This window comes from Thamnophis elegans, chromosome 13, assembly GCF_009769535.1.
Source record: "Thamnophis elegans isolate rThaEle1 chromosome 13, rThaEle1.pri, whole genome shotgun sequence".
In the NCBI taxonomy this organism is placed as follows: domain Eukaryota; kingdom Metazoa; phylum Chordata; class Lepidosauria; order Squamata; family Colubridae; genus Thamnophis; species Thamnophis elegans.
In genome coordinates, this window is record NC_045553.1 from 3,278,573 (window position 1) to 3,348,360 (window position 69,788).

Below are 69,788 nucleotides of genomic sequence, written 5' to 3' on the forward strand. Positions count from 1 at the left end.
GCAGGAAACCCTGCACCACTTCAGACAAATGGCTATCCAACATCTTCTTAAAAAACTTCCAGTGTTGGAGCAGCCACAACTTCTGGTGGCCAGTAGTTCCACTGGTTAATTGTTCTAACTTTTTTCAGGGGTCTCCCACTTCTATCAGGAGGCCAGCCGAGTATCAGCTAATTCAGAAAAACATGAGGGAGGAGCCCACCACTGGAAGCTTTCAAAGGGAGACTGGACTGCCGTTTGTCAGAAATGGTGTAGGGTCTCCTGCTTGGGGTCAGACTAGATGACCCGTAAGGTCCCTTCCGACTCTCTTAATCTAATCTGAACGGTGGACTTATTTGATAACATTTTTCCCCCCTCTAAACTACGACTCTTATTGCAGTGTTTCTCAACCTCGGGAACTTTTTAAGATGTGCGGACTTCAATTCCCAGAACTGGGGAATTCTGGGAGTTGAAGTCCTCATGCCTTAACATTCTCAAAGTTGTGTGTGTGGGGGGGGTTAAATTTAATTTAATGATTTAAAGCTTCTTCCTCATTTACATAAACATCTCAGCCGCCGTTTAGTCTCGGTTTCCGAAATCTGCAAACGTGGTTCGATGCCGCCAAGATCTTAATTCAGGAATCGTGTGTGCTTTATGAACCAGTGGAGACCAGCTTTTCCCGGGCCTGCAAGATGCTAGATTACCACTAGAGGGCAGCAAAGTACTGGAGATTTTTTGAGGGGGGATCTCCTTGCTGCCTCCCTGTGGTTATCTGCATATCTTGCAATCCCAGATTTAAAAAAATCTTTAAAGGAGGCAGGGCAGAATAGCATTATTTGCCTGGTTGAGCCAAGCAATGCTTTAAGAACTAATAATCTATAGCAGGGGTCTCCAACCTTGGCAACTTTAAGACTTGTGGACTTCAACTCCCAGAATTCCTCAGCCAGGTTGGAGACCCCTGGCAAATTGTAGGATAATGCCGATGTTAAGCCCAGATGTGCTTTATGTGAGCTTGTGATCTATATATAAACAGTGCCTTATGGCTTAGCATATATGGTGCAAATATTCCTCAGCCCAGTGGTTTATTCAGTAGATCGCGGTTAAACAAACCAGAGCTTAATGTCCTCTACGCATCCCGTCCAAAACAGAAAGATACACAGCCACAACATTTCAATTTTTTTGATATGACGACAGCCGTACAATAACACCCCACCCCCCCTTCCTGTACGATCAACCCCAGCCGGGCAGGAAAAGCTGATGGTTCGAGATCGTTTTCTGCGGAGTTGCGGAGAAATAATGTACAGTTACCGATACACCCTGATAGGACCATAGGCTTGAGGTGTTGGCGTGTGTCACGAAACCACTTGTGCAAAGGTGAACCCTATTTAAGAGGGGCGTGGCGGCCTAGGGGTGGAGCTCTCGTCTCACAACCAGGTTCGATCCTAGGTGGAGGCAGATATTTCTCTCTCTAGGCACAAGGGGAATTTATCTGCCGAACAAAACTCCATACTGGTGACAGGGGACGGCATCCGGCCACTAAACATAGCTCCATTCAGTTGCCCCGACTCCGCCCCGCAAGAGATTATGGGGTTGTTAAAAGAAGATGATGATGAAAGGCGACTGATCTTATTTAAACTACAGATCTGAATCCCACCCCCCAAAGAATCTCGTCTTTGCAAGTGGACTTCGGGGGCTATCAAAATTAAGAATACCCACATATAATTTGGACCGGAGGAATTGTGTGCACATGTTTCTTTACTCTAACATGCCAGTCCGGGTTCTTCTTTCCAAAAGGGATGGGACCAGGAGTGAAATTCAGTTGGTTCTAACCGGTTCGGGAGAACCGGTAGCGGAAATTTTGAGCAGTTCAGAGAACCGGCAAATACCACCTCTGGCTGACCCCAGAAGTAGGGTGGGAATGGAGATTTTACAGTATCCTTCCCCTAGAGTGGGGAGGGAATGGAGATTTTGCAGTATCCTTCCCCTGGAGTGGGTGGGGATGGAGATTTTGCAGTATCCTTCCCCTGGAGTGGGGAGGGAATGGAGATTTTACAGTATCTTTCCCCTGAAGCGGGGAGGGAATGGAGATTTTGCAGTATCCTTCCCCCGGATGGAGAGGGAATGGAGATTTTGCAGTATCCTTCCCCTGGAGTGGGGTGGGGATGGAGATTTTGCAGTATCCTTCTCCCAGGATGGAGAGGGAATGGAGATTTTGCAGTATCCTTCCCCTAGAGTGGGGTGGGGATGGAGATTTTGCAGTATCCTTCCCCTAGAGTGGGGAGGGAATGGAGATTTTGCAGTATCCTTCCCCTAGAGTGGGGAGGGAATGGAGATTTTGCAGTATCCTTCCCCCTGGAGTGGGGAGGGAATGGAGATTTTGCATTATCCTTCCCCCTGGAGTGCAGAGGGAGTGGAGATTTTGCAGTATCCTTCCCCTGGAGTGGGGAGGGAATGGAGATTTTGCATTATCCTTCCCCCTGGAGGGGGGAGGGAGTGGAGATTTTGCATTATCCTTCCCCCTGGAGTGCAGAGGGAGTGGAGATTTTGCAGTATCCTTCCCCTGGAGTGGGGAGGGAATGGAGATTTTGCATTATCCTTCCCCCTGGAGTGGGGAGGGAATGGAGATTTTGCATTATCCTTCCCCCTGGAGTGCAGAGGGAGTGGAGATTTTGCAGTATCCTTCCCCTGGAGTGGGGAGGGAATGGAGATTTTGCATTATCCTTCCCCCTGGAGGGGGGAGGGAGTGGAGATTTTGCAGTATCCTTCCCCTGCACACCAAGCCACGCCATGCACACCAAGCCACGCCCACAGAATCAGTAGTAAAAATATTTGCATTTCACCACTGGGAAATCTGGACACTTCTCCAACATAATAGCTTAGAATAGCGCTGGGCCTTGTGCAGATGTCAAGCTGTGTCCTTCTGTTGTGTTTGGAATTACAGTTGAATCCCCAGGAATCCATACGGCAGTGTAAAAATAAATAAACCCGCAACAAACCTTGCAAAAAGTGCACGAAATCTGCAGGACGTCTTATGAAACCGTGTTTCTTAACCTTGATAACTTGAAGATGGGCGGACTTCAATTCCCAGCATTCCCCAACCAGCCAGCTAAGCTGACTGGGGAATTTTGGGAGTTGAAGTCTGCACATCTTCAATAGCAATAGCTCTTAGACTTATATACCGCTTTACAGTGCTTTTACAACCCTCTCTAAGTGGTTTACAGAGACAACATATTGCCCCCAGCAGTCTAGGTCCTCACTTTACCGACCTCGGAAGGACGGAAGGCTGAGTCAACCTTGAGCCTGGTGAGATTCGAACTGTCAAATTGCAGGCAGCCGGCAGGCAGGCAATAGCAATAGCAGTTAGGCTTATATACCGCTTCATAGGGCTTTCAGCCCTCTCTCAGCGGTTTACAGAGTCAGCATATTGCCCCCAACAACAATCCGGGTCCTCATTTTACCCACCTCGGAAGGATGGAAGGCTGAGTCAACCCTGAGCCGGTGAGATTTGAACAGCCGAACTGCAGAACTGCAGTCAGCTGAAGTAGCCTGCAGTACTGCACTCTAAACACTGCACCACCACGGTTCTTATGCCAAGTGGCCAAGGTTGACAGACACAATTATGAATGAACAGTAACTTCTCTTCCCAAAGATCAGATTTTAGAAGACAAACTTGGGAATATCTTAATTTAAAAACAAACAAAATCTAAAAGAATTTGCCTCACACTCGCCTGCGCCGGGCAGGCAAAAGTATTCTTAAAAACTCTTTGCGGTTATTCTTGCCCAGAATTACAAAATAATTCAAATCACAGGGATGTGTTTGGAGAGAAAAAAATAAAGCTTCCTTCTCAAAGCTTTTTGGGTGGACTTAGCCAAACTCAGATGGCTTAAACTAAGCCAATCCAATGGTTGGGACTCACAGGATGTGGTGCAGCCCTGCTTTTGACGTTCCCAAACCATAATCTACAGCTCAGCTTTGTTGTGCATATTCAGCCTTCAGTGGTTTACTCCGCCCGCAATAGGATTTTCCCATATGCAGGCTGTTGTTTGCCGATGCTGACCGACAATAGGAGTTACAAGGAGATTCCCAAGGCCAGCAGAAAGAAGAGGATGAGCTCGCAGTCAGAACGGTAGCTTCTTCCAGCCCATTCTGAGTCCACACACCCCCCTACTCTTTTTTGGCTGGGCCCGCCAGCGAGCGCCAGCAAGCGGCGATCCCCTCGGAGTGATGGTACATGAGGACGCCCAACAGGGTGAGGGCGATGCCCACATAACTCAGCCAAGTCAGGTGGCTTCCGAACAGCCAGCGGGAGAGGAGCAGGTTCCCCACCACGTTGAAGTTCCCCAGGACGTGGATGGTGAGGGCGGAGGTCAGCGAGAGGATGCAGAAGCTGGACAGGTTGTAAAGGACCGAGCCCAGGCAGCTGAGCAGCACGCAGTTCCAGAGGCTGGCCTCGTAGGCCAATAGGCCCTCCCAGGCTGAGCCCACCTCCATGCCCAGCGCGGCTACGAAGAGAAGGCAGAAGCTGGGCAGCGAAGTCAAGCACAGGAGCCTCAAGGAATCCAGCTGCTCCTCCTGCAGAAGGATACCTGTAGGTGGGCAGACAAGGAGAGGGTCGGCAAAGCTTCAGGGTCTTTGGGGGCAAACGAAAATGTTACAACAAGAAATAGAATTCAGACCAGTTTTACTAGGCGTTATCCCAGAGAAACGTACTTATTTGATTATACACGTCAACTACAGCAGCGAGAATTGTATTTGCCCCAAACTGGAAATGAAATAAGTTACCAACAGATGGAAGAGATAATAAAAAAAAAGATACTAGATTGTGGAGAGATGAAACAGGTTGACAGTTAAAATAAAGGATAGAGAGGAATCGGTGTACTTCCAAGACATGGGGAAGATTTTACGATTGGCTAGAGAAAGGAAGCTAGAAAAGAAAGGAGGAGATACAGAACCCAGACGATGCACTATTAATGAAAAGGGGAGGGGGAGAGGGGGAAAACAGAAAAGAAAATATTAAATACACAAGCATGTATTCAAGAGCAAGATATAAAGCGTTGGGGAGTTAGGATAGTTAGGATAGATTAGCGAAGGTAAGGGAATAAGGAATGATGCTGTCAGCTTCTGCTAAGCTAAATTATACATCTATATCATTTATATATATAAATGACATAGATAGATGATAGATGGATGGATGGAGACATAGATAGATGATAGGTAGTAGGTAGGTAGGTAGATAAATAGGTAGGTAGGTAGGTAAATAGATAGGTAGGTAGGTAGGTAGGTAGGTAGGTAGGTAGGTAGGTAGATATGTAGGTAGATAAATACTGTATATACTCGAGTATAAGCCTAGTTTTTCAGCCCACTTTTTGGGCTGAAAAAAGCCGCCTCGGCTTATACTCGAGTCAGTGAAAAATTTGCCTGAAATGGAGGAGAAAAAGGGGCGGGGCCATGCCGCTGGGTGACACTCGTGAATGGCCCAGTGCCCCTGTGAGTTTCCCCTCCCTCTGTGTCAGTTTGCCGCGCAGCGCGCACCGCACCATCCCCCCTCCTCACGTTCTAATGTAATGCAGGGCTGTCTTACGATTCCCCTTCCTCCCCCTCCTGCCGCTCTGCAACGATGTCCCACCTCCTCCTTGTTATGGCAAGCAGCCACATAGCGATGTCCCACCTCCTCTGGTACAGTGATCCAATGATAGGAATCACTGTGCCGTGTGTCATAGGAGGCGGGACATCGCTCCCGCGGCTGCACGGGACATCATCCTCACAGCGGGACATCAGCATCATGAGGTGAGTGAAGTATTTCATTGAATACACCGCTAGTTTACTGTTTTTCTTTGAAATAAATATTCAAAAACATTATTGGTATCTATTTTTATTTTTGAAATTTACCGGTAGCTGCTGCATTTCCCACCCTAGGCTTATACTCGAGTCAATAACTTTTCCAGTTTTTTGTGGTAAAATTAGGTGCCTCGGCTTATATTCGGGTCGGCCTATACTCGAGTATATACGGTAGATAGGTAGGTAGGTAAGTAGGTAGGTAGACAGGTAGGTAGGTAGGTAGATAAATAGATAGATAGATAGATAGGTAGGTAGGTAGGTAGGTAGGTAGGTAGATAAATAGGTAGGTAGATAAATAGATAGATAGGTGGGTGGGTAGGTAGGTAGGTAGATAAATAGATAGGTAGGTAAATAGATAGATAGGTAGGTAGGTAGATAAATAGATAGGTAGGTAAGTAGGTAGGTAGACAGGTAGGTAGACAGGTAGGTAGGTAGATAGATAGGTAGGTAGGTAGGTAGGTAGGTAGGTAGGTAGGTAGGTAGATAAATAGGTAGGTAGGTAAATAGATAGATAGGTAGGTAGGTAGATAAATAGATAGGTAGGTTGGTAGGTAGGTAGGTAGATAAATAGATAGGTAGGTTGGTAGGTAGGTAGGTAGATAGATTGGTAGGTAGGTAGATAAATAGGTAGGTAGGTAGATAGATGGCTGGATAGCTGGATGGATGGATCAAGGCAGAAAGAAAGACATAGATGGATAGATGGATGGATAGATGAATGGATGGAGACAGAGAGACATAGATGATAGATAGATAGATAGATAGATAGATAGATAGATAGATAGATAGATAGACAGACAGACAGACAGACAGACAGACAGACATGATAGATATAGATGATAGATAGATAGATAGATAGATAGATAGATAGATAGACGATGATAGATAGATAAGATAGATAGATAGATAGATAGATAGATAGATAGATAGATAGATAGATAGATAGATAGATAGATAGATAGATATGATAGATATAGATGATAGACACAGACAGACAGACGATGATAGATAGATAGATAGATAGATAGATAGATAGATAGATAGATAGATTCTACATGACAGATAGAGATGATATAGATACTGATAGAATAATATAGATGATAGATAAACAATAGATAGACAGACAGACAGATTAGAGAGAGGGAGAGACGCTTAGCAAATCAACACTAGAACAATCTTTCTCAACCTTGGGCCACTTGAAGGTGGGTCAACTTCAACTCCCAGAATTCTGGGAGTTGATGCCTCCCCCCACTTTCCTGCGGCCTCCGTTGGCGCAAGCCTGCCTTCGCCACCACCCCCGGCTCACTTACTCTGTTGAATGGACTTCAGGCCTCGCAGGAAGGTGGCGGCGAAGAGGAAGCAGCATCCAGCTTGGTCGAAGTGCACCTCGCCCACGAAGCTCAGGGAGGCCCCCAAGCAAATGGGGCCCATGGCTGCGTACTGCAAGGGGTGATGGCGCTTCCGCAGGAGCAGCTCCGAGAGGGTGAGGGTGAAGAGCGGGGTCGTGGTATACACCATCTGGGCAAAGTCCAGCTGGACGTGGTTGAGCCCCAGGTTCCCGAAAGCCACGCTAGCGCAGAAGGTCAGGCTCAGCAGGAAAACCCGGAGCCGGGTTTTGGGGTGGAGGGACGGGTAGCCGGAGTCTCCTCCTCCTCCTCCTCCTCCTCTGGCCCGGAGCCTGGCGAGAGGCCTCCCCACCACCACCGCCGTCAACATGTGTAAGGAGGACAGCAAGACCGGGTAGCGGAAATTGTGGGTGGCGAAGATCCACTTGTTCAGGCTGGACATGGTGGAGCCCGTGGCCAGCCACGTCAGGACGGTGGCCACCAGGGGCAGGCTGTGGCCCCACCGGGAAAGCAGCCTCAGCCCCCAGCGTTGCCCGGGATCCTGCTTCCAGGGCGGGAGCAGCCAGGCTCCGGTGGCTGAGCCCATCACGGCATCGTGCTTCTTCCCTGCTGGCAGGCACATGGGGCGGGGAGTGGGGATGACGACAGCGAATTGGCGCGAATTCTTTTGCAACCGGGACGAGGGTCTCCACTGGTCTGGAATGTCCTTTCCTAGCCAAGGAGGGCTGCTCGGTTGCCCCTGCTTCCTTGGAGCTGGGATCTTTCGGTGGTGCTTCTTTCGAGTAATCCCTCCTGTCGCCTATTTGCTCTCTGTCCCTCCCTCTGAGTCACCGGCATCAGATTTCCTCTCCTTGCAAGTTGTGGCTTTCTCCCAAGCGGTGTAGAAAGGTCTGGGAACTCCCAGGGTGTGTTTGGGAACGGCGGAAACAAAACAGGACCCCCTCGCACCGCAACGACAGCTGGCGACCTTCTCGTTCAACTCTTCAGATAAAGGGCTCCCTGGAATAAGCCGTCTTCTTTTTCTCAGCCGGTGCTGCAGCCAGGTTACTTCCAAGCCTCCTTGGCACGCCCAGGGCTCGCTCCCCTTCTCCTGAGCCGGCTGGCTTGGGCTCAGCTGCGTGTGGGTGCCGGGAGGGTATCCCAGCAGAGAGGAAATCGACACCAAGTTTAGGCTGTAATAGTAATCGTAAAAAGAAATGGTACAGTTAAACAACAGGGTTGACTCAAGCTTTCCTTTGCCGCTCCCCTCTGCATTTTTAAAAAATTTCCGCAGCCGGCAAGCCTTCGATGAGCCGGCTTGGTTAGACCAACCTCCGTCGGTTCTGGCATTATTGGCACAGGATTGGCCTCGGTCCGATTCCCTCCCTGGTTACCCGAAGGTGGAGCTGCCAATCCCACTGGGTGGGGCCCCCACAATCTGCCTCCTCCTTTTTTTAAAGAAAAGAAAATAAAAAGTTTTTTTTTAAATTTTTATTCTCTTCTGTATAGCTACAGGTATACATTCACATGGTTATTCTTATTTATCTGTATCACTGTTACATGTTTGTTTTTCCATATAAAAAGTTAAAATATATATCCCGGGTTTTATTTTTTCTTACCATCCCATATATCTGTTTTGTATTGTCATCATCCTATTTTTTTCACCCTTCCTCCCTTCTCTACTTCCTTCCTTCCTCCTCTCCTTTCCTCTTTCCTTCTTCCCTTACCCCTCCCCTATTCCTCTTCGCCCTCCTACCCTCTCTCCTTCTCTTTCTATCCCTTCTCTCCTTCCTCTCCTTTCCTCTTTCCTTCTTCCCTTACCCCTCCCCTACTCCTCTCTTCCTCTTCCCTTCCTCTTTCCTTCTTCCCTTACCTCTCCCCTACTCCTCTCCTCCTCTTCCCCCTCCTACTCTCTCTCCTTCTCTTTCTATCCCTTCCCTCCTTCCTCTCCTTTCCTCTTTCCTTCTTCCCTTACCTCTCCCCTACTCCTCTCTTCCTCTTCCCCCTCCTACCCTCTCTCCTTCTCTTTCTATCCCTTCCCTCCTTCCTCTTCTTTTCCTCTTCCTTCCCCCGTTCCCTACTCCTCTCTTCCTCTTACCCCCTACTAACCCTCTCTCCTTCTCTTTCTATCCCTTCCCTCCTTCCTCCTTTCCTCTTTCCTTCTTCCCTTACCTCTCCCCTACTCCTCTCTTCCTCTTCCCCCTTCTATCCTCTCTCCTTTCTCTTTCTATCCCTTCCCTCCTTCCTCTCCTTTCCTCTTCCTTCCTTCTTTCCCCTGTCCTCTCTTCTCCTCTCTTCCTCAGCTCTGAACTGGTATATTTTTGGGATGGTAATTCCCGCAAACCCTGTTATAATTTTATGCTTATCTTTTCCTATTCCCTTTTCTTCATTATACTATTCTAACTATTTTTCCCCGCTGTGTCTCATTCTCAAACATATACTTACATATTTTCTTTTCTATTTTCCCCATTCTTCCCCCGCTTTTCCACTTAAGAGTGTCTCAAACTGGGTTCTTTATCTCTTTCTTGCTTTCGTTACTTTTTTAAAGCAGATTTTTAATTGTTTTCCCCCTCTATAACATCTTACAATCATCACATTAACATTGTTATGCCATCATGCCTGTATATATCAATCTTGTATCACTTCTATATTCATATACATTCAGCTACAGTTCTATACATTTCTCTATTGTTTCTCGGCTGAATTAACTTTATTCCTGTTATGCAATCATTTATTTGTATTTGTATTTGTATTTGTATTTTATTATTTGTATGCCACCCTTCTCCGGGAGGACTCAGGGCGGCGAACAATTCAAGGGGGAAAAAAAGGGGAACATAAAAAGACAAAATACAAATAATAAAAGTAGACAACAGTCGCACAACCATACATGTCGAGAGGGGAGGGAACTCATCACCCCCAGGCCTGCCAGCAAAGCCAGGTTTTGACGGCTTTTCGGAAGGCCTGGAGAGAGGTGAGGGTCCGAATCTCCGCGGGGAGTTCATTCCAGAGGGCTGGAGCTGCCACAGAGAAGGCCCTCCCCCGGGTAATAGCCAGGTGGCATTGGCTGGTAGATGGCACCCGGAGGAGGCCGACCCTGTGCGATCTAACGGGTCTGTGGGAGGTAATTGGCAGCAGGCGGTCTCTCAAGTACCTTTATTCCAGTGATCCCAAGTTTCATAGTATTCAGACTCTCCTTTGTCCTTTAATCTTAATGTTAACGTGTCCATTTCTGCACAATCTAAAGTTTTCTGAATCACTAATTCACCTGGGGAATATGACTTTGTTTCCAGCATTGGGCAAAGGTTATTCTAGCTGTCCTCAACAGGCATATTAGTATGTATTTAATTTTCTTTCTATATTTCCCCTTGGTTATTCCCAGCGGAAAGAGTTCCGGTTTGTATTCTATTTGATCCTCTGTAATTTGTTGTATCCCTTTCCAAATGTTCATCCAATATTTTTGAGTTTCCGGACAGCTCCACCATATATAATAGAAAGCCCCCCCCCCGGGGGGGGGGTGTTGGTACTTCCAGCAGGTCGGATTCATGTTATGAATGGTAGTCTTGCTTTCTTTTCTTATTCCTTTTTCTAATCAATCTCGGGTGCCAAGAGAGAAGCAGCTGAGGACTTTTTGCAGCCCCCGCCCCTCGTCCCCTCCAAAGACCTCAGCTCCCCATGGAGATGGACATATAGAAAGAAAGATAGAATCAAGATCGCGGGAAATGTTAATGCCACTTCATAAGGCCTTGGTAAGGCCACCCTTGGAATACGGCGTTCAGTTTTGGTCGCCACGATGTAAAAAAGATGCTGAGACTCTAGAAAGAGTGCAGAGAAGAGCAGCAAGGATGATTAGGGGACTGGAGGCCAAAACATATGAAGAACGGTTGCAGGAACTGGGTATGTCCAGTTTAATGAAAAGAAGGACCAGGGGAGACACGATAGCAGTCTTCCAATATCTCAGGGGTTGCCCCAAAGAAGAGGGAGTCAAACTATTCTCCAAAGCACCTGAGGGCAGGACAAGAAGCAATGGGTGGAAACTAATCAAGGAGAGAAGCAACTTAGAACTGAGGAGGAATTTCCTGACAGTGAGAACAATTAATCAGTGGGACAGAAGTTGCCTCCAGAGGTTGTGAATGCTCCAACACTGGAAGTCTTTAAGAAGATGTTGGAGAGCCATTTGTCTGAAACGGTGTAGGTTTTCCTGCTTAGGCAGGGGGTTGGACTAGAAGACCTCCAAGGTCCCTTCCAACTCTGCTATTGTATTGTATTGTATTGATGTAGAAAAGATGTGGAGACTCTAGAAAGAGTGCAGAGAGGAGCAACAAAGATAATTAGGGGACTGGAGGTTAAAACATATGAAGAACGGTTGCAGGAACTGGGAATGTCTAGTTTAATGAAAAGAAGGACTAGGGGAGACATGATAGCAGTCTTCCAATATCTCAGGGGCTGCCCCAAAGAAGAGGGAGTCAAGCTATTCTCCAAAGCAACTGAGGGTAGAACAAGAAGCAATGGGTGGAAACTAATCAAGGAGAGAAGCAACTTAGAACTCAGGAGAAATTTCCTGACAGTGAGGACAATTAATCAGTGGAACAGAAATTGCCTCCAGAGGTTGTGAATGCTCCAACACTGGGAGTTTTTAAGAAGATGTTGGATAGGCATTTGTCTGAAACGGTGTAGGGTTTCCTGTCTAGGCCGGGGGTTGGACTAGAAGACCTCCAAGGTCCCTTCCAACTCTGCTATTGTATTGTATCGTATCTGGACCCAGCAAAAAAACTCAAAATTCTGGGGAAGGTGTGGTGACTTATCATTCCTTCCCTCTGCGGGAGAGATTCCTGCTTGCAAAGTATGACCAGGGCAGCTAAACCCATTTTGAAAAGAAGAATAAAAATAAAATAAAATAATCAGCCAGACCAAGAGGTGGATCTGATTTCTTCGTCATTAACACAACAGCTGCCAGGAAGGGACCGGGTGAGTCACTGGCAAGCTTATGCCCATAACTTTGCTTCACAAAAGAAACCACAACTTTTCAGTACACACCTCCCGGGAAGGGGGGGGGGGCGCTTCTGGCCTGGACTTTCCTCCTTCCCCAGCAAAGCAGCCATGCAAAATTGCTGAAGGTTGATTTCTTTTTTTTGCAATTTCGAGTTTGCCCTGATCCAAAAATGGATCCCGGGAGGTTGAGCCCACTTTTATCCTGAATAATGTCGGTAGTAGTGACCGATTTTATTTTCCTGGGCTCCAAGTTCACCGCAGAGGGGGACAGCAGCCAAGAAATCACAAGACGCTTGCTCCTGGGGAGGAAAGCGGTGGGAAATCTAGACAGCAGACTAAAAAGCAGAGACCTCACCCTGCCAACAAAAGTGCGCATAGCCAAGGCTGTGGTTTTTCCCAGTTGCCATGGATGGCTGTGAACGATGGACCATAAGAGAGGCTGAGCGCCAAAGAATGGAGGCCTTTGAACTCTGGCCCTGGAGAAGACTCCTGCATTGAGTCCCTTGGACTGCAAGGCCATCCAACCGGTCAGTCCTACAGGAGATCCACCCTGACTGCTCTTTAGAAGGCCAGATCCTGAAGAGGAAACTCCAAGACTTTGGCCACCTGATGAGAAGGAAGCCAAAGAATGGAGGCCTTTGAACTCTGGCCCTGGAGAAGACTCCTGCATTGAGTCCCTTGGACTGCAAGGTGATCCAACCGGTCAGTCCTAGAGGAGATCCACCCTGATTGCTCTTTAGAAGGCCGGATCCTGAAGAGGAAACTCAAAGACTTTGGCCACCTAATGAGAAGGAGGAAGGACTCCCTGGAGAAGAGCCTCATGCTGGGAACGATGGAGGGCAGAAGAAGAAGAAGGGGACGGCAGAGAAGGAGGTGGCTGGATGGAGTCACCGAAGCAGCCGGCGTGAGCTTCAATGGACTCCAGAGGATGATGGAGGACAGGAAGGCCTGGAAGAATGTTGTCCATGGGGTTGTGATGGGTCGGACACAACTTCGCAACTAACAACAACAACAACATAGAAAAGATGAGATAGATAGATGATAGATAGATAGATAGATAGATAGATAGATAGATGAATGATAGATAGATAGATAGATAGATAGATAGATAGATAGATAGATAGATAGATAGATAGAAAAGATGGACTGCAAGGCCATCCAACCGGTCAGTCCTAGAGGAGATCCACCCTGGCTGCTCTTTAGAAGGCCAGATCCTGAAGAGGAAACTCAAAGACTTTGGCCACCTAAGGAGAAGGAGGAAGGACTCCCTGGAGAAGAGCCTCATGCTGGGAACGATGGAGAGCAGAAGAAGAAGAAGGGGACGGCAGAGAAGGAGGTGGCTGGATGGAGTCACCGAAGCAGCCACCGTGAGCTTCAATGGACTCCAGAGGATGGGAGAGGACAGGAAGGCCTGGAGGAACGTTGTCCATGGGGTTGCAATGGATCGGACGTGACTTTGCAACTCACAAAAACAACAAATGTCAGAAGGCGAGAAGCCAGCAATCTTTCTCCCCCAAACCTTACAAGCTGAATCATAACATCCTTTAATATTTGTTACTGTTTTTTCCCCAATTCTCAGGGAGTAGCTTCTCACCACAGTGACTCCGGTCCTTATTCAGCCCAGCAGTTCCCAACCTTGGCCCATTTTTAAATGCCTTGGGATTTCCTTCCCAGAATCCCCCTAGATCTTAAAAGTCCCTAAGGTTGAGAAACGCTGCTTTAGCCCTTCACTTCGGACCTTCTCTCATTCAGGGGGGTTTAATTTCATGAGAGGTGGAAAGTTGCTTTTACCTTTCGAAGCTGGTGGTTTTGACTTACTCCAGTGGGGAGAAATAGATGGTGATGGGGGGGGGGGGAGGGAAGAGAAGGAGGAGGACTGTGATGTCTTTGGTAGTCTCTGAGCTTGGTGGTTTTCTTGCAGATGTTTCATCACCCAACTAGGTAACATCATCAGTGCTAGAAGGGAGTGGGGTTTGCAGAGAGGAGGAGGAGGAAGAGGAGGAGGACGGTGGGGTCCTTGGTGCTCTCTGAGCTTGGTAGTTTTCTTGCAGACGTCTCACGACCCAACTAGGGAACATCATCAGTGCTAGAAGGGAGTGGGGTTTGCAGAGAGGAGGAGGAGGAGGAGGAGGAGGAGGAGGAGGAGGAGGAGGAGGAGGAGGACGGTGACTGTGGGGCCCTTGGTGCTCTCTGAGTTTGCTTGTTTTCTTGCAGACATCTCACGACCCAACTAGGTAAAATCATCAGTGCTAGAAGGGAGTGGGGGTTGCAGGGAGGAGGAGGAGGAGGAGGAGGAGGAGGAGGAGGAGGAGGAGGAGGAGGAGGAAGAGTGTGGGGCCCTTGGTGCTCTCTGAGCTTGGTTGTTTCCTTGCAAACGTTTTATAACCCAACTAGATAACATCATCAGTTCTAGAATGGAGTGGGGTTTGCAGGGGGGGAGGAGGAGGGGGAGGAGGAGGAGGAGGAGGAGGAGGAGGAGGACGACGACGACGACTGTGGGGCCCTTGGTGCTCTCTGAGCTTGGTAGTTTTCTTGCAGACGTCTCACGACCCAACTAGGTAACATCATCAGTGCTAGAAGGGAGTGGGGTTTGTGGAGAGGAGGAGGAGGAGGAGGAGGAGGAGAACGAGGGCTCTTTCCCCTTCGCTTTCTCATCACCCAACTAGGTAATGTCATCTGTGCTAGAAGGGAGTGGGGTTGGGGGGGAGGGAGGAAGGGAGGGAGGGGAAGGGGGGAGGAGGAGGAGGACTGTGGAGTCCTTGGTGCCCTCTGAGGTTGCTTGTTTTCTTGAAGACGTTTCATCACCCAACTAGGTAACCTCATCAGGGCTAGAAGGGGGTGGGGTTTGCAGAGGGGAGGAGGAGGAGGAAGAGGGCTCTCTCTCCCCGTCCACCTTCGCTTTCTCCCTGCGGGGAGGCTCCCTCCTCTCCATCCAGGCCCTCCCGCGGCGCATCCCTGCAGGAATCCCGGAGCGCAGCCTCCGCCGCTCCTGCTCGGCTGCCAGGGGCTCCGCGCGCGGGGACGGCTGGGCTGCTCCCCGCCGGCCCCTCCGGGACAAAGCTGCCCCCGCGCCCCCGCCACGCCTGGCCCCTGAACGGGGTCTGAAGGTGACCCTTACCTGCGCCAGGCTGCTCGGCTCTGCGCTGCGCTGGGCTGGGCAGCCCCGGCCCGGAGCGGCTCCCGCTGCCCGCCCTCGCCGGCCGGGACGCGCCTCCCCTGGCCATGCGCCCTGCCCTGCCCTGCCCTGCCCGCCCGCCCGGCGGAGAGCGGCTCAGCCCGGCCCGGGGAGCGGCTCGCGGCTTCTCCTCCCGAAGGCGCCTCGGCCGCGGATGCTGCGGAGCTGGACCAGGCGGCCGCCTCGGTCGCGCCCCCTGCTGGCCGCCTGGCGCGTCGCCTCGGCGGAGAGCGGCCCCCAGCGGCCTGCGCAAGTTGCGCGCAGGAGGAATCCAAGGGGGAGGGGCTTTTCTTCCGCTCGAACGCGCCCCTTGGCGAGGCTTGCTTGCTTCCATCTTTCCTTCCTTCCTCCATCCATCCTTCCATCCATCCTTCTTTCTTTCCATCCATCTTTCCTTCCTCCATCCATCCTTCCATTCATCCATCCTTCTTTCCTTCCATCCATCTTTCCTTCCTCCATCCATCCTTCCATCCATCCATCCTTCTTTTCTTCCATCCATCTTTCCTTCTTTTCGCCATCCATTCGTCCATCCTTCCTTCCTTTCCTTCCATCCATCTTTCCATCCTTCCATCCATCCATCCATCCTTCATTCTTTCTGTCCATCCATCTTTCTTTCCATCCATCTTTCCATCCTTCCATTCATCCATCCTTCCTTCTTTCCTTCCATCCATCTTTCCATCCTTCCATCCATCCATCCTTCATTCTTTCTGTCCATCCATCTTTCCATCCTTCCATTCATCCATCCTCCCTTCTTTCCTTCCATCCATCTTTCCATCCTTCCATTCATCCATCCATCCATCCTTCATTCTTTCTGTCCATCCATCTTTCTTTCCATCCATCTTTCCATCCTTCCATTCATCCATCCTCCCTTCTTTCCTTCCATCCATCTTTCCATCCTTCCATTCATCCATCCATCCATCCTTCATTCTTTCTGTCCATCCATCTTTCTTTCCATCCATCTTTCCATCCTTCCACTCATCCATCCTCCCTTCTTTCCTTCCATCCATCTTTCCATCCTTCCATTCATTCATCCATCCTTCCTTCTTTCCTTCCATCCATCTTTCCTTCTTTCCACCATCCATTCTTCCATCCTTCCTTCTTTCCTTCCATCCTTCCATTCATTCATCCATCCATCCATCCTTCTTTCCATCCATTCTTCCTCCCTCCCTCCCTCCTCCCCCCTCCCTCTATCCTTCCTTCCTTCATCCAATTTACACATTGTCTCTTGAGTGATAGAAAACCTGATCCAAAGATTTCGATCCAATTCTCCTTCTCTGTATTTTCAATTTTAACAATTTAATGCCGTTGCATTTGTGCTTTCCTTTTTTTTAACATCACTGGACTTCGGACTGAAATAAAAAGAGGCATTTTTTTAAATAAGCCAAGTTCCTAGTCCACAAGCTCTAAGAGGGGAAGAAAAGAACATTCTAGAAATCTCCGAGGACAAGTCCCATCGTTTGCGAAGAGACAGCCGGGCCCACCAGGGCTGAGATCTGTCTCTACCAAGAGGTCATCTTCAAAATAATATGGTCTTGATCTCGTGGGGTGTATTCGGCGATACCTGGGGAGCAGAAATGCAAAGACTTGGTTGCTGGGAAGAGGAGGAAGGGAAGGGGATGATCTAGAGCAGTGGTCTCCAACGTTGGCAACTTTAAGACTTGTGGACTTCAACTCCCAGAGTTCCTCAGCCTTGCACCAAGGACCCCACAGTCTTCCTCTTCCCTCTTTCCTCCTCCTCCTCCTCCTCCTCCTCTACAAACCCCACTGCCTTCTAGCACTGATGATGTTACCTAGTAGGGTAAGGAAATGTCTATAAGAAAACCATCAAGATCAGAGAGCACCAAGGGCCCCACAGTCCTCCTCCTCCTCTTCCTCCTCCTCCTCCTCCTCCTCCTCCTCCTCCTCCTCCATGCTCTCGGGAAGCCTCGGTCCGAAGAGTCCTCACCTTGGTCCAAACTGAGGTTAGGATGCCGCAGAATCCTCCAGTACTCGCGCTGGCCTTCTTCAGGCTTCTCCCCCATCACTCCCGTCAGCATGGGGCCGGAGAAGGTTTTCTGGGTCTCAAACCTGTTTCGACCCACCCGACAAAGACAGAGAACCGGCGTCTAAGAGGCTGGATCTTGCTGAGCAATGTCTAGAACAAATTTTGGCAGGAACAAGGCCATCCAAATGATGAAGACGCCCACATTCTCTAGCTAAAAGGTAAAGGTTCCCCTCGCGCACATGTGCCAGTCGTTCCCGACTCTAGGGGGCGTTGGTGATCATCTCCGTTTCAAAGCCGAAGAGCCGGCGCTGTCCGAAGACGTCTCCGTGGTCATGTGGCCAGCATGACTTAACTCCCGAAGGCGCACGGAACGCTGTTCCCTTCCCACCAAAGGTGGTTCCTATTTTTCTACTTGCATTTTTACGTGCTTTCGAACTTCTAGGTTGGCAGAAGCTGGGACAAGTCACGGGAGCTCACTCCATTACGCGGCGTTGGGGATTCAAACCTACGAACTTTCTGATTGACAGGCTCAGCCGCTTAGTCACCACGTCGCTCTAAGTTATATTTTACAGACTCGGCGTTTCTCTGAGTCCAGTGGTGAAGGCACCAGAATAGTAATAGCAGTTAGACATATACCGCTTCATAGGGCTTTCAGCCCTCTCTAAGCGGTTTACAGAGTCAGCACATCACCCCCACAGTCTGGGTCCTCATTTCACCCACCTCGGAAGGATGGAAGGCTGAGTCAACCTTGAGCCGGTGAGATTAGAACCGCTGAACTGCAGATAGCAGTCAGCTGAAGTGGCCTGCAGTACTGCACCCTAACCACTGCGCCACCTCTGCTCTGGAGGAGGCTGGGAGTTCTACCTCCGCCTTTGGCCTGAAAGCCAGCTGGGTGACTCCGGGCCAAACAGCCAGGTCCCAAGGGAGCCATCCCACCCACCATTCTCTTGCCAAGGTCCCCTTGGCTGCCCGAAACCCCGAGAATGAGGTGCTGACCTCAAAGGCTGCTGGATGTCTTTGGCTGCAGCTTCCAGCACATCCAGAAGTGTTGTCCCATCAGGCACCACCAGAACATTCTGGTACAGTAACTGAGCAGCTTTCCTTGCTTCCAGCTGGATCGAAATATTCCGTCTCGGGTCGATCCCCTGAGGTTTCTGGAGGGAAAGATCGGGGACTGAATTTTCTGCAAAGAAAAAAGGGAGATCAGACACCATTTCCTGGGAAATGGCTGACTGTAAAGTTTCTTAACGATGCCGTAACTGATTCATAATAATCCAGCCGATGTTTTAATACAAAAACCAGTGATTTAGGCAAGATATATTTGCAGCCATTTCTTTGCTTTCTTTATCTGCTTCTGAACTTTGCCCCCGTTCCTTTCCTCTCCTCAGTCTGTGTCATAAATCACATTACCCAATAGATACACCCATCTCAAACCAGCTGCTAGAACCTGAGATCCGGCTCCGCCGACGGGATGCGTGGAATGTCAACACGGAAAGTTGACAGCTTAGAGCAGAGTCTCCTAACCCTAAGATGGGTGGACTTCAACTCCCAGAATCCCCCAGCCAGCAGCGCTGGGAGTTGAAGTCCACAAGTCTTAAAAGTTGCCAAAGTTAGACACTCTTGCCCAGAGGTTTCCAACTGGGGGAGTGTGTGCGAGATGATCTTCCGGGGTGTGTGTGAAAACTTGGGTTTAGAAGTTTCAACATTATAGTGTACTAGCTGACAACCCGGCGTAGCCCAGGTATATATTTATCCCAATCCTGTATTAGAGGAAGCTCCTTTATGGAGGACTGCGAAAGCTGTTACCATAGCGACTCCACTGTGCTGTACTGTAGAAGGCGATTGAAGGCACAACAGGCTGTATCTTAACAGAACTTGAATCCAAAATGCACACTATCGCTGTCAAAAGTACTGTGACTTGACACTATAGATATAATTCAATCTTTTTCTTTTCAGCGGCCCAGGCATTCCAGAGTTAGACTGGAGCACACACACACACGGACACACATGGATACACACACACACACACACACACGGACACACACACAGGCACACCCCTGAGGGTTGTCTTACCCCCACAGTATTTATTTCCAGAGAGTAAGTCATTCGTGTTCCAAGTTTGGTTGAAATTGCTCGAGGCATTTCATAGCTATACTATACTGGAACATACACACAGCCATTTTTATATATAAAGGTAAAGGTTCCCCTTGTACAGATGTGCTAGTCGTTCCTGACTCTAGTGGGCGGTGCTCGTCTCCGTTTCAAAGCCGAAGAGCCAGCGCTGTCCGAAGACGTCTCCGTGGTCATGTGGCCAGCATGACTCAACGCCAAAGGCGCACGGAACGCCGTTCCCTTCCCACCAAAGGTGGTTCCTATTTTTCTACTTGCATTTTTAACGTGCTTTCGAACTGCTAGGTTGGCAGAAGCTGGGACAAGTCACGGGAGCTCACTCCGTTACGCGGCGCAAGGGATTCGAACCGCCGAACTGCCGACCTTTCTTATCGACAACCTCAGCATCTTAGCCACTGAGCCACTGCATCCCTCTTTCATATCTATAGTATGTATAATTAAATGCATATAATTAATTGTTTAAGGGGTGCAAGAATATATCAGGGGTATAGAAAAGGTTGGATACCCTTCCTCTAATCGGTCACTTTTCCCCCTTCAGCCGAAGTCACCTTCGTTGCCTTCCTTCTCCCCCTTCCTTACCTGTCTGAGTTTCGCACGTCATGCTTGCAACGTCCAGATAACTCTTGCAATACAAGGCAGGCAGCAGCTGTGACCGGATCAGGTTGTTTTGGAAGCCGCTCTCTTCCAGGCTCTGCTTCAGGGCCGCCATGCCGCTGGAGAACTCCGGTTGGCTCTGACTCATCCCGACAGCACTCAAAAACTAGATTGCCAAGCAGATGGAAAAGTTCGCCCCAGATGAGAGAAGAAAGCGCCCTCTACAGGTCGTTAAAGTTAAAAAGTCCAGTTGTGTCTGACTCTAGGGGGCAGTGTTCAGCCCCGTTTCTTAGCCATGGGAGCCAGCATCGTCCGAAAGACGCTTCAGTGGTCATGTGCCCGGCGGTACGACTGTATCATGGAACCAGAGGTGGCATTCTACCGGTTTGGACCAGTTCTCCCAAACCGTTAGAGCGGACAGTGAGGAGGTCGGGGAAGGCACGGATGAGGGCTCTGCGTCGGAGGCAGAGATGGGGGCCGAGGCCGTCGGGCAGTGATCAGGTGCCTAGGGAGCTAGGAAGCAGTGAGGCAGAGGAACAGCTGGAGCCTGTTCCCAGTGTGCGCGTACACAGAGCTGCCAGAAGAAAGCGGAAATCATAGGTGACCCCGCCCACCCACCCGGAATCTACGGCATCCCATGTAGGCCCTTTTTTTGCCAAAAGCACAACATGTGTCCGTTAACATTTGCGAATCGGTGGGAAAGATAAGTGAATACACCAACACACCCTCCCCGCATGGAACGCTGATACTTTCCCAATCCTGTGGTACCTATTTATCTACTCGCATTTGCGTTACTTCGAACGGCTAAGTGGACAAACCCTGGGGCAGGAACAAGAGTTCACTGGAGTCTCGAACCCAGGGTGTCAGCTTTCCAGCTAATAGGCTCAGTGTTTTTAACGGCTGAGCCATCGTGCCCCCTTATATGTCTTTTTTTGGGGGGGTAATCTAATCCCTTGATTCAGGGTGGAGTCGGAGAGATTACACGGAGCGGAGTATTTAATCTCCGGATGCCCCTTCCCGCTGCCTATGTGGAAATTCACAGAAAATATTTTCTCTTTGGGCTTTGAGAGAGAAACATCTCTCCCGGCCTTGGATTAAATTCTCAGCTTTCCAAGAGGAAGGAAAGCATCGTCACCAGCGGTGGGTTCCTACCAGTTCGCACTGGTTTCGGTGGAACCGCTAGTGGGAATGGCGACTGGGTCTCCGAACTGGTACGGACGGCATGCTCGCCACGCCCCAAACCGGTCCCCACAACGTCATTTATTCACCTTTTAAAATGTTCTCAGCATGGCGCGTGGAGCGTGTAACTGCGCAGGCGCGCGGAGCAAAATCACGCGCGCACTGACACCGGCAGTAAAGCCGGAAGAAACCTACCCCTGGTTTTCACCTTTAGGCCACCGCGTCGCTTTCCCCCTTCTATGTCATTAATCGTGAATAAATGACCTCCACCCCCCAAGATACGTGACCCGTCAAAACCGCGCTCGACTAAACCACGCCCGATTAAACCGCGTCGCTGACGTCATCAACAGGGCGACAACAGCCAGTACGGAGAAAGAAGGGCGCTTTAAATAGCGCTTTGAAAGCAAGCCAATTCAACTTAAGGTAAGGGTTAGCTTTAGGGTTAGGTTTAGGGTTAGGGTTAGGGTTAGGTTTAGGTTTAGGGTTAGGTTAAGGGTTAGGTTTAGGGTTAGGTTAAGGGTTAGGTTTAGGGTTAGGTTTAGGGTTAGGTTAAGGGTTAGGTTTAGGGTTAGGTTTAGGGTTAGGTTTAGGATTAGGTTTAGGGTTAAGTTTAGGATTAGGTTTAGGTTTAGGGGTTAATTTTAGGTTTAGGGTTTACAGCGTGCTTCTGTCTCTGTGCTGTTGTCGCCCTGTTGATGACGTCAGCTACACGGTTTAGTCGGACGTGGTTTAGTCGAGCGCGGTTTTGTGGTGGAACCCCCAAGATAAACACCCCCTTACCCTCAAGGAAGACAATTCCAGGGGAAAAGGACACCATCTCCTCACCTGCACCGCCAGGGGTGTGCTGTAGATGTTCCCGTAAACCCCGTTTTCAGTCCGAGCATCCAGGATCCTTGTTTTTGCTCGTTTCACAGCCTTGCTCACGCTGACCTGGAGGCTGTCGGGGTATCTGGGACTTTGTTCCAAACAGACAAAAGCCAAGCCGGCCATGGCCTCCGTGTCTTGAGCGAAGGACAGGAAAAGAAGGACGTGGTGACATCCCAAGACTGCCAATTCGGCCCCCGGCACCCCTCAACAAATCCCACCCAACTGGGAGAAGGCGTCGCAGTCCGCCAGCAGCCAGCAGAGTCGGACAGTGAGGAGGATTGGGTAGGAACCTGGGCCAGTCCTGGAGGCTGGGGAAGTCTCGGACGAGGGCTCTGCGTCGGAGGCAGAGACAGGGCTGAAGCTGCCTGGCAGTGATCAGGGGCCTCCGGAGCTAGACAGCAGTGAGGCAGAGGAACAGCTGGAGCCTGTTCCCGGTGTGCATATGCTCCCTGACCAGCGGCAAAATTGGGCCAAAGGGCTAAAAGAAGCACCTCCATCGGGAAGAAGATTTGAGCACGGCTGATCTTACCTACGGAGAATGTCTGGTGGTGAGAGAATCTACCGTGGTGTTCAGCCGACAGCAGCTTCCGGATCACCTCAGGATCGGTTCTCTTGTTGTGAACACACAATGCCAAGACCCCCAAGCTGTACTGGTAGTAGTTGGTGACCGGGTAGCCTTTCTCCTTGTGACCTAGTTGGAGAGAGAGAGAGAGAGGGAGGGAGGGAGGAGGGAGGGAGAGAGAGAGAGAGAGAGAGAGAGGAGAGAGAGAGGAGAGAGAGGAGAGAGAGAGAGAGAGAGAGGAGAGAGAGAGAAGAGAGAGAGAGGAGAGAGGAGAGAGAAGAGAGAGAGAGAGAGAAAAGAGAGAGAAGAGAGAGAGGAGGGAGAGAGAGGAGAGAGAGAGGAGAGAGAGAGAAGAGAGAGAGAGGAGAGAGGAGAGAGAAGAGAGAGAGAGAGAGAGAAAAGAGAGAGAAGAGAGAGAAGAGAGAGGAGAGACAGAAGAGAGAGAGGGGAGACAGAGAAGAGAGAAAAGAGAGAGAGAGGAGAGAGAGAAGAGAGAGGGAGAGGAGAGAGATAGGAGAGAGAGGGAGAGGAGAGAGAGAGCGAGAGAGGGAGAGAGAGAGGAGAGAGAGAGAGAGAGAAGAGAGAGAGAGAGAGAGAGAAGAGAGGAGAGAGAGAGGAGAGAGAGAGGAGAGAGGGAAAGGGAGAGAGAGAGAAGAGAGAAGAGAGGAGAGAGAGAGGGGAGAGAGAGAGGGGGGAGAGAGAGAGAGGGAGAGAGAGGGGAGGAGAGAGAGAGAGAGGAGAGAGAGGGGGGAGAGAGAGGGGAGGAGAGGAGAGAGAGAGATATGCTTCCTAAACAATGAAAACCTTTCCTCCTCCACCCTCCGGTCGGAACTGGAGAAGCTCCTTGGAGGAGAAGTGAAATGTCTTCAAAAAAAAAAGCCCGCTTCCCTCTTGGAAAAAAAACAACAATCCACCTTTGGGACAACCGTGACTGGCAGACATTGGCTTCCTAAATAAGATTCCCTGATCTTCAGAGAGGGTCCATTTCCCGTCCCCATCCCACCTCCCCTCCACCCTGGAGCTCCCAGACCTTCTCCACCTAGAGTAGGGGTCTCCAAACTTGGAATTTTGAAGATGCAAATTAACAAGAGTTGGAAGGGACCTTGTAGGTCATCTAGTCCAACCCCCCCCCTGCCCAAGCAGGAGACCCTACACCATTTCTGACAGATGGCAGTCCAGCCTCTTCTTGAAAGCCTCCAGGGATGAAGCTCCCACAACTTCTGTTCCAGGGGCTGATAGTTCTCACTGTCAGGGAATTCCTCTTTATTTCCAGGTTGAATCTCTCCTTGGTCCGTTTCCATCCATTCTTCCTTGTCTGGCCTTCAAAGATGCTTTGGAGAATAGGTTGACCAACCTCATCTCTGTGGCAGCCCCTCAAATATTGGAAGATGCTCTCCTGTCTCCCCTGGTCCTTCTCTTCCCTAGACCAGCCATACCCGTGAATCTCAGAGACTCTGTCTTTCCTTGCACAGCACCTCATTTGGAAAATATTGACATGGCAACTTTCCAAGCTAGATAAGGTCTGTGGTCATAAATACTCCTTTGAAAGACTGTTAGCCAGGCCTTGGCTGAATGTGAAGGAGGGGAATTCACATTCGTTTCGTAAAAGGGGTTTTGTCGGGACCAGGACTCTGCCTCCTGCTTTTGGGGGAAGGCCGGGTCAAAACAGGTGGGGAAACCCCCGTAAAAATAACTGGGATCAGGAATTAATTCTTACCTATCTGCTTCATTTCTTTATTCAAGAGAAGCTTCAACTGGGTCACCAATCGGCTCCTCTCTGGGGTATCCATGTTCTGACAAGCAGCCCGCAGCCCAAGAAGATACAAAGCCAGCTCTCCTGTCCCGGATTTCTTCCGTCGGCTGGGCTCCGAAGGGATCCTGGAGCTGTTAAAGAGGAGAATTTCTAGGCATTTTTCCCCCCCTTCTTTTGGGGGAAGAATTTTCAAGAAAAATAATAATAATCCTGGATTGGGATTAGACCTACCGTCTGCTTTGAGGCTGATAGACGCCTGTCAGTCGGTCGAGATACTCTCTTTCCTTCTCCAGGTTGTGCTCGTTGGAAAGTCGAAGGGCCAAATAGAGGCTGGGGTCCGGTTCCTGGGACCCATTGTCCACTGCCTTTAGGAGCTCCGAATTCAGGGCCTGGATGAGCTCAAGGTTTCCTGCAGGGATTTCTTCCAGGGAAAAAGAGAATTAGTATTAGAGTGGCGCGGTGGCCTAGAGGGGGAGCTCTCGCCTCACAATCAAGAGGTTGTGAGTTCGATCCTAGGTAGAGGCAGATATTTCTCTCTCTCTGAGAATATATCTGCTGAATATGATTCCGTACTGGCAACAGGAAAGTCATCCGGCCAGTCAACACTCTGTTAGCTCCATTCAATTGCCCTGACTCCACCCCGCATCCCGCATCATTAAAAGATGATGAAAGGAAGAAGAAGCGGGCTTGAGACTGGGAACAAGGCTCCTACTAATTGCAGGTAGTCCTTGACTTACGGCCATTCATTTAACAACCATTCAAAGTTACAACGGCACTGGAAAGAGTCGCTTAGGCTCGTTTTTCCACAGTCGCTACCTTTTGCAACCTCCCCACGATCCCGTGATTAAAATTCAGAGGCTTGGCCACCGGTTCCCTACTTATGACCGTTGGTGTGCCCCGAGGTCACGCCATCCCCTTTGGCGACCTTCTAGCAAAGCAAAGTCAAGTGGGGAATCAGATTCATTCACGAGAAGCCATGGGTGGAAACTAACCAAGGAGAGAGGCAATCTGGAACCAAGGAGGAATTTCCTTAGACAGTGGAGAACAATTAACCAGGGGAACAACTCGCCACCAGAAGTTGTGAATGCTCCAACACTGGAAGCTTTTAAGAAGAGAGTGGACGGCTGCGTTTTGACTCTGGGCTTATCAGCCTTATCCCGAAAGACTTTGGCAGATTTCTGCTGGACTCTTTACAAACTATTTGTGACTCATTACGGGCTGCGAATAATTCACAGCCGTCGGAATAAAAAGAGGGTTTTGGGGAACTAAGCGTGTGATTTTTACTGTCCCAGGAAGCCTAGAACACCAGACAATCCATTTTCACAGCCACTTCCTGACAATCTTAATCATTAAAAAAAATAAGACTTACCGCACAGCTGGACTGACGTAAACAGGAAGTGGAAGAGGGAAAGGAAAGGGAGTTGGAGCCACAGAAAAAACATCCCGACAGAGACGAAGGCAAGGAAAATGGCGTGGCCGGTTCCCAAATAGTTTTCTCCTCAGGAATCTGAAATCGCTGATCACTGGCAAGGACCGATGCGAGTCTTAGAAAAGAGAAAAGGACTTTGGCTGAATCGGAGGAAATGCAGCAACGACAGGAGAGACTGCAAGGGACTTTGGCATCTCGTATCACGTTTCGATCTCTAGGCTGAGGTTGGGGGGTGGGAAACCACTCAGTTTCATTTATGGAGTCGGCGAGAGGCTGCAGTGGGAGACTGGGAGCTTCCCATGTCTCATCATTTAAATAGGAGCCAGCTGTGTGCAGCAGCTGCCAAAAAAGCCAACACAGTTCTAGGCTGCATCAACAGAGGGATCATAGAATCAAGATCACGGGAAGGGTTAATACCACTTTATAAGGCCACACTTGGAATATTTGCATCCAGTTTTGGTCACCACGATGTAGAAAAGATGTGGAGACTCTAGAAAGAGTGCAGAGAAGAGCAACAAAGAAGATTAGGGGACTGGAGGCCAAAATATGTAAATAACAGTTGCTGGAACTGGGTATCTCTAGTTTAATGAAAAGAAGGACTAGGGGAGACAGGATAGCAGTCTTCCAATATCTCAGGGGCTGCCCCAAAGAAGAGGAGATCAAGCTATTCTCCAAAGCACCTGAGGCTAGAACAAGAAGCAATGGGTGGAAACTAATCCAGGAGAGAAGCAACTTAGAACTCAGGAGAAATTTCCTGACAGTGAGAACAATTAATCAGTGGAACAACTTGCCTCCAGAAGTTGTGAATGCTCCAACACTGGAAGTCTTTAAGAAGATGTTGGATATCTATTTGTCTGAAGTGGTGTAGGGTTTCCTGCCCAGGCAGGGGGTTGGACTAGAAGACCTCCAACGTCCCTTCCAGCTCTGTTATTCTATTCTGTTCTATTCTATTCCTATTCTGTTCTGTTGTTCTGTTCTATTCTATTCCTTTTTTCTATTCTATTCTATTCTATTCTACTCTACTCTACTCTACTCTACTCTATTAATTCTAATTCTCTTCCCTTCCATTCCATTCCATTCTATTCAGGTTATTCAATCAGCTCTCCCTATAAACACCCTTCCTAAGAAGTGGCTTGTACAGCCCATCCTCTTCAAATGTGGTTGCCTAGTTTGCGGGTTCCTTAAATCGAGAGAAAACCAACCCCAGTAACAAGAGAGAAACTTTTAAAACTCAGACCGTCTCCCCCTTCCTCTTCGATCTGCTTCCTCCCTAGATAAAGGCACCTCTTCTCCAGAAATAAGTCTGGCTGAATCCAATGGGGATGAATTTTTTTGCATTAAAAAAACAACAACAACAGGCAGATTGCTAACACAGATCTGTCTCAGAGATCTGGCTCTTTTCACGCTTCCTGGGGAAATCCCCCCCCCCAGTAGCCCCACATGCCTGGAGGGCAGCAGGGTGGGTAAAACTCCAGCCTTCTGCCAATAGGCTTCTAACAAGATCGACACAGAGGAGAATCAGAACTGCAGAAAAAACAATTACTACCAACCTGCCCTCCATTGAGGACCTGCGCACTGCAGGAGTCAAAAAGAGGGCTGTGAAAATATCTAGAGACCCCTCGCATCCTGGACATAAATTGTTTCAACCCCTACCCTCAAAACGACACTATAGAGCACTGCACACCAGAACAACGAGACACAAGGAGAGTTTTTCCCCCAAACGCCATCACTCTGCTTAACAACTAATTCCCACAACACTTTCAAACTATTTACTAAGTCTGCATTACTGTTACTATTAGTCTTCTCATCGTTCCTATCACCCATCTCCTCCCACTTAGGACTGCAGGGCTGGTTGCTTGTATCCACACGATTTAAATCGCCTGTTTCCTACTATGATTTGTACCCTATGACTATCGCTAAGTGTTGTCCCTTACGATTCTTGACAGATGTATCTTGTCTTTTTATGTACACCGAGAGCATTTGCACCAAAGGCAAATTCCTTGTGTGTCCAATCACGCTTGGCCAAGAAAGAATCCTATTCCTATTCTATTCTTCATGCCTTTTACCTTAATTGTCCTGGTCGTTGATTCTGTCCTTAGACGGGGTCTTTTTTTTGAATTCTCAGGAGGGGCCAGAAGCTGCAGTGGACGGGAGACGGATCCTCTTTTCCCTCTTCTTCTTGTTTACCCTTTGTCATATGATCTCTGGTTTCCCCTCCCAGCTGCTGAACTCAGCTGGTTTGCAGGATGTGACTTTAAACAAAAAAGAAAGTTGAAAGACTAGAGTGGAGATCTGGAAAGCGGGGCAGAGGACAAGTTATGTTAGACCAATTTTTTTTTTAAAAAAAAGAATCCTCTAATAATATCTGAAACAGATTAACAGCATTAAAATAAATCCATGGCGGTTAGATTTCTTATCAGGGAAATAAATAGAAACTACAGGAAGAGAACAACCTGTGCATACAATATTTTGTTTTAAGGTAGAATTTCAATGACCGCTGAGCCAAAGTCACTTTTAAAACTCCTGAATGTGTTTATTTTTGTTTTTTAAAAAAAAGGTTTTATTAAACGTTTTACCTTTAAAAACAGGGGGGGGGAACCCCACAACAACAACAACAAAGAAAAAACAAGACAAACTTAACAATATAAAAGTTATACAGCTTTCTGTATCGACATTCATGTTTAGCCTTTGTTAACTTTCCATTCCGCATTGCCTTCCTATCGGTTTTAACTTCTGTAATAGTTAACTTCAATAACAGTGGTAATAATATTAATTGTTCATATCAACATTATATTTACATTATATTCAATATTTTAAGTTTGATAGTAATTAGTAACTTTGGTTAATTTTTATTCAATACTAGTTTAGAAAAAAAACACAGAAAAAGACTTCTAATTCTTGTTTCTTCTTCTTCTGTTTTCTAGCCACTTTCTTTCTTTCTGATTCTTTCTTCTTCTGATTCTTTCTTTCCTTCTTTCTGGTTCTTTCTTATTCATTCTTTCTTGTTTGTTCTTTCTTTCTTGTTTCTTTCTTTATTTCTGGTTCTTGTATTTTCTGGTTCTTTCTTTCTTTCCTTCTTTCTGGTTCTTTTTTCTTTCCTTCTTTCTGATTCTTTCCTTGTTTCTGGTTGTTTCTTTCTTTCTGGTTCTTTCTTATTCATTCTTTCTTTCTTGTTTGTTCTTTCTTTCTTTCTTTCTTTCTGGTTCTTGTTCTTTCTGGTTCTTTTTTTCTTTCATTCTTTCTGGTTCTTTCTTTCTGGTTCTTTCTTTCGTTCTGGTTCTTTTTTTCTTTCTTTCGTTCTGGTTCTTCCTTCCTCTTCCTTCCTTTATTGTTCTTTCTTTCTTTTTTCTTTTCTCTCTCTATTTCTTTTCCTTTCCTCCCTCCCCCTCCTCCTCCTTCTTTCGGTATCTCCACGAAAACTTCGAAGTCCTTCTGCAGCGATAACTTCCCACCCGCCACTCCCGCCCTTGCGCCAAAGCAAAGCAAAATCCGGTCCCTTAAGAAGAAGCCAAAGCGGAGCTCCCAGTCCGAGGCCTCCAGGGGGCAGCAGAGAGACGCGGAAAAACTCGGCTTCGTGCCCCGCCTCTTTATCCCGGACACCCAATCCCCATCAAGCTCCCCCCCCCGCCCACGAGAGGACCCTTTTCTCCAGAGGACCCTTCCCCGGCCTTCTAATTATGTGCCTGCTCGAAAAAACGGCCTCGGGGGAAGAGTTTCGTGGCGTGATCAACCACGAGGATAAACCACATCTTCCATCCCACGCGGAGTCCGCTCCCGAGGGCCTATAGAGCCGCCCCTCCGGACTCCCGTTCAGGCACTGATGTAGACAACCCTCAGAGAAGGAAGAGTAGGGCCTCCCGATGGCGGAAGGGGCGGGGCGTAGCCCTTTCCCCGGAAGCATCTTCACCACGTGGACCGAAGGCGGACGGGGAGAAGCGGCCGGTCGGTCACGATGGGCGGCCTGGAGAAAAAGAAGGTACCGCAGGGGCTCTCTCCACGCGTGGTCTCGGCGGCTGCAACGCCCGCCCTGAAAAAGCGTCCGAGGTTCTTTTTTCCCCTCCCACGTGTATTTGAAAGAACGTCTGAATGCAGGCGCTGCCACTTCCGGGTTTAGCCGCTGCCTCTTGACACGCATCTTGCGAGTCGCCGCTTTCGCGGGTCTCTGTCCCGTCCGAGCAGAGCAATTGCTTCTGGGAAGAATGGAGCCGAGGGTCGAGCCTCCTCGCTCAAGAGCAGTCTACCCCTATTTTTTATTTATTTTATTTATTTTATTTTATTATTTATTTATTTTATATTTTATTTATTTTATTTATTTTATTTATTTTATTTATTTTATTTATTTTATTTATTTTATTTATTGTATATTTTATTTTATTTATATTTTATTTATTGTATATTTTATTTTATTTATATTTTATTTTATTTATATTTTATTTTATTTATATTTTATTTTATTTATTTTATATTTTATTTGTTTGTTTATTTTATTCTATTCTATTTGTTTGTTTGTTTATTTAGTTTGTCAAACATGTACAAGTTAGCAGGTATAAGTCTGAAGATGGGCGTGAACGCAGGAAATGAGCACAAGTAAATGGGGAGCAGGGGGTTGAACTGGATGACCTCTAAGGTCCCTTCTGCTATTCTATGTTCTTTGGAGGCAAGGAGGATGAGGTGAGGTGCCGTTAACCTTGAGTGGGGAAATTGCATTTGTATTTATTAGTTTGTCAAACATGTACAAGATAAGCAGGTATAAATATAATAAACGGGCATGAACGAAGGATATGAATACAAATAAATTGGGACAGTAGGACAGGGGACGGAAGGCACGCTGGTGTGCTTACGCACAACCCTTTTACGGATCTCATGGGAATGGGGTGAGGTCCATGCTAGACAGTTTAAGGTTGAAGCTGTGGGGGGGGGGGGTTGAGTACGTAACAAGGGAATCGGGTAGAGCATTCCAGGCGTTGACCACTCTGTGGCTGAAGTCGTATTTTCTTCAATCGAGTTTGGAGCGGTTGACCTTGAGTTTGTATCAATTGTTTGCCCGCATATTATTGAGGTTGAAGCTGAAGAAGTCGTTGACAGGTAGGACGTTGTAGCAGACAATTTTGTGAACTACACTTAGGTCAGACTTTAGTCGGCATAGTTCCAGGTTGCCCAAGCCCAAAATTTCAAGCCTGGTGTTGTAGGGTATTCTGTTGTGAGCTGAGTAGTGGAGGACTCTTCTCGTGAAATACCTCTGGACTCGCTTGATCGTATTAATGTCCCGATGTGCAGTGTGGATTCCAGGCAGACGAGCTGTGTTGTCATATAACTCCTTGTGTAGGTGTGGCGGTCACCCATGGCCCAGTGCATGCGCAGCCACGCTGAACCACACGGGAAAAAACAAACTCCTAAAGGACATAACATCCTGATAGTACTCCATAACATCCTGATAGTTCATAACATAACATCCTGATAGTTCACTCTAGATGTGCCTTACCCAACGACGCCCAGGATTTGACCATATATAGACAGAACTTCCCTGAGCAGTACATTAGCAATTGTAGTTTGACAGGCTGTCTTAAATCACATGCTGATTGCTCCTCCTGCCTTTGTCCTATCTCAATAAAAGCGGGTCCCAGACCCCAATCTGGGTCGCTCCATCCCGAGAAAGCTCGTGTCCGTGTCTTTTCTCAACATTGGCCTCATGGACGAACCACGGGTACTTCACAGAGCTGTATCCAAGGTCGGGTCTGGCAAAGGTTTTGTATGCCCTAGTTAGCAATACAATGTTGCCGGAGAAGAAGATTAGGTTGACAGCTCTTTAATGCCTTTTTGGCAATGCTGTTACAGTGGGGCTTAGATCATTCGAGATGAGCCCTCCAAGGTCTTTGACTGAGTGAGCGTCGTCTACGAGGTTGTGTCCCGCCCAGCTGGTGTTTGGCGTTCTGATTTTTGTTGCCAGTGCATAAGACGGAGCCTTTATTAGTCGGGATTTGGAGTTGCCAATTGTTTGACCATTCTGGCCCGTAGTCAAGGGCGCTTTGTAGCCGGGGAGCCAGCATCTTTGAACAGCAGGATTTAAAATTAGGAATTTAGTGCTCCTTGGGGGTCCAAAAGGTTGGAGACCCCTGGCTTAGTCTTTGAGTCCTCTTCTTGGTCTCTCACCCAAGGGACGCTCTCGTAGATCATTACATCAATCCTTGGAGGGCCTTTTTGCTTGGCACTTTCCAGCTGGGCAAATATGCCAACTGAGGAGCTGCAGCGTATCTGGGAGGCTGCCCGTCCAGCCTCCGGTAGTAAGGCAATAGTCCTTTGCAGGCAAAAGATAATTAACTACTCTGTCTCTCTTTTCCCCCCCGAAAGTACGAGAGGGGTTCCGCCACCAACTATATCACCAGGAATAAAGCTCGGAAGAAACTACAGCTCAGCCTTCCGGATTTCAGGTACGGCAAAGATATTCAGCGGTCTGTCATAGGTGTCACTTGCTCTGGTTGAGCAGTGAAGGTGCAGTGATGTCTTATAGCAATAGCATTAGCAGTTAGACTTATATACCGCTTCATAGGGCTTTCAGCCGCTCTCTAAGCGGTTTACAGAGTCAGCATATCGCCCCCACAGTCTGGGTCCTCATTTCACCCACCTCGGAAGGATGGAAGGCTGAGTCAACCTTGAGCCGGTGAGATTAGAACCGCTGAACTGCAGATAATAGTCAGCTGAAGTGGCCTGCAGTACTGCACCCTAACCACTGCGCCACCTCATACTGCACCCTAACCACTGCGCCACCTCGGCTCTTTGCCTTGGTAGGGATGGAGTCGAAACTGATGGGATGAAGCCGGGCAAATTTGGAGACCGAGGAATATTTGTGTAAGGATCACACTGGGCTAAGTGATGGTTGAGGTCACACACAACATGCTTGGCCAAAGCGTGTTTTAATTATTTATGAAATGTATATGCTTGTCCAACTTCTTAAAGACTTGCGGTGTTGGAGCATTCACAACTTCTGGAGGCAAGTTGTTCCACTGGTTAATTGTTCTAAAAGAAGATTTCTCCTTAGTTCTAGGTGGCTTCTCTCCTTGGTTAGTTTCCATCCATCGCTTCTTCTCCTACCCTCTGGGGCTTTGGAGAATAGGTTCTTCTTTGGGGCAACCCCTGATGTGGCTTGGTGGGCATGGCAGGGGAAGGATACCCCGTTCCCTCCCCACTCCTGTAAAATCTCCCTTCTCTTCCCACCCCACTCCAGGGGAAGGATACTGCAAAATCCCCATTCCCTTGCGACCAGCTGGGACTTGGGAGGCAGACAATAGATGAGGGCAAAGCCAGCCAAAGGTAGCATTTGCTGGTTCTCTGGACTACTCCAAAATTTCCGCTACTGGTTTGCCAGAACCGGTCAGAACTGGCTGAATACCACCTCTGCAGCCAAGACTTTACGGTAGCAAATGAGCAAGCTGAATCCGTCTTCTCCCCTGTTTTTGTTTTTCCAGGCGACTCTGCATCCTAAAAGGGATTTATCCTCACGAACCTAAACACAAGAAAAAGGTGAACAAGGGATCAACAGCTGCCCGGACCTTCTACCTTTTGAAAGACATAAAATTTCTCCTCCATGAGCCCATCGTCAACAAATTCCGGGACTATAAGGTATCACGATTGTGGGAGGGAGGATGGGACCCCTGAAATGATTAAAAGCTGCAGATAGCAATAGCAGTTAGACTTATATACCACTTCATAGGGCTTTCAGCCCTCTCTAAGCGGTTTACAGAGTCAGCATATCGCCCCCCAACAACAATCCGGGTCCTCATTTTATCCACCTCGGATGGATGGAAGGCTGAGTCAACCTTGAGCCAGTGAGATTTGAACAGCCGAACTGCAGAACTGCAGTCAGCTGAAGTAGCCTGCAGTGCTGCATTTAACCACTGCGCCACCTCGGCTCAGATGAACCTCTGGGGGTAACAGCCACCTTGGGGAAGTTATTAGCACTTGCTAATAAAATTGCTATTCTGCCACATGCCCAGTTGCAGAATATTTTCTCTTCCCGTGTTAACGATTTGATCGGCACAGTTTTCACTTAAACAGTTCAGGTTTTCAGTGGCAAAGTTAATTTAAGATCTTTTTATCCAGCTCCAAAACCATTAAAGCTGCTGGAAATTCTGGGTGAGAAGTTAAAGCATTGGATGTCTGTGAAATAAGAGTATTTAGAATACGGCCATAAGAGAAATGAGATTAGTATTAATTAATTTTGTTCATAAGAGAAAGAGAAAAGGGACGTGGTGGCTCAGTGGCTAAGACACCGAGCTTGCCGAATAGAAAGGTCGGCAGTTCGGCGGTTCGAGTCCCCAGCGCCGCGTAACGGAGTGAGCTCCGTGACTTGTCCCAGCTTCTGCCAACCTAGCAGTTCGAAAGCACGTAAAAAATGCAAGTAGAAAAATAGGGACCCCCTTTGGTGGGAAGGGAACAGCGTTCATGTGCCTTCGGCGTTGAGTCATGCCGGCCACATGACCACGGAGACGTCTTCAGACAGCGCTGGCTCTTCAGCTTTGAAATAGAGATGAGCACCGCCCCCTAGAGTCGGGAACGACCAGTACATAGGTGCAAGGGGAGCCTTTACCTTAAGAGAAATGTAAAAATATGTTTTAAAAAATATGCTTAGTATAAACAGGTTTGTCAAACTCACGTCGTCACATGACGTATCATGGCTTCCCCCCCCCCCTTTTGCTAAAATGGGGGTTGGCGTGGCCAGCCCGTGATGTGTCCGGCCCACGGCCACGAGTTTGACACCCCTGGTATAAAAGAAAACAAGCCAAAGTCTCGGGGTAACCCTGTTGAAGAAGAGGAAGGAAAGTTGCTGGTGGATAGCAAGCCGGACCCTCAGAATTGTTGTCTGGACATTGGGAAATGTAGGGCTGTAAAATGTTTCCCTCCCCAAGGTATTTGTCCGCAAATTGCGTAAAGCCTACGGGAAGAGCGAATGGACCACGGTGCAGCGGCTGAAAGACAACAAGCCGGCTTATAAATTGGACCACATCATCAAAGAGAGGTAATAGTTGAAGGCCCTCAAGATCTCATGGCTTTGGGAGGGGAAAATTGTGGCCAGGCAGCAGAGCTGGCAGCAGATTCGGACAGCGGGGAGGTTGGGGAGGAGGATGGGCCAGTCCTGGAGTCTGGGGAAGGCTCTGAGGAGGGCTTTGTGTCAGAGGCAGAGAGGGGGCCAGGGCCGTCTGACAGTTATCAGCTGCCTTCGGAGTCAGTGGGGCAGAAGAGCAGCTGGAGCCTGTTCCCAGTGTGCGCATGTGCAGAGTTGCCAGGCGAAGGGAACAGCTGAAGAAAAGGGGTCGACTTGGGAGGAAGGCCACAGGTGGACGGTGAATGGCCCCTCCCAGAGGAAATAATAGAGGAGCAAAGGGGGAGTGGAGTTTGCAGGAGATCATTAGTTCGCTTCATTGGTTCGTGACTAGCAGTTAGCAATAGCAGTTAGACTTATATACCGCTTCATAGGGCTTTCAGCCCTCTCTAAGCGGTTTACAGAGTCAGCATATTGCCCCCACAGTCTGGGTCCTCATTTCACCCACCTCGGAAGGATGGAAGGCTGAGTCAACCCTGAGCCGGTGAGATTAGAACCGTTGAACTGCAGATAACAGTCAGCTGAAGTGGCCTGCAGTACTGCACCCTAAGCACTGCGCCACCTCGGCTCTCCTTGGAGACTCCTGGCCAAGTTGTGCAGATTTCAACCTGGCTCCTCTCCAAGCCAGATAAGGTCTGTGACTGTAAATCCTCCCTGGAAAAACTTTGCTGGAGGTGAATGAGCAGAATTCACAGTAAATTAATAAAAGGTGGACCAGGAGTTTGTTTTCATGCTCTTGGAAAGCCTCGGTCAGAACAGAACCAGCAACAAAATAAAAGAGGAGCGAAAGGGGAGTGGAGTTTGCAGGAAACAATTCGTTCGTTAGTTTGTTTCAGGAGTGTGAAGATCTGTCCGTGAATCTCAGAGACTCTGTGCCCAGCCTTTCCTTGCACAGCACCTCGTTTGGAAAATATTGACAGGGCAGCTTTCCAAGCTAGATAAGGTCTGTGGTCATAAATACTTTGGTCGCATTGACCGATGATCTCTGGAGAGCCAGGGGTGGAGGCCATGCGTCCATCCTGGTTCTCCTTGACCTCTCAGCGGCTTTTGATACCATCGACCATGGTATCCTTCTGCGATGACTGCGGGAGGTGGGAGTGGGAGGCACTGTTTTACAGTGGTTCTCCTCCTACCTCTCGGACAGGTCGCAGTCGGTGTTGGTTGGGGGGCAGAGATCGTCCCCTAGGCCCCTAATATATGGGGTGCCGCAGGGTTCGGTCTTATCCCCCCTACTATTTAACATCTACATGAAACCGCTGGGCGAGATCATTCGGAGGCACAGGATAAAATACCATCAATACGCGGACGACACACAGTTGTATCTGTCCGCCCCGTGCCAACTCAATGAAGCGGTGGACGTGATGAACCGGGGTCTTGAGGCCGTTAAGAACTGGATGAGAGCTAACAAACTGGTACTCAACCCAGACAAGACCGAGTGGCTGTTGTGTTTTCCTCCCAATAATTTGGCCAACGTTCCATCACTCAGGCTGGGGGGTCAAATTTTACACCCCTCAGACAGGGTTCGCAACTTGGGAGTCCTCCTGGACCCACAGCTGACTTTTGACCATCATTTGTCAGCTGTGACCAGGGGGGCATTTGCCCAGGTTCGCCTGGTGCGCCAGTTACGGCCCTACCTGAATCGGGAGGTCCTCACAACAGTCACTCGAGCCCTTGTGATCTCTAGGCTGGAGTACTGCAATGTGCTCTACATGGGGCTGCCCTTGAAGAGCATCCGGCGACTTCAGCTAGTCCAGAATGCGGCCGCGCGAGTGATTGTGGGCGCACCGCGGTTCGCCCACATAACACCTATCCTCCGCGAGCTGCGCTGGCTACCTGTTGATCTCCGGGTGCGCTTCAAGGTGCTACTTACCATCCACAAAGCCCTCCATGGTAGTGGATCTGAGTACTTGAGAGACCGCCTTCTGCCGATTACCTCCCTTCGACTCATCAGATCGCACAGATTAGGCCTCCTCCGAATTCCATCCGCCAGTCAGTGCCGACTGGCGACTACGCGGAGGAGAGCCTTCTCAGTAGCAGCTCCGACCCTTTGGAACGATCTCCCCGTGGAGATTCGTACCCTCACCACCGTCCAGACCTTCCGCATAGCCCTTAAGATCTGGCTATCCCGTCAGGCCTGGGGATAAGATCCTAACCCGCCCCACCTGAATGTTGAATGAATGTTGTGTTTTACTGTTTTATTTTATTTTATTCACATATTTTATGTTTTGTCTTGCACTCCTTCCCACAAATTGTAAGCCGCCCTGAGTCCCCTCAGGGAAAAGGGCGGCCTATAAATGACAAATAAAACTAAAAAAAACTTAAAAAAAAAAAATACTCCTTTGAAAGACTGTTTGCCAGGCCTTGGCTGAATGTGAATGAGAGGAATTCACATGCACTTAATAAAAAGGGTTCTGCTTCATGCTTTTTGGGGAAGCCTAGCTCAGAACAAAAGTGAGCAGTTTTCAAATGATTGCCTGCAAATTCTACTGTTGCAATTACGTATCAAGTTTTGCTTGGACTTGAGTGGTTATCCAGACGATTACGGTTTGTTCAACGAGACCTGGTTAAGCAAGGTTGCACGACAGATCTGGGGCAATTCCTGTTGGCAGATTAAGCCGTGATAGCAGGAAGCCACAATGATACGTGCAAACTCTCTCGCATAAGTGTCAGGAGAGGCAGGTAGTGGGGCTTGAACTTGTCATCTCTCAATGGCTGCAGATACCCAACCTTCGTCGACGCCCTGCGGGATTTGGACGATGCGCTCTCCATGTGCGTCCTCTTCTCCACCTTCCCACGCACCGGCAAGTGTCACGTCCAAACCATCCAGCTGTGTCGTCGGCTGACGGTGGAGTTTCTTAACTACGTCGTCGCCTCGCGCGGTCTTCGCAAGGTGAGCTGGAGACGCCGATGCCGATCGATTTCCCTCGGATCAATACATGGCCAGAGAATAAGAGTGATGCGGTGGCCTAGAGGGGGCGCTCTCACCTCACAATCCGGAGGCTGTGAGTTTGATCCTAGGCAGAGGCAGATATTTCTCTCTCTGGGCACGATGAGAATTTGTCTGCCGAACAAAACTCCGTACTGGCAACAGGGAAGGGCAGCTGGCCAGTAAATACTCTGCTAGCTCCATTCACTTGCCCAGACTCCACCCCGCAAGGGATTATGGGGGTCGTTAAATGATGATGACTACATGCCAAGAGAATAAAACAACAGAGCTGCTAGTCCACAGACAGCGTACATATGACACACATTTTTAAGCTGGCGCGCCATAATTTGAGCAACACATCAGTGTTCAACCGCAACTCTTCTCCGAAACTCGTGGTTTTGTGCTGCTTTTGGAGACTCCGGAGGCCATGCATGAATAGCGGTGCGGTTTTGTGCAGCTTCCCAAAGTCACACGAGAGAGGGCCAGGCCGCTGCGTGGCCTCTGGAGCATTTAAAAACCATATACCGTATTTATCGGCGTATAACACGCAGTTTTAAAACTAAAATTGCAAGCTTAAACCCTGCCTGCGTGTTATACGCCGATACTCCGGGTGGCAGAAGCCCGGGACCCAGTCAAATTCGCTGCGCAAGGTGAAACGGCCGGCAGCAGCCCTGCTCTCCTGCTGCGGCTTCTGTTTCAATAGGGAAGAAAACTTCCTTTCGCTTCCCGGGCTTCTGCCGCCCGGCAGAAGCCCCGGGACCCAGTCAAATTCGGGAAGCGAAAGGAAGTTTTCTTCCCTACTGAAACAGAAGCCGCAGCAGCAGCCTCGCTCTCCTGCGGCCAGCGTCCGTTTCAGTCGCTTCCCTTGTCCGTCTTGATTGCTGGAAGCAGTAACAAACGGCGCGTCCGCTCCGCATCGCCCTGACAACCACCCCAGCCGGCGGCTGCCAGGCCTCGCTGGAGTCAATTGCAAAGCTGCGTTCAGCGCTTTGAGGACCTGAGGCATCTTGGGAAATGTAGTTCCCTATCAGAAAGAATGGAGTAGCTGCGAATTTGTAACAACATAATATAACTTGGTGCTTCGCAGGTTACGAAAATCTCGTTTGATTTGCACACTGTTTTTTAAAAGTTAGATAAAGAAATTATGCTGTGAAAGCGACTAGATAGCCCCCCTCCCCTTCCTGTGTGTGAGAAAGGGAAGGAGAGGAAGGAAGGAGGGAGGGGGGAGGAAAAGAAGAAGGGAGGGGGGGAGAAGATGGAAGGAGAAAAGATGGATGGAAGGAGAAAGAATGGAAGAAGGAGGAAGATGGAAGAAGAAAGGAAGAAAAAGAAGAAGGGAGGGAGAAGGAAGGAGGTAGGAAGAAAAGGGGAAGAGAGGGAAAGAGCAGAAAGACAAAGAGGATGAAGTTGATAGGCAAGAGGAAGGGGGAAGGAAGGGAAAAAAGAGGGAGAGAGTGAAGATGAGGAAGAGGTTTTTGGTTTTCCAAAAAGCAGTGATTCTGATTAAGTTCTTTTGCTCAAAGAGGTGTTTTTTCATTTCATATTTGCCTTTTAAGAGGAGTTAATGTTATAATTCATGTTCTAATGTTATAAATTTTAATCCAACATTAAGTTCCGAGCTTCCAAGTCATTTATTTTTAATGAAAAAAATTTTTACTCAAATTTTTGTGTTAAAATGGGGGGTGCGTGTTATACGCCGGTGCGTGTTATACGCCGATAAATACGGTATTTTGTGAGGTGTTCGGAGGCCGCGGACTCCCTGAAGCTATTCCCAAGAACGAAGGCCTCGTGGGCCGCTGAGAAGTCCCGGCACACGCCGCAGAGCGGGTCAACCAAAAAGAGAACACTTCCTGAAGGAAAGTGGCACGTGGCCGATCCTGGGTTGCGTGTGGGTGTCATACACACAATTGGATTGTATTTTTAAGTGACTGTTTTGTTCACACGCCCCGCAGAGTTAGGCATTTTCTGAATTGTTGACCGGCTGAGTCCAGAAGGTTTACCAACCCTGTGTTCGTCCTTTCTTTCCTGCAGTTTTAGAGTCTCGTTCTTCTCTGTTTTTCCACAGGTTTTTCTCTCCATTAAGGGCATCTATTACCAGGCTGAGGTGCTGGGCCAGATTGTGACCTGGATAACGCCGTACGCCTTTTCCCACAACGTGAGTATGGGGCTGTTGTTGTTTAACACCGTTGGACCAGGTTAAAAGTTTCTCTTTGCTCGCGACCCCCTGTCCTTAAGAAATAAATGTAGCTTTTGATCGAATGAGCTACCCCCAGAGATCCGGACCCTACCCACTCTCATGGCCTTCCGAAAAGCTATCAAAACCTGGCTATTCCGGCAGGCCTGGGGGCTGTTGACCTCTTGATTGAGGTCCAGCCCCGCTTAGATTGGGTGCATGTTGTGTTTCTTTTAATCTGCTGTGTTTTATTTGCTTTTAATCTTTTCTTAATATTTTTATTTCTGTAAGCAGCCCGGAATCCTCCGGGATTGGGCGGCCTATAAATTTAAGAAATAGAAATAGAGTGAATTGGCAATTTTTATTGAAAAATAATGCAAAAAAAATGCAAATAGGAGAGCACTTTTTACAATCAATTAAAGCAATATATCAGGAACAAACCACAAATTATAGTCAGTGGAAGTTTAACAGATCCATTTAAAATCGAGAAAGGTACAAGGCAGGTTTGTCCCCCTATCCCCATTACTGTTTATCATAACTCTGGAATTATTGTTGAATAAAATACGGGGATCAGATGATTTGCAGGGAATCAAGATTAGGCATCAAGAATATAGAATACGCGCTTTTGCAGATGATTTGGTCATAACATTAACCCAACCACAGGAATCTAGTAAGGCAGTGGTCCCCAAACTTGGCAACTTTGCCAGAGCTGGCTGGAGAATTCTGGGAGTTGAAGTCCACAAGTCTTGCTGGAGAATTCTGGGAGTTGAAGTCCACAAGTCTTAAAGTTGCCAAGTTTGGGAACCACTGCAGTAAGGTTTTAATGAATAGGATTAATCAATACGGCCAAGTGTCCGGATTTAAAATAAATTTAGGGAAAACAAGAGGAGTTAAAGCTCAAATGAAAGTTGATACTAACTTTTTTTTAAAGTTTATCTTAGAATATCTTTGTTAAAGATTTATACCCTGTATTGGTTCTGGGAAGCCGGGGGGGGGGGGGGGGGGGTTGGGTGGGGAGCGGGGGGAAGGGAGGTAAATATTTGTAAAAGTTTTTTTTTTCAAAAATTTCAATTAAAAAAAAGAAATAAATGCAGCTTGACCATTCAAGATGGAAGGCTGAGTGGCAGGCAAACATGGGGCAAGTTTGATGCGGCCTGCGCGAAATCTGCAGTTTGGTCCTAGAAACAGTGTTGGCTCCCCTGCATCACACCTGTTGGGTAATCTCCCTGTTGGGAGATCGAGTGCGTTCAGAGAAGCGTTGTGAGAGTTGTGTTGGAGAACACACAAACCAGCATACAGAGACACTGCAGTTTAAATAGGCTTTTACTTTCATGGAAATAGAGGCATCAGGGTCCATCAAACAGTCCAAGTCATACACAGGTAAGACAGTCAGTCATCAATGTCTTTCAGCCCTCTCTAAGCGGTTTACAGAGTCAGCATATTGCCCCCAACAACAATCCGGGTCCTCATTTTATCCACCTTGGAAGGATGGAAGGCTGAGTCAACCCTGAGCCGGTGAGATTTGAACAGCTGAACTGCAGAACTGCAGTCAGCTGAAGTAGCCTGCAGTGCTGCATTTAACCACTGCGCCACCTCGGCTCTATTGCATCCAGTTCTGATCATTACAATGCAAAAAAGATGCTGAGAGTGCAGAAAGAGTGCAGAGAAGAGCAACAAAGAGGATTAGGGGACTGGAGACTAAAACCTATGAAGAACGCTTGCAGGAACTGGGTATGTCTAGTTTAATTAAAAGAAGGACTAGGGGAGACATGATAGCAGTGTTCCAATATCTCAGGGGCTGCCCCAAAGAAGAGGGAGTCAAGCTATTCTCCAAGGCACCTGAAGGCAGGACAAGAAGCAATGGGTGGAAACTAATCAAGGAGAGAAGCAACTTAGAACTGAGGAGGAATTTCCTGACAGAACAATTAATCAGTGGAACAGAAGTTGCCTCCAGAAGTTGTGAATGCCCCAACACTGGAAGTCTTTAAGAAGATGTTGGATAGCCATTTGTCTGGAACGGTATAAGGTCTCCTGCTTGAACAGGAGGTTGGACTAGAAGGCCTCTAAGGTCCCTTCCAACTCTGTTATGTACTGAACAGAATTAGTCTTTCTTCACCCGAAGGCAGATTCCTTCCTGTTGTTTGCTGAACTCTGGTGCTTGGGGTTTAATGTTTGGTGTTCTTGTGGGAAGGAAATCATTAACTTTAAAAAAAAGATGAAAATGGCAATTAACAATTAGCTCTAAGCATGGAGTTTCGTTGTTAGAAGCTGTTTGGGTTCAGTTGCTTGGATACAGCATTGTCTTAATTTATTTACAAGCATTCCTCTCATTTTTTAAAAAAAACATTACATTTTGCTTCTTATTACCAACCCAAGGTATCCCTTCTTGGGCCTGTAAGATCCCTTTTTCCATTGTAAAGTGATAAATCTTGATATATTTTATTCCTTCAGTGCAGGTAATTTACATAATTGATTGCAAATTATGACTGTTAACATCATTTAGAAAGCTTAAAAGTATTGAAAACAAGTACCGATAAACAAAAAACATTCTATCCATTTTAATATCTGAAGTATTGCAAGCGTAAAATTATTTTATGCAGGTTGACTTACGATAACCATTCAAAGTTAAAACAGATTCCAAAAAAGTTACTTACAACATGATCCTTGAAGTTTCAACTGTCACCTCACCCTAAGCGATATCCTGATTGTATTTTGGGTGCTGGCAACTCATCTCACATTTACAACAGGTTGCAGTGTCCCATGATTGCATTTTCTAGCAAAAAAAAAAAAAATCCATTGGATAAGGTGGGTTCACACTTACAACTGTGTACTACACTTAATGACCGTGATGACTTGCTTAACAACTGTTGTTAAAAACGGTCATAAAATGAAGTCCAGTCTCCAGGTGCCTTGACTTAACGCCTGAAATGACTTAACAACCAACATTCCAATTTCAGTCCCAATTCTCTCTTGAGAGAGAGAGAGCAAGGACAAACTTCCTTACTGGAAAAATCAGATTCAGGACTTCGTAAGAAAAGCTGAATCTTTGACCTAAGCTTATGGGAGGTTATGCAGATGGACAAGTGACCCAGAAAGCAGACCGCTCTAGGCCTGATTTACAGACTGCCTCGAAGGTTGATCCGGCATTTTGTGTTAACTGTAGACATGCATATTCATAACCGTGTCCCGAAAGATTAACCCAAGTGTGCAGGGGGGCTGGCAGTTGTACCTGGTGAACTTTTGAGAAAGCTATCAAACTTCCCACCTGATGTGGGAAGGATAGCTTAGAACAGGAGTCCGTGGACCGGAACTGGACCACATCATGCCAGAAACCAGTCTGCAGAAACAAGAGAAGTCCCATCCATGGGAATGCAAGCAGCACACGAAATCACTGCCCCCTCCAATCACGGTCTCTCCCTGTACTTATTTCAACTTCCTTTTTAAAATTAAGCGGTTCCCCGACAAATGTGCACTCGACAAAAGCGTGGTGATGAAACCGCGGTGAGAAAACCGCAAGTTCTAAATCGCGCCGACGAATGAACACAGAAGCACAACGAAAACAGTGCGCCGACAAAAGCGCACCTTCAACAAACAAGTAATAACCGCGAGTTCTAAACCTAACCCTTACCTTAACTGAAATCACGCTTTTGTCGGCGCGGTTTTGTCGGCGCGTTGTGGGCGTGTTTATGATGTCGCGGTTTCGTCGCTGTGGTTTCGTCACCGCGCATTTGTCGGGCCACGAAATTAAGCCAGCCCTTTCTTTAAAACAAATATATTCCTGTTTACAAAAAGAAAATAGAACTGGGAGTTAGTTATTTTTTATGTCTCTGCACATTGATTGATTGAGTGACTGGCTGACTTTCTTCCAGCACCCGACAGATGTGGATTATAGGGTCATGGCTACTTTCACTGAATTCTACACCACCCTCCTCGGCTTTGTCAATTTCCGTCTCTACCAGACGCTCAACTTGCACTACCCCCCAAAGGTGAGTCAAACAGACAAGCTACTGAGAAGCCCAGTTTATCTTCTTAACAGGCAATATCCCTAGATAGAAAGAGAGATACCCAGATGACCATTGAAAAAAATAGGCAGAGCCGTTGGCAAAACACTATGGATGCTATTCTTGTTCTGACCGAGGCTTCCCGACAGCATGAAGCCAACTCCTGGTCCCGACAAAAAACCCTTTTATTAATTGACTGTGAATTCTGCTCATTCACATCCAGCAAAGTCTTTCAAGGGAGGATTTACGGTCACAGACCTTATCTGGCTTGGAGAGCTGCCAGGCCGAGATCTGCAGAACTTGGCAAGGAGTCTTGGAGAGTCACGAATTAATGAAGTGAACTGATTGTCTCCTGCAAACTCCACTCCCCTTTCGCTCCTCTTTTATTCCCTCTAGGAGGGGCCATTCATCGTCCACCTGTGGCCTTACTCCCAAGTCGACCCCTGTCCTTTAGCTCTTCCCTTCGTCTGGCAACTCTGCGCATGCGCACACTAGGAACAGGCTCCAGCTGTTCTTCTGCCTCACTGCTGTCTAGCTCCGAAGGCAGCTGATAACTGTCAGATGGCCCTGGTCCCCTCTCTGCCTCCGACACAGAGCCTTCCCCAGACTCCAGGACTGGCCCATCTTCCTCCCCAACCCCCCTCACTGTCCGAATCTGCTGCTAGCTCTGTGGGCCGCTGGTGGGCCACAACAATTCTGTTCTGTTGGTCACTTTTTCCAGTGCGGTTATAACTTCAAACAGACTGTTGTAAATCAGGGTCGCCCTTTAACTGATTCCAGCTTCCTTTTTTAAAAAATATTAAGCCAGACCCAACACTTCCTTTTTTTAAAAAGAAATATTCCAAAACATATTTGCAAGTTTCTGGGACTGTAACCTTAAAATAACGGTAAGAGTTTAGAACTCAACGGTTTGGGTGGCCTGCCTGGACAATCCCAGAGGTTTGACCTCCCCGTCTCCGGGATGTGTGTGTGTTTTTTTTAGATCGAAGGCCATTCTTCATTAGAGAGCCAGCCAGAGGATGGAGAAACTTATGCCTTGGACTCTGAGAGCACTTTGGAGGTGAGAACGCAGATGCCCAATCCTGTCCTTCCAAATTTCCACATTTATTATTTATTTATTTATTTATTAATAGAATTTATATGCCGCCCAATCCCGAAGGACTCCGGGCGGCTTACAAAAAGAAGAGGAAGAAAGAAATTATATATATATATATATAAAGACAGATTTAAAAGCACAACACATGCATTCGTTCTAATCGGGGCTGGACCTCAACAGTGAGGTCAACAGCCCCAGGCCTGCCGGAATAGCCAGGTCTTAACAGGTTTCCCTCCTTAATTGGAGGGATGGGTTGGGGGGGGGATAGAAAAAATAATAATAGTATATAAGTATATACTCAAAAGTAAGATACAAAAGAGGGGGGGAAACATAATCAGGATAGATCTAAGAAGGAAAGGGAACAAGAAATGATACCACCCAGCTATTTTGGGGTTTGCGGAAATGCCACCCCAAGAAAATAAAAATTAAGAGCTGGAAGAGACACCTACAACAATGCAAAAAGAAAGGAAGAGGAGAGGAAGAGGAGGGAAGGAAGATAGAGGTAAGGAGAGGAAGATGGAAGGGAGAGAGAGAGAGGAGTAGGGGAGAGGGAAGGGAAGGTAAAGGAGAGAGGAAGGAAGAAAGTAGAGAAGGGAGGGAGGGAGAAAAGAAAAAAACCTATAATAATAGAAAAAGAAAGGAAGAGAGGAAGAGGAGGGAAGGAAGATAGAGGCAAGGAGAGGAGGATGGAAGGGAGAGAAAGAGAAGGAGAGAGGGGGGAAGGGGAAGAGAGGAGTAGGGGAGAGGGAAGGGAAGAAGGAAGGGAAAGGAGAGAGGGAGGAAGAAAGAGAAGGGAGGGAGAAAAGAAAGAACCTATAATAATAGAAAAAGAAAGGAAGAGAGAGCAGAGCAGAGGAAAAGGAGGGAAAGAAGATAGAGGTGAGGAGAGGAAGATGGAAGGGAGAGAGGGCAGGAAGGGGAAGGGGAAGAGAGGAGTAGGGGAGAGGTAAGGGAAGAAGGAAGGAAGAGAAAGAAGAGAGGGGAGGAAGAGGAAGAGGATGGAAGAGGATGGAAGGGAGAGAAAGAGAAGGAGAGAGGGGAGGAAGGGGAAGAGTAGGAGTAGGAGAAAGGTAAGGGAAGAAGGAAGGGAATGAGTAGGAAGGAAGAGAAAGAGAAGGAGAGGGGAGGAAAGGAGAGAGGAAAAGAGGAGTAGGGGAGAGGTAAGGGAAGAAGGAAGGGAAAGGAGAGGAGGAAGGAAGGAAGTGGAGAAGGGAGGGAGGGAAAAGAAAGTGGTGTCAAAACAGGCGAGGGATGGTATATTATAACCCTGTAAATGGAACGACAAATGCATAAGAATAATGAATATAAAAAAATGTGAATGTATAACTATAATTATACGTAAGAGAACAAAAAATAAACTTTTCTGAGTTAGGGTTTAGGGTGCTTCGCTTTAAGTTCGCTTGGATCACATCTCCCATCAATTCATGGTTCTCTTCTTTTTTTTCCCATTAGAAACTGTCAGCTCTCAGCACCAGCCTGGCCCGAGTCGTTGCTCCTAACATAGAGGATGAAGCTGAAGTGGATGAGTTTCCTGTGGAAGGAGTGAGTGACACCCCCACCCCCTTTTTTTGGGGGGGTCGAGGAAAATACCTTCCCGACACGCAGGATGTTGTGGGGGGGACTGAAGTAGTTATTGTTAAGAAAATGCCAGTGTAAAGTTCCCTAACAATGCCTGATTCATAATTAGTGACCCAATATTGTAATATAAAAAGTAGCGATTTATTAACAGCTTCATTAGGCGTTTCTTATTTGCAGCCATCTTTTTTTGCTTTCTTTATCCGCTTCTGAACTTTGCCCGTGTTCCTTTCCTCCCTTCAGTCTGTGTCATAAATCACATTACCCAATAGTTGCATCCATCTCAACCCAGCTGCTGTAATCTGAGATCCGCTGACGCCCTGCATGGAATGTCAATACAGAGTCTCCCGAACTTAAGAAAGATGGCTGGCAATAGCACTTATATACCACTTCACAGTGTTTTACAGCCCTCTCTAAGCGGTTTACAGAGTCAGCCTCTTGCCCTCCAACAAAATCTGGGTCCTCCTTTGACCCACCTTGGAAGGATGGAAGGTTGAGTCAGCCTTGAGCCAGCAAGGATCGAACTGCTGGCAATCAGCAGAATTAGCCTGCAATACTGTATTCTAACAGGAGGGAAGGGAAGGGAAGGAAGGAAGGAAAACAGCATTTAGACTTATATACCGCTTTACGGTGCTTTACAGCCCTCTCTAAGCGGTTTACAGAGTCAGCCTCTTGCCCTCCAACAAAATCTGGGTCCTCGTTTGACCCACCTCGGAAGGACGGAAGGCTGAGTCAACCTTGAGCCTGGTGAGATTCGAACTGCCAAATTGCAGGCAGCCGGCAATCTGCAGAAGTAGCTTGCAGTACTGCACTCTTAACCACTTGCGCCACCGTGGCTCGTGTAGTGATTCTTCGAAGATGATTTCTTCATTGATTCCCTCCTGGGAATCCAGACGACGTTCCACCGCATTGAATTAAATACACGAAAGGCCCGAGATTTTTGTCCCTTCGTTCATTTTGGCGCCCGTAACCTTTTGCCACACGGAGAAGGGAGTCGGTAGAGCTTTCTCTCTTTCTCTCTCTCTACCCAGGAAACTGCCGAACAAGAGGAGACCAGGAAGAAGGAAGAAGAGGATCTGGAGAAACAGAAGAAGCTCTTTGAAGGGCTGCAATTCTTCCTCAACCGGGAGGTGCCGCGCGAACCCTTAGCTTTTGTCATCAGGTGTGTTAAGTCTTCACCTTCGTCTTACCGGCTCTCTTCTGGAACTCGAGGCAAGGGTGGGACTAACGTTGTGTTGCTCTACCGCCCTTTGAGTGGTGGGCTGCGTTTAGGTCATGGTTGAAGGTGAGCCTCCTGTAAGCATCTCCACTAGGACCACCAGGAAGTGTCAATGTGCCTGATAATGGATGTAATCTTATTCCGGGGGAGGCGGTGTGTGTAAGTTGTCTTCCCCCTCTGGCTATGCTTTTTTCAAGAGGCAGTTGTTGAAGCCCGTCAGCGGCCAGTGGAGCTGGCGGCAGAGTCAGACCGTGAGGAGGGTTGGGGAGGAACCTGGGCCAGTCCTGGAGTCTGGGGAAGGCTCTGATGAGGGCTCTGTGTCGGAGGCAGAGAAGGGGCCAGGGCCATCCGATAGTTATCAGCTGCCTTCGGAGTCGAACATCAGTGAGGCAGAAGAACAGCTGGAGCCTGTTCCTGATGTGCCCATGCGCAGAGCTGCCAGGAGAAGGGAACAGCTAAGGAACAAGGGCCGACTCGGGAATAAAGCCACAGGTGGACGGTGAATGGCCCCTCCCATAGGGAATAAAAGAGGAGCGAAAGGGGAGTGGAGCTTGCAGGAGTTCAATTCATTCGGGTGAAGATCTGTTCCTGACTTCTTGCCAAGTAATTGCTGCTACAGCGTGGCGTTTGGAAGATATCGGCCCGGCAGCGCTCCAAGCCTGATCAAGGTCTGTAGTTGTGAAATCTCCCGCAAGACTGCCGGCCGGGGCTTTGCTGGAGAGGAATTCCCTCGAACCTAAATAAAAGAGGATTTATCGGGACGAGGAGTCGGCTTCGTGATCTTGGGAAGCCTAGGTCAGAACAGCAACTGGACCTTCGAAGACATTTCGCTTCTCCTCCAAGAAGCTTCTTCAGCTCTGAGTGAGTTGTGACTTCTTCATAAATTCTGTGGCCTGTTGAGCTGAAGAAGCTTCTTGGAGGAGAAGCGAAATGCCTTCAAAGAAAAAAGAACCAGAAAGTCCAGTGGCCTCTTGAAAAAGCGCCTTTGGGACACCGTTTAACCTGGCTGAGAATCTAGACATCCCCCTCTGGCTACCTAAAGATTAAATGTTCCTCCTTTTTTTGATGACTCCATGGGGCAAAACTCACTTTAAACTATAGAGCTTGGGAAGGGGAATCTCTTGTGACGTCGTAAGAGATTCTCAACCATCCAGGCCAATGGTTGTTCCCACAGTGATTTTTCCAACAATGCAAACACGTATTGTAAACAAGTATCATGTAGAATTAAATCAGAGTCCAAGGCAAAACGATCCTTAAAGTTTCAATTTAATAAGACAGACATTTTAGCACATCTGTGTGGAAATGACATCAGAATCCCACCCAGTTAAAAATTCATGTTCTTGTCCCCACACCCACAATCCATCACATGGTCCAATCTTCTTCTTCCACGCTGGCATCCACACCCAGCTGCTTCCGGTCAGGTGTAAAGGTGCGGAGACAAAAGATGAGCTTGGTCTTCTAGAAAAGAATGACAACAATACATTCCACAATCCTACTCCTGTCTATTCCCCCCTCCCATCAACTATACTAATGAGACAGCATAATGAAATAAGAGAAGGCAGGCCAAAATTCAAAAAGGAAATATAATTGCAGGCCTGACACACACTTTTAAATTTAAGCATGCCTTTTTTTTAAAATATGCTTTTTTATTTTCCATTTTGTATACTATTACATAGCCCATATCCTATTGCATTAAGTAGTAATTACATCAGTTCCTCTTGCCATCAACGCCCAGAAAGATAAAAACCCATTATTAGCTCTTCTGCTCTCCGTACACCTCTTTCTTCTACCTCTCTCCTACCTCCTTTCTTCCCTCCATCATCCTTTACTTCCCCTTCCTTTCTCCTTCTCCTCTCTCTTCATTCCACTCCTCCTTATCCTCATCTTCCCCCCTTACCCTCTCTCCTATCCCTCTCTTCCTATCTTTCTTCTCTCCTCTGCTTCCCACTCTTCCTCTCATTCACTTGGTGTATTTCAGCTTCTGAGCAAACTCCATTCTATGTTGATGGTATTTATGCTTCCATATCAATATACTTAACATATCTTAGTTTTAAAGAAAAAAAAATAAGAGAAGACAGTATACATGTGCAATCATATTACTTTAAAATCCAGCACCCCTCGTCAAGCCTAATATACATCCCTCCCTCCTCCCCAACCCCCCCCCCCGCCTTCCTTCCCCCGACTTCCCAGAACCCATACACGATATAAATCTTTAATAAAAACAGTCTAAAATATATTGGAAAAAAGAATAGGAAAAAAAAACATGCCTTTGAAGGCAAAATCTGTCGCTAGCTCTGGCTGAGCCCCTCCTCTCCTTCCCCAGGTGTTTTGGGGGCAAAGTGTCGTGGGACAAGTCGGTCTGTATTGGCGCCACCTACGATGTTGCGGATCCAAGCATCACCCACCAGATTGTGGACCGCCCAAACGCAGAGAATCAAGTGGTTGGAAGGTGAGAACTGCCCTTTGGTAGTCCCCCCCCCCACCCTCCCCCCCCCCAAAAAAAAATGGATATCAAATTTTAAGGAGCCGCGCTGTGAAATGTCACAAAAGCAAATTAACTCCCATCTTGTTCGTCTGCGTCAGATCTTGGCTCATGAATGGAGCTTGTGAAATAGTCCTCGGCTTACAAGAGTTCGCTTAGGGACCATTCGAAGCGAGAGTGGCACTGAGAACAGTGACTTGTGATTCTTTTTTCCTACGTACGACCATTGCAAAACACACACCATCAAAATTCAGGCACTCGGCAACTAACTCATATTTCTGACGGTTGCAGTGTTCCTTCAGGGGAGGGGGAGCCAGATCCACTGAACGACCATGTAACTAACGTAACAACCGCAATGTTTCACTTAACAACTGTGGCCAGAGAGGTGGTTAAGTGGGGCCAAGACTCACTTCGCAGCGGTCTCGACCGCAGACATTTGGGGTTCAGTTGTGCTCGTAAGCAACAGCGCTGAGACTTATATGCCGCTTTGCAGTGCTTTCCAGCCACCTCTAAGCAGTTCACAGAGTCAGCCTCTTGCAAACCCCAACCATCCAGATCCTCGTTTTACACACCTCGGAAGGACGGAAGGCTGTCAACCTTGAGGTGGTGATAATCGAACTGCTGGCAGTCGGCAGAATTGGCCTGCAATACTATATTATAATCACTGAACCACCATGGCCCATCCCTCCCTCCCTCCACACTCAGCAATAGCACTTAGACTTATATGCCGCTTCACAGTGCTTTCCAGCCCTCTAAGCGGTTTACAAAGTCAGCCTCTTGCCCCGCAACAGTCTGGGTCCTCATTTGACCCACCTCGGAAGGACGGAAGGCTGAGTCAACCTTGAGATGGATAGATGGATGGATGATAGATAGAAGATGGATGGATGGATGGAAGGGAGGGAGGAAGGGGAAAAGGAAGAACAAAGAAATAATAATAGCACTTAGACATATACCGCTTCACAGTGCTTCTACAGCCCTCTCTAAAGGGTTTACAGATTCAGCCTCTCTTGCCCTCAACAATCTGGGTCCTCATTTTACCCACCTCGGAAGGATGGAAGGCTGAGTCAACCTTGAGATGGATAGATGGATGGATGATAGATAGATGGATGGATGGAAGGGAGGAAGAGAGGGGAAAAGGAAGAACAAAGGAATAATAATAGCACTTAGACTTATATGCTGCTTCACAGTGCTTTCCAGCCCTCTAAGCGGTTTACAAAGTCAGCCTCTTGCCCCCCAACAATCTGGGTCCTCATTTTACCCATCTTGGAAGGATGGAAGGCTGAGTCAACCTTGAGATGGATAGATGGATGGATGGATGGATGGAAGGGAGGGAGGGATGGGAAAAGGGAGAACAAAGAAATAATAATAGCACTTAGACTTATATGCCGCTTCACAGTGCTTTCCAGCCCTCTCTAAGCAGTTTACAAAGTCAGCCTCTTGCCCCCCAACAATCTGGGTCATCATTTGACCCACCTCGGAAGGATGGAAGGCTGAGCCAACAACCTTGAGCCTGGTGAGATTCGAACTGCCAAATTGCAGGCAGCCGGCAGAAGTAGACTGCAGTACCGCGGCTCATTGTACATTGTGGTAAGAGGACAATGTACAACTGACATTCTAATGTACCCATTTCAAAGTTAGCTTTTCCTCTCTTTCCAGATATTACCTCCAGCCTCAGTGGGTTTTCGACTCGGTCAACGCCAAGATGCGCCTTCCGGTAGCCGATTACTTCCCCGGCGTAATGCTGCCTCCTCACCTCTCCCCGTTTGTCTCCGAGAAAGAAGGGGACTATATGCCCCCAGAGAAGCTGAAACTTTTGGCCTTGCAAAAGGGTGAACAACCAGGTATCCAGCTGTTCCTGGGCTTCTGGCGAGCGTATTGTATTCAGTGGGAGGGGCTGAGAATTTGGAGTTTCTCAGCAACCGTTATGGCCCGCCAGTGGAGCTGGCAGCAGATTCGGGCAGTGAGGAGGGTTGGGGAGGAACCTGGGCCAGTCTTGGAGTCTGGGGAAGTCTCGGATGAGGGCTCTGTGTCGGAGGCAGAGAGGGGGCCAGAGCCGTCTGACAGTTATCAGCTGCCTTTGGAGTCAGAAATCAGTGAGGCAGAAGAACAGCTGGAGCCTGTTCCCAGTGTGCGCATATATAGAGTTGCCAGACGAAGGGAACAGCTAAAGAACAGGGGTCGACTAGGGAGTAAGGCCACAGGGGGACGATGAATGGCCCCTCCCAGAGGGAATAAAAGAGGAGCGAAAGGGGAGTGGAGTTTGTAGGAGACCATTAGTTCGCTTCATTGGTTTGTGACTGTCCGAGACTCCTTGCCAAGTTTTGCAGATATCGGCCTGGCAGCTCTCCAAGCCAGATAAGGTCCGTGACTGTAAATCCTCCCTCGAAAGACTTTGCTGAATGTGAATGAGCAGAATTCACCGTCAATTAATAAAAGGTTTTTTTGTCGGGACAAGGAGTTTGCTTCATTCTCTCGGGAAGCCTGGGTCAGAACAGCAACTAAACATGGTTTGGATCTTTTCAATAGCCAAAGATAGCGAGTCGGAAGAGGAAGAGGAGAGCGGTGGAGAGGATGAAGGTGCAACTGAAGGCTCGGAGGAGGAGGAGGAGGATTCTGACAAGGAAGACGAAGGGAGACTACGCAAGATGGAAGCACAGCGATCTCAGAACAAGGTATCCTAAAAGATGCTTATTATGAAGTCAGAAAGTGGTAGGACGTTGATTGAATCCAGTCCTAGTAAAAAGGCTTACAGGTTTTCGGTGCCATCGTAACTTTGAACTGTCACTAAATGAACTGCTGTAATTCGAGGACTATCTATGATTTGCAGCTCTTTTTGAACTGATGTCAATCTCAGAGTGAGCCAGCAAAGAAAGCAGGAGGCTGTGGGATCGATCCTAGGTAGAGACAGATATTTCTCTCTCTGTGGGCATAATGAATAAAACTCTGCATTGGTGACAGGGAGGTCATCCGGCCAGTAAACACTCTCATCTCCAGTCAGTTGCCCAGACTCCGCTCTGCAAGGGATTATGGGGTCGTTAAAAGGAGATGATGATTTAATATTGAAAGCAAGCCTTCTAGCATTGGCTGAGGGATTTTCCCTGACTGTTTTGTTCTCCGGTTTAATTGAAACTATCTTTTGAGTGCACCATTTCCTCTTCTCTTAGAATCTCCCTGTGAAGGTGACACCTGGCCAGGTTGTGAAGGAGGATAAGCAGCGGCTGATGCAAGAACAGCAGAGCGAGGAAAAGCGTTTGGCCATCATGATGATGAAGAAACGGGAAAAATACCTCTACCAAAAAATAATGTTTGGGAAGAAGCGCAAAATTAGAGAGGTATCTTCTTCTTCTTTTATTGCTCTGCTCAATTTCCCTCCTGAAGTTCTTGGAGAACTGCGGGAATTAGGAATGAATTCTCTATACATGTCCCAGGATAATGCTGAAGGGTGCAATCTGGGCCAGTCACTTGGATGTTATTGCCGGCCAGCGGAGCTGTCAGCAGATTTGGACAGTGAGGAGGTTGGGGAGGAACATGGGCCAGTCCTGGAATTTGGGGAAGGCTCTAATGAGGGCTCTGTGTCGGAGGCAGAGAGGGGCCCAGCGCCGTATGCCAGTTATCAGCTGCCTTCGGAGTCAGATATCAGTGAGGTAGAAAAACAGCTGGAGCCTGTTCCCAGTGTGTGCATGCGCAGAGTAGCCAGACGAAGGGAAGAGCTAAAGAACAGGGGTCGACTTGGGAGTGAGGCCACAGGTGGACGGTGAATGGCCCCTCCCAGAGGCAATAAAAGAGGAGCGACAGGGGAGTGGAGTTTGCAGGAGACCATTAGTTCGCTTCATTGGTTCGTGACTCTCCGAGGCTCCTTGCCAGGTTTTGCAGAGATTCGCCTGGCAGCTCTCCAAGCCAGATGAGGTCTGTGACTGTAAATCCTCCTTTGAAAGACTTTGCTGGAGGTGAATGAGCAGAATCCACAGTCAATGAATAAAAGGGGTTTTTGTCAGGACCAGGAGTTGGCTTCCTGCTCTTGGGAAGCCCCGGTCAGAACATTGAGGCAGAGGCTTAGTCTTCTGAGCTTTTCAGACTCATGCTGGAGCCCATCTTCCGGGAACTCCTCTTGTGAGAATTGGACATAGCAAATTTTTTTTCCCCCTTTCTTTTTGTTCTTCAGGCAAACAAATTGGCGGAGAAGCGGAAAGCTCACGATGCGGCTGTAAAATCGGACAAGAAGAAAAGCAAGAAGGCACGTCGGGAATAGCGGAGCCTGTCTCGTTTCGGGCCATCGTTTCATTAACACAGCTCTGGGAAATGGACCTGGGGCCTAAAGCCAGTTCTTTCACGTGGAGACGGACAATATTGGAATCCGGAGCTTTGCCTGAGTCCCCTCTTCATAAGCAGAACCAATCGGGAGAAAAGCCGCGGTATTGAAAAGACATGTCAAATCTTCTTTCCATTCAGTTTTTCTCTTTATCACACTCACTGTAACAGCCTTGAGGAGAGAAACAGTCCTCCTTTTGCCAAGGACACATAAAATAGCAAACACACAAACAAGGTTCCTATCTGGAATCAGAAAATCGGTTTGATTTTCTGAGCAGAGTGGGTTTATATTTCTCTTCTCCCCCTTTTAATTTTGGCACAGAATCCAAACATTTTTGAAGTTCTTGCCGCCTTATTTTAAATAAGGACCCCCTTATTTTAAGAGTCGTTCAACGTCACCTTGCTGCGTGTGTAAATAAAATCTTAAGATCGCTTTAGCTGCGTGCCTCCGTTGGAGGGTGACTCCTAGCCAGCCACACTTGCTCGTTTTGCAACCGTTGTGTTATCTTTGTGGTTTTGCAATTGTAAATTACAGCGCGGCGAAGGAGGAGTTACTAAAACTCAACTTTTTGAGTTTTGGACATTCAGCTGTCGGTCTGCACCCATCTCTTTTTTTTCCCTTTCTTTCTTAACTCAGTGTGACGGGGAGGCGTACACTGCATAAACACAATGATAAAATAAGCGAACAACAGACAGCAGGTTAAAACGGAGAGCTGAAATGTGTCAAGGCTGGCTTGACTTATTAACCAAGGAAGAAACCACTCAACTCAATTTTGCAGAATTAAGAGTACTTTTACTGATTATAAGTAAATAGAAGCTAAGCAAAGCCGGATCTGAGCAAAAGCGCGCGAAAGCATTAGATAATCAAGAAATGACCCATTCCCCTCCCCTTGGCAACCCCAGTCCATAGTCCAATCCAATATCTCCACAGCTGTCAGGTGGGAGAAATCCTCAAAAATCATCGTCAGGTTGGAATGCCGGACAGTTGGCTTAGCGAGAAACTCCCCTCCTTGCCACATGCGCAGAAGATGGTGAGAAGAACTCCCAATTAACAGTCCTCCTGTACAGATTATTTCCCTCACCCAAATACCATGCCCTCCCTCCCCGTCTCAATGGCAGCCGAAAAGCAAGGAGCAAAACAGAGGCTGACAAAGTGTAAAATGGCAATCAAGCACGCAACAAAACAACCTCTGGATACTTGCACTCAAGCAATCCCCAGTGCCTGGAGGAAGCACCAGGTCTTGAGGTCTTTCCTAAGACAAGGAGAATGGGGGCCTATTATATATTGGCTTCTCCACAAATCCATCAGGTTCAACTCGAAAAGGTTTTTGGTAGTATATTCCTTTTTCCCTTGTTCTTTTTATCACTGGCATAATCTTTCTTTTAGTGTCTACTACCCCATTATAGTCATCCAGAAGACATACATTCCCTTGACCTGTCTCTTATAGCAATAGCAATAGCAGTAGACTTATATACCGCTTCATAGGCCTTTCAGCCCTCTCTAAGCGGTTTACAGAGAGTCAGCATATTGCCCCCAACAATCTGGGTCCTCATTTTACCCACCTCGGAAGGATGGAAGGCTGAGTCAACCCTGAGCCGGTGAGATTTGAACAGCTGAACTGCTGATCTAGCAGTAGCCTGCAGTGCTGCATTTAACCACTGCGCCACCTTGGCTCTTTGCAGAGCACGTGGCAATACAGCAGGACGCGACCAAGGCACGCACCCCCTTGTGTTGGGCGCTGCCTACCTTGCAGGGTTGCTGTTTAGAGGTTTAGAGAACAAAGCATTCATCAAAATGTCAAGATTTTCAGGTCTGGGCTGCAATATTCTGGATGGACAATAGATGTCAACAAAGCACTCAGATTTTCTCTTGCTTGGCTGGCAAGTAGTGTTATTTGCATTCTTCCAATCCATGTCTGGTAGTCATTTAGTATCTTAATGATATGATTATTCCAGAGTATCTCTCCTCCCTCCCTCCCTCCCTCCCTCTCTCTTTCCTTCATTCCGCCCTCCATTTTTTATCTTTCTTTCCTTCTTTCCTTCCTCCCTCCCTCTCTCTTTCCTTCATTCCTCCCTCCATTTTTACCTTTCCTTCCTTCCTCCCTCCCTCTCTCTTTCCTTCATTCCTCCCTCCATTTTTACCTTTCCTTCATTCCTTCTTTCCTTTTTTCTTTCTCTCTCTCCTCCCTCCCTCCTTGATCCTTTCCTTTGCCTCCCTCTCTTCTTCCTTTCCCCCCTTCCTTCCTTCCTTCCTTTATTTCTTTCAAAACCCACAAAACACTGAGCTTAAAAGGCATTCGCCGGATTGATAATCGAGCCATCCATCTCGTTCTGTTCATCATTACTCCACTCATCATTGCTAATCAATAACAAAGAAAATTCAAGCCCGGTGTGAAATATATTGTTTCAAAACGTCATCTGAACGGCAGCTTCAATACATGCCACCTATGGAAGAGATCGGAAGACAATAACAGCTTCATCCAGGAAATAAGTTTCATTTAAAGCACCTGACAGCGAAAGGGATTTAATTCTCATAGAGTTATTTCGTTCTTTTGCATTAAGTCTACGATCTGACAATTTGGAGGGCTAGTGCCATAGTTCATGGGGGGCTGCATGCCACTCCGAGACCCCAGGATATACTTCTCTGCCATAAAGCAGCCAAGAAAAAGCATGATAAGAGTCGCATAAACTTTTTTTTCCATCGGATTCCAGCCAAATCTCCCATTTCTCTCTCTCCCAACAACTTGTCCCTCTCTTCCTTCCTGAAATAATATCAAGTATAAGAATTCTGCTTGGGAAAATACACATCCAAGTGTTCAAAATATCCGAAGAATTTTAAAAGGTACAGCCGCTTCCCTGTTTCCTTCCTAATAATTTTTGCCCTTTGCATCCATTTTGGCTCTTCCGTGGCTCTCTGCGTCTTGGTTTTTCAACGCTGCCAGGCTCAAAAGCACATTAGAAGCCTGGCCCGTAATTTTAAATTTATATTTAAACGAAGATTTAAACCGGTCGATTCACAACAAAACACCATCAACCCCCCTTGCAATCCACACCCATAAAATCCAAAATAAAGGCATCAACTCAAGCCAGGCAGCTGCTGCAAGAGGACAGCCACCCCAAAAGCAAATTTTAGAATAATCTTGAAGCCACCGACGCACTAAACCATGGTTTGCTTTAACTACAGCAGCAAGAATTGTATTTGCCCCAAATTGGAAATTAAATAAGTTACCAACAGATGATGAAGTAATTAAAAAAAGGTACTAGATTGTGGAGAGATGAAAAGGTTGACAACTGAAAATAAAAGATAAAGAGGAATCGGTGTACTTCAAGACATGGGGAAGATTTTATGATTGGCTAGAGATAGAAAGTTAGAAAAGAAAAGAAGATATAGAACCCAGACGATGCACTATTAAATGAAAAAGGCGGGGGAGAGGGAGAAAAAACAGAAAATAAAATATTAAATATACAAGTATATACACAAGAGCGATATATAGAGAGGGGAGGACATAATTAGGATAGATTAGCGAAGATAAGGGGATAAGAAATGATACTAAAGTATATTTGGGTTTGCAGAAATACTATTCCAAGAAAAACAAGATTTGAAAGAGACACCTATAACAACAGAAAAAGAAAGGGAGGGAGGAGGAGAGAATGAGAGGAAGAGGAGGGAAGGAAGATAAGGAGAGGGTGGAAGGGAGAGAAGGAGAGAGGGGGTAGAAAGGGGAAGAGAGTAGGGGAGAAGGAAGGGAAGAAGGAAGGACAGGAGGAAGGAAGGAAGTAGAGAAGGGAGGGAGGGAAAAAGGAGAGGAGGGTGGAAGAGAGAAAGAGAAGGAGAGGGTGGAAGGGAGAGAAAGAGAAGGAGAGGGGGTAGAAAGGGAAAGAGTAGGGGAGAAGGAAGGGAAGAAGGAAGGACAGGAGGAAGGAAGGAAGTAGAGAAGGGAGGGAGGGAAAAAGGAGAGGAGGGTGGAAGGGAGAGAAAGAAGGAGAGAGGGTAGGAAGGGGAAGAGAGGAGTAGGGGAGAAGGAAGGAGAGGAGGAAGGAAGTAGAGAAGGGAGGGAGGGAAAAAGGAAAGGAGGAGGGTGGAAGGGAGAAAGAAAGGGTAGGAAGGGGAAGAGAGGAGTAGGGGAGAAGGAAGGAGAGGAGGAAGGAAGTAGAGAAGGGAGGGAGGGAAAAAGGAAAGGAGGAGGGTGGAAGGGAGAAAGGGTAGGAAGGGGAAGAGAGGAGTGGGGGAGAGGAGGAAGGAAGGAAGTAGAGAAGGGGGAAGGAAAAGAGAAAGGAGAGGAAGGTGGAAGGGAGAGAAGGAGAGGTAGGAAGGGGAAGAGAGGAGTAGGGGAGAGGTAAGGGAAGAAGGAAGGAGAGGAGGAAGGAAGGAAGTAGAGAAGGGGAAAGGAGAGGAGGGTGGAAAGAAGAGAAAGAGAAGGAGAGAGGGTAGGAGTGGGAAGAGAGGAGTATGGAAGAGGCAAGGGAAGAAGGAAGGGGAAGGAGGAAGAAAGTAGAGAAGGGAGGGAGAAAAGAAAGGGAAAATAAGGTGGTGTTATAACAGGCGCTAGGGATGGTAAACAAAGCAACCCAAATTGCATATTATAACCTATTAAATGGAATAACAAATGTATAAGAACCACAAGTGTAAAGAAGAAGAACAATTACGTGAAGGTATACTTAACAATGGTATGTAAGAGAATAAAAAAAATAAAGTTTGGAAATAAACCATGGTTTGCTTAGCCATGGTTTAGGGAGCAAACCCCAGTTAGCTCAGCTCAACCCTCCCCCCAGGAGGATGAAATCCCAGCCGAAACCGAAGTGATGCCATTTTGCCCCAGCCCATCAAAAGCCAACTGGGGGTGGGTGGGTGGGGGGGCACCCCATTGGGATCCTGATCCCGAGCCCCCCACCCATCACCCGCGGATGGGCTGGGGCCGATGCGGAGACGGCTCCCCCAGGCCCAAATGGAGGGGGGGGGGTGGGTTTGCCCAGCCTAGCCATGGCAAAGGGCTGCTTCTTCCCACCAACCCCAGTCCTGCCAGGCAGCCATGCCAGGCCTGGGTCCCCTCCGAGGGGCTGGTTTGGTGGTGGTGGTGGTGGGGGTCCCTGAAGGGAAGCCGGGCCCTGAGGGGCTGCAGTTGCTCGGCCTCCATCTTGGTAGTGGTCACTCAGGGCAAAAGGTCAAACTGCCCAGCCAGGATTCCAGCCTCTGCTGGACTCTCTGCAGGTCAATGGAGGACAGTCTGAGGTGGCTGGATTTTGGCTTTATTTCTTGTTTCTTTGCCTCACGTCCTTTCAACAGACCACGGTTCGCCATCCTGGCTAGGCCGCCGTGGGGTTATTTATCACAGGCCTTTCAACAGACCACGGTTTGCCATCCTGGCTAGGCCGCCGTGGGGTTGTTTATCACAGGCCTTTCCAACAGACCACGGTTCCCCATCCTGGCTAGGCCGCCGGTGTTGTTGTTTATCACAGGCCTTTCCAACAGACCACGGTTTGCCATCCTGGCTAGGCCGCCGTGGGGTTTATCACAGGCCTTTCAACAAACCACGGTTCCCCATCCTGGCTAGGCCGCTGTGGAGTTGTTTATCATAGGCCTTTCCAACAGACCACGGTTCCCCATCCTGGCTAGGCCGCCGTGGAGTTGTTTATCACAGGCCTTTTCAACAGACCACGGTTCGCCATCCTGGCTAGGCCGCGTGGGGTTGTTTATCACAGGCCTTTCCAACAGACCACGGTTCGCCATCCTGGCTAGGCCGCCGTGGGGTTGTTTATCACAGGCCTTTCAACAGACCACGGTTCCCCATCCTGGCTAGGCCGCCGGTGGGGCTGTTTATCACAGGCCTTTCAACAGACCACGGTTCGCCATCCTGGCTAGGCCGCCGTGGGGTTGTTTATCACAGGCCTTTCCAACAGACCACGGTTCGCCATCCTGGCTAGGCCGCCATGGGGTTGCTTATCACAGGCCTTTCAACAGACCACGGTTCACCATCCTGGCTAGGCCGCTGTGGAGTTGTTTATCACAGGCCTTTCAACAGACCACGGTTCGCCATCCTGGCTAGGCCGCCATGAGGCTGGGCCCAGCTGCGCGACGGCCTCCCGTGGCGTTAAGCTGCAACCTGCTTCAATGGTGGTTTACCGGTCACCTCCACCTGGCGGGCTCCTCAACCGTGGTTTGCAATGATGGCCAAGGCCTTTTTTTCCCCATCGAGCATCCTAGTCTGGGCTCCGCTGGGCCTTTGGATGAAAGAAATCCGGTTTCTAACCAAATGGTAGCCATGGCGACTCGCTCAGAACAAGAGTGGGCCCTTATGTCTTGGATGAAAGGCAGTTACTCTGTATATCTTTGTCAAAATGGGGGGGAAGGTGCTCCCCCTGAAGCCAAGAAGGCATGGTGGGTCAAAAAAGTCAAAATGGCGGCCACAAGCGAGGATTCAACAGGGATTCCCTGGCTGCCATCTTGGCTTTTTCAATGCCCCGCAAAATAAGATTCTTGTAGTACTATAAACACGTTTTATCTATTTGACGTAGTTGGCCTATGCCATGATACCATTTCACAGGAGTTCCTTGCCCTGTGTAATATGGTTTGTTGTTGCAAACCATGGCTTGTGGCTTAGTGTGAACCCCACTAGTTTGGTTCCCTTGACAAACTATGATTGAGGCCATCAGGTTTAGTGCGTGGTGTTAACATAGCTGATGCGAGCTAACCATTGTGTGTGTGTGTGTGTGTGTGTGTGTGTGTTGTTGTTGTTGTTGTTGTTGTTGTTGTTGTTCCTACTGAACAATATATTGTATGGATGGCTTTTGCAACACATTAATTATAAAAGCATCATCAGAAAACAAATCGAAACTATCAAATCACGTTCAAGTCATCCGCTAAGAATCTGCTTCTTGTTTTAAAAACTTGTGCTATAAATATATTTAGGACAATGTTTCTCCACCTTGGTTTATGCTTAAGATGTGTGGACTTCGACTCCCAGAATTCCCCTGTGCTGGCTCTCCATGGGTCTTAAACTTTTCCATGGTTGAGAAATACTGTATTTAGAATTATTTAGGCGTTTAAGAAAGCAGCAGACAATGTACAAGATCACGATAGGTAGAAGTTTGAATTGCCGAGAGATAACAGTCCAAACCGCACCCCCTCCCCGCCCCAAAACACTCACAAAGCTGAACAATATTTGATTTTAAAGTTATGCCAGCGGGATAGAGGGCATGAGGATAAAAATGATGAAGTTTCCTGCTTTTTCAGAATAGAATAGAATAGAATATATGAAGTGGAGTGGAGTATGAATCGAATCAAATAGAATAGAATAGAATAGAATAGAATAGAATATATGAAGTGGAGTGGAATGGAGTAGGAATCAAATCAAATAGAATAGAATTAGAATAGAATAGAATAGATGAAATGGAGTGGAGTGGAGTGGAGTAGGAATCGAATCAAATAGAATAGAATAGAATAGAATATATGAAGTGGAGTGGAGTATGAATCGAATCAAATAGAATAGAATAGAAAAGAATAGAAAAGAATAGAATAGAATATATGAAGTGGAGTGGAATGGAGTAGGAATCGAATCACATAGAATAGAATTAGAATAGAATAGAATAGAATAGATGACATGGAGTGGAGTGGAATGGAGTATGAATCGAATCAAATAGAATAGAATAGAATAGAATATATGAAGTGGAGTGGAGTATGAATCGAATCAAATAGAATAGAATAGAATAGAATAGAATATATGAAGTGGAGTGGAATGGAGTAGGAATCAAATCAAATAGAATAGAATTAGAATAGAATAGAATAGATGAAATGGAGTGGAGTGGAGTGGAGTAGGAATCGAATCAAATAGAATAGAATAGAATAGAATAGAATATATGAAGTGGAGTGGAGTATGAATCGAATCAAATAGGATAGAATAGAATATATGAAGTGGAGTGGAATGGAGTATGAATCGAATCAAATAGAATAGAATTAGAATAGAATAGAATTAGAATAGAATAGAATAGATGACATGGAGTGGAGTGGAATGGAGTAGGAATTGAATCAAATAGAATAGAATAGAATATATGAAGTGGAGTGGAATGGAATTGGAATCGAATAGAATAGAATAAGAATTCTTTATTGCCCAAGTGTGATTGGAAACACAAAGAATTTGTCTTTGGTGCAGATGCTCTCGGTGTATATAAAGAAAAATAAAGCAGAATACATTCATCAAGAATCATAAGGCACAAAACTTAGTCATAAGTTACTAATAAGCAATCAAATCACACTAGAAAACAAAAACAATATAAATTGAAAGATACAAGCAATATGGTTGTAGTCATCACAAGTGGGAAGAGAGATAGATACTAGGAAGGATGAGAAGAATAATAGTAATACAGTCTTAGTAAGTTACTTGAAAGTGTTGTTAGTTGTTAAGCAGAGTGATGGCATTTGGGGAAAATACTGTCTTTGTGTCTAGTTGTCTTGGTATGCAGTGCCCTGTAGCATCGTTTTGAGGGTAGGAGTTGAAACAATTTGTGTCCGGGATGCGAGGGGTCTGTAGATATTTTCACAGCCCTCTTTTTGACTCGTGCAGTGCGCAGGTCCTCAATGGAAGGCAGGTTGGCAGCCCTTGTTTCTTTCTGCAGTTTTAATTATCTGTGTTTCTCTTGTTTGGTTGCAAGTCTGGTAGCCCTAACCATAGTAACTGCAAAATAACCATTTCGGGGGGGGGGGGGGGGGAAATATAACTTAAAAGCAACAAATTACCTTTCTTGGGCAATCTCAATGTTCACTACAAACATATTGCTAAACAATGGGGTTCTTGTAACCTGTGCCAGGTGTAACCAGCACTTGCTTAAAATCTGTCTTCCCTTCCCCATTTCCCCTCCGCCCCAATTTAAACCCTATAATCACTCCCGCAACTGTGCGTCTGAATCAATAAAATTTGCTTGCATTTTAATAACAGAATAAAGAGTTGGAAGCGGCCTTGGAGGTCTTCTCGTCCTCACCCCATTGCTGACTTCACCCCATTCCTAAGAGGGTGTGCATAAGTGCGCCAAAATGCCCACCATTCCTGTCCTAATGTCCCCATTTATTCGTATCCATTTCACGTATTCATAATCATGTTTATACTTATATCTGTTATCTCATATACATGCTTGGCAAATAAATAAATAAATAAACTCAAGCAGGAGAACCCACAACATTTCAGGCAAGTCCCTTTTTAAAAAAGTTTAACAACATTTGTTAGTGTGTGTGTGTGTGTGTGTGTGTGTGTGTGTAATGCTTCCAGACTCCCGGTTTTAGGATCTTTTGGACAATTTTTCCACAATATTATTATGGTGAGGTTTTTTGTTAAATTCTAATTTGTTTGCTAGGAAGAAACATTATACTGAATTTAAGATAGGCCTTCCCACAAAGTCAGATTAAACCGGGGCGGGGTGGGGGGGGAACGGGACATACACACTGATTCCAAGTCTAAAGGCCTCTTCTTGCAAATAATTTATATAGAGAAAATAGCACAGGTAATTGTGAGCATGCTTCTGAATTCTAAGTTTACACTCAGATGTTTCCCAAATAAGTGGGAGTGTCTTGTTCAAGTTAGCAGTTGGTTGGCTGCAAAATTCATAGTCTCCATGTCTTCCTTGAACATTAGCAGAGCTGTTCTCTTGTAAAGTGTTGTCCAGGGTCTGCACGCACAATCATGATTGCTGTCAGAAGCTTAATCACAGATAAACTTGGTTTTACTACTGGTAAGATCAGTGTATCATGCTTCTTCGATAACCTGAACGGATTCAAAATTGTTTTCTTTCAGGAATCAATTTAACAATTTGGGGGGGGGGGGGGAATAGCAACGCCATAAATTTCAATGGTCATCCAGGCCAGAAAAGAAACAGAATTCCTTAACAGTGTAATTTGATTTGGAACAAATTATTGGCAAAAGGAAAAAAAAATTGCACTGTCTGGTGTAGAATGGAATCTATCAGGACGGCGTAAGTATTTCAGCTCTAAACAGATTTTTTTTGCATTTTTGTTTTGCAGCTTTAAAGAGAAGAGGAGAGTCCAGTCCCATGATTCCAGAATCACTTTCCAGGTAACTGCTTTGATGACAGCTTTTACTTCTGATTTTTGCAGGAAATATGTGTCCTACAGAGTAAGTTGCAAGCGAGCCATGAATTCTTCAAAAGTTACAAAGCCACAAATGGCCCACTAGACCAACAACACTTCCTAAAAAAATGAATCTTTTGGGGGCCAATCTCTTTAGCTTCTGGCAGTATCGTAATACTGCAGATGTTAGCTAACTGCTGATTCTAACAGTAGTTCTATCAAAGAAAAGCATACACCATGTAATGAAAATAGAGCATCTCTGCTTGAAGCTAATTCATGGCGAGACAGGTAGAGAGATGGAGAGAGAGACAGAGAGAGAGAGACAGAGAAAGAGAGAGAGAATTAGAGCTAGCGCGGTAGGTAGGTAGGTAGGTAAGTAGGTAGGTAGGTAGGTAGGTAGATAGATTAGATAGATAGATAGATAGATAGATAGATAGATAGATAGATAGATAGATAGATAGATAGATAGATAGATAGATAGATAGATAGATGATAGATAGATAGATAGATAGATAGGTGTTCTGACCCCCACCTTACCCGACAGCCACACACACTGAATGTTTTTATCAGTCCCGGCTCTTGCTGGCTGCGAGCCCAAAATAAACATAGATAAATTCTCTGGCAAAAGTAAACTACAGCAAAACAGGTTTATATAAATCAAATCACTTATCCAAGTGCTTCTTCTCGATGATTGCAAACAAAGAGAGACTTGACTAGAACAGGAACGGAACGGGATGGAACCAACGTTGACTTCTGCCACTAGGGCGTGGCACCATCAGTCTTTTATCCGCAGGAGGAGATCCTTAACGAGCCACAGCTGCTTGTTATCCTCTCCTGTGAGCATCCTGAAACCACTCACAGGAGGTTTCTGTGTCAGAGTCTGATAGCAGCTCCAAAGGCTCCTACCGAGCCACAACACTATCCCTCACTGCAGGGCCCTTCCCCCGGGCCTGACGGTCCGGATGTGGTCGGGATGGGTTGTCCATAAGATAGGCCCGCAATCATTTCCTGTGTTTCCTCCTTTCTTCCTTATGCTGAGCAACCCTCACCATGTGTGCCTCCTTATATAACTCCCAAATACCTTCAGGAACATTCCCCTTGATCCAATGCTCCCCCGGTATCCGGTGGCCACCACGTCTCTTCCCGCCCTGCGCAGCATCGACACCCCGTCCAGGGTCCTCCACCTTCTCCAAGGCCGACCCACCAGCCCCCGTACTGTCGGATTCTGGCAGCAGCTCCAACGGCTCCTGCCGGGCCCTAGCACCCTGGCCAGGGTTCTCCATCTCCTCCAATGCCAACCCACCAGCCCCCCTTCTGTCAAATTCTCTCCCCGTCCAGGGTCCTTCACCTTCTCCAAGGCCGACCCACCAGCCCCTGTACTGTCGGATTCTGGCAGCAGCTCTAACAGCTCCTGCCGGGCCACGACACCTTGTCCAGAGTCCTCCACCTCCTCCAAGGCCAACTCATAAGACACCTCGCCGTCGGAGTCTGGTGGCAGCTCCAACGACTCCTGCAGGCCCACAACAGATAGGTAGGTAGGTAGGTAGGTAGAGAGATGGAGAGAGAGAGACACAGAGACACAGAGACACAGACTCAGAGAGAGAGTTAGAGCTAGTGCGATAGGTATGTAGGTAGGTAGGTAGGTAGAGAGAGATAGAGACAGACAGAGACAGACACAGAGAGAGACAGAGAGACACACACACACACAGACAGAGAGACACACACACAGACAAAGAGACAGACACACACAGACACAGAGACAGAGAGAGTGTGTTAGAGCTAGTGCGATAGGTATGTAGGTAGGTAGAGAGATGGAGAGACAGACAGAGAGACACAAAGAGAGACGCAGAGACTCAATGAGAGAGCTAGTGTGATAGGTATGTAGGTAGGTAGAGAGAGAGAGACAGAGACAGACAGAGAGAGAGAGACAGAGAGAAACATACAGAGAGAGACAGAGAGAGTGTGTTTTAGAGCTAGTACAATAGGTAGATAAGTAGGTAGATAAGTAGGTAGGTAGGTAGGTAGAGAGAGAGATGGAGAGACAGAAAGGCACAGAGAGAGACACAGAGACTCAGAGAGAGTTAGAGCTAGTGCGATAGGTATGTAGGTAGGTAGAGACAGAGAGAGAGAGAGAGACGAGAGAGTGTTACAGCTGGTGCGATAGGTAGGTAGATAGAGAGAGAGGGAGGGAGAGAGATGGGGAGAAAGAGACACACACACAGAGACACAGAGACTTTGAACGGCCACTAAATGGGCTGTCGTGAGTCGAGGACTACCTGTAGTGTAAGACTGGGCTTTTGCCCTTCCTAGTGAGAGAAAGAGGGAAAGGGAAAACCAGCTATGCCGGGAACAATGTCTTGGTTGATGCCGGAGTCCTGCAGTGAGATACAAGCAGTGGCTTTGTTTCGCAGCGGCCTCTGAAGGCTGGTGAATGTCTCCTCTGTGCCACAGAAAGTGGGAGGAGAGTCAGCCTGGGTGGCAGTACAGTAGCTGGGGTCGAACCGCTAAGCGTTTTTTTCTGGGTTGAGGAGATGGGGAGGGTCCCGTGAAATTCCCGAGGGAAAGAGCTATCCCTAAGTGGGAGAAATTGGGTCCGAAGAGCTAGAAAAAATCTTTCCGGAGCGCCTGGGACGGATCTCCCCGGAGAGAGGCTGCCCCATGTCGGAGGAGCATCACCTAGGTTTTCTTGGCACACTTCGCTTTGACACAAGCGCAAAAGCGTGCAAGAAAGTGCCGAAGAGAGGGGAAAGGTAAGGTGGAAATCCCCACCCCCACCCCCAGGTTATTTTTTGCAGGGGATGGGAAACCGGGAAAGGATAACTGGACAGCGGGGTGATGTTTAATATAACCGCGAGGTGATCCCCAGCAGGGGAAAAGGCTATGTTTGCATACTTTGACATGTGGGCTAGTTGATAAGAAAAATATATTGGCACCTGAGTTATTTTGGGAGGGGACCAACTAAACTTCTTCCGGGATTGCTTGGAGAGAATGTAAAAGCAAGAAACTGGTTTCAACTGGCTCCACTTACCCAAAGGGCTTTTAAATTAAAACTGGAAGGGGAGTTGTTGTGCCACACTTGCGGGGGGGAAATTGCGTCCAGTTCTGGTCACCCTTTTACCAAAAAAAAAGGCTTCCGACACCCTAGAAAGGGTGCAGAGCAAAGCATCGAAGATGAGAAAGCATCTGCAAGATTCACCATCCGATGAACAGTTGAGGGAGCCAGGTAAGTCTAATGTCATGAAGAAAAGGATTTCGGGCTCTCACAGAGAAGGTGGGATGGGGGGCAACTTATTCTACAAAGCTTTGGAGGGCAGTAACGGATGGAAACTTGGATCCGACTTGGCACCAAGGAGAAATTTCCTGACAGCGAGAACAATTAATTAGAGGAATGCCTTGCCTTCAGAAGTTGTGAGTGCCCCATCTCTGGAGGCCTTCAAGAATGGGCTGTAGAACTGTTTGACGGGTATGGCAGAAGGATGGACCTCTCTTGAGCAAGGGGGTGGACTAGATGGGACCTCCAAAGTGCCTTCCAACCCTGTTATAGCAACAGCACTTAAGACTTGTATACTGCTTCACAGCCCTCTCTAGGCGGTTTGCAGAGTCAGCCTCTTGCCCCCAACAATCTGAGATGGATGGATGGATGGATGGATGGATGGATGGATGGATGGAAGGAAGGAAGGAATAGCAATAGCACTTAAAATTTATATACCACTTCACAGAGTTTCACAGCCCCCTCTAAGCGGTTTGCAGAGTCAACCTCTTGCCCCCAACAATCTGAGATGGACAGATGGATGAAAGGAAGGAAGGAAGGAAGGAAGGAAGGAAGGAAGGAAGGAAGGAAGGAAGGAGAAAAGGAATAGCAATAGCGCTTAAGACTTATATACCGCTTTACAGAGCTTCAAAGCCCTCTCTAAGCCTTTTACAGAATTATCCTCTTGCCCCCCAACAATCTGAGATGGATGGATGAACAAAAGGAAGGAAGGAAGGAAGGAATAGCAATAGCACTTAAGACTTATATACTGCTTCACAGAGCTTCACAGCCCTCTCTAAGCCTTTTACAGAGTCAGCCTCTTGAGTCCGTCCCCCCCCCCCCCGCAACACTCTGGGTCCTCGTTTTACCCACCTTGGAAGGACGGAAGGCTGAGTCAACCTTGATGATTATACGTTATGCTGTATTCTACATTCTAAGCTGCTATTGTTTTAGTCCTAGTCAATTCTTGCTCCAACCAAACTCCGTGGGCATGAAGGCATATGTATTTTATTTATTTTTTGTGTCCTTTGCACCCTCTCTCTTATTCCCTTGTTCTAAATTCAGATTGCAGATTAGCAGAGTCGGAAGGGGCCTTGTGGGTCATCTAGTCCAACCCCCAGCCAACAGCTCACAATTCCAATCCAAACTCAGCCAACCTGTCAGGGATGGTTGAAAATTAAACTCCCCAGGATTAAAAAAAGCAGGAGAGGCATTCTGAGTTTACTTCCATAACAAACACTAATATTGTTTAAACAAAGCACACTATTTCTTTCAGGCGCTGCTCAGAGTCCTTACCTGTTGCCATGCGCCCTGGGGTGGGAAAAGTGGGGAGAGGAGCAGTTCTGTAGCAACCATTTCCACATTAAAGAGCAAAATCTGGAAACCCACCTTGAGACATCATGGGTGTGTAGGTGTTATTGCTTGCCCCTCTACCACTGGGGCATATTAATGATTAACCTGCAGGCTGAAGGGAGAAGCAAGGATGGGCAGAGAGACCAGGTGGAGCTCACACCTGTGGCCCCTCATCAGGCAGGTAAAAGAGTCCCACCCTTGTGGCATTAGACTCAAGCCCCCGAAGAAGAAGAAGAAGAAGAAGAAGAAGAAGAAGAAGAAGAAGAAGAAGAAAGAAGAAGAATACTTTCTAACCACTGCACCACCTTGATAATAGTCCTGGATTCCAGCAGAATTGAAGAGCACATGTGTGCAGAGACATGCATGAACGTACACATGCATGGACATGCATAAACATGTGCATGCAGGGACATGTGCAAACACACATGTGCAAGGAC

The 69,788-nt window shown here is 47.5% G+C and overlaps 3 protein-coding genes across 3 annotated transcripts; 1 reads left to right on the forward strand and 2 right to left on the reverse strand.

Moving 5' to 3' along the window:
* Positions 1-3,530: 3,530 nt before the first annotated feature.
* Positions 3,531-8,605, reverse strand: SLC35E4 (solute carrier family 35 member E4). The gene is made up of 2 exons (XM_032229795.1): positions 7,123-8,605; positions 3,531-4,563 (listed from the first exon to the last, which is right to left on the reverse strand). The coding sequence occupies exons 1-2, from the start codon at positions 7,778-7,780 to the stop codon at positions 4,142-4,144; spliced, it is 1,080 nt and encodes a 359-aa protein (XP_032085686.1). The 5' UTR covers positions 7,781-8,605; the 3' UTR covers positions 3,531-4,141.
* Positions 8,606-16,554: 7,949 nt separating this feature from the next.
* TCN2 (transcobalamin 2) lies at positions 16,555-27,991 on the reverse strand. Its single transcript, XM_032229796.1, has 10 exons — positions 27,866-27,991; positions 25,740-25,914; positions 24,602-24,791; positions 24,335-24,501; positions 22,585-22,746; positions 22,014-22,189; positions 19,995-20,175; positions 18,282-18,468; positions 17,247-17,368; positions 16,555-16,862 (listed from the first exon to the last, which is right to left on the reverse strand). The coding sequence occupies exons 2-10, from the start codon at positions 25,810-25,812 to the stop codon at positions 16,801-16,803; spliced, it is 1,320 nt and encodes a 439-aa protein (XP_032085687.1). The 5' UTR covers positions 25,813-25,914; positions 27,866-27,991; the 3' UTR covers positions 16,555-16,800.
* A 1,680-nt stretch (positions 27,992-29,671) lies between these two features.
* On the forward strand, positions 29,672-55,263 carry PES1 (pescadillo ribosomal biogenesis factor 1). Its single transcript, XM_032229909.1, has 15 exons — positions 29,672-29,775; positions 32,148-32,227; positions 33,263-33,416; positions 34,703-34,812; positions 37,615-37,786; positions 39,888-39,977; positions 43,865-43,981; positions 44,979-45,056; positions 46,545-46,634; positions 47,699-47,829; positions 50,210-50,335; positions 52,025-52,209; positions 52,895-53,040; positions 53,533-53,700; positions 54,531-55,263. The coding sequence occupies exons 1-15, from the start codon at positions 29,752-29,754 to the stop codon at positions 54,615-54,617; spliced, it is 1,758 nt and encodes a 585-aa protein (XP_032085800.1). The 5' UTR covers positions 29,672-29,751; the 3' UTR covers positions 54,618-55,263.
* The last annotated feature ends 14,525 nt before the right edge of the window (positions 55,264-69,788 follow it).

What these genes read in the sequence shown, in the direction of transcription:
- TCN2 (XM_032229796.1), bottom strand. Translation starts at nt 25,812, where the DNA reads ATGTTTTTTCTGTGGCTCCAACTCCCTTTCCTTTCCCTCTTCCACTTC. An exon ending in CCACCAGACATTCTCCGTAG is followed by an intron (nt 22,190 to 22,584) that starts GTAAGATCAGCC and finishes CCTTCGCTCAAG; the next exon opens with ACACGGAGGCCATGGCCGGC. An exon ending in GACGTGCGAAACTCAGACAG is followed by an intron (nt 18,469 to 19,994) that starts GTAAGGAAGGGG and finishes TTTTCTTTGCAG; the next exon opens with AAAATTCAGTCCCCGATCTT.
- SLC35E4 (XM_032229795.1), bottom strand. Translation starts at nt 7,780, where the DNA reads ATGTGCCTGCCAGCAGGGAAGAAGCACGATGCCGTGATGGGCTCAGCC. An exon ending in CCTGAAGTCCATTCAACAGA is followed by an intron (nt 4,564 to 7,122) that starts GTAAGTGAGCCG and finishes GCCCACCTACAG; the next exon opens with GTATCCTTCTGCAGGAGGAG.
- PES1 (XM_032229909.1), top strand. Translation starts at nt 29,752, where the DNA reads ATGGGCGGCCTGGAGAAAAAGAAG. An exon ending in GACCACATCATCAAAGAGAG is followed by an intron (nt 34,813 to 37,614) that starts GTAATAGTTGAA and finishes CAATGGCTGCAG; the next exon opens with ATACCCAACCTTCGTCGACG. An exon ending in CACAGCGATCTCAGAACAAG is followed by an intron (nt 53,041 to 53,532) that starts GTATCCTAAAAG and finishes CTCTTCTCTTAG; the next exon opens with AATCTCCCTGTGAAGGTGAC.